This window comes from Eucyclogobius newberryi, unplaced genomic scaffold (assembly GCF_026437365.1).
Source record: "Eucyclogobius newberryi isolate DKJ021-1_F unplaced genomic scaffold, fEucNew1.0.hap1 SCAF_402, whole genome shotgun sequence".
NCBI lineage: Eukaryota > Metazoa > Chordata > Actinopteri > Gobiiformes > Gobiidae > Eucyclogobius > Eucyclogobius newberryi.
Window position 1 is genome coordinate 1 of NW_027316060.1, and position 62,968 is coordinate 62,968.

The 62,968-nt window shown below is 49.0% G+C and overlaps 1 protein-coding gene across 2 annotated transcripts; it reads right to left on the reverse strand.

Annotated features, from left to right (window-relative positions):
- Positions 1-3,681: 3,681 nt before the first annotated feature.
- On the reverse strand, positions 3,682-42,538 carry LOC140379319 (uncharacterized). Of its 2 annotated transcripts, none has more exons than XM_072464182.1 (14): positions 42,265-42,538; positions 36,231-36,397; positions 35,956-36,105; positions 27,589-27,717; positions 24,946-25,082; positions 22,623-23,567; positions 22,132-22,408; positions 17,303-17,459; positions 16,387-16,458; positions 16,201-16,316; positions 6,485-6,714; positions 6,083-6,272; positions 4,171-4,304; positions 3,682-3,882 (listed from the first exon to the last, which is right to left on the reverse strand). In XM_072464182.1, the coding sequence occupies exons 2-14, from the start codon at positions 36,250-36,252 to the stop codon at positions 3,697-3,699; spliced, it is 2,745 nt and encodes a 914-aa protein (XP_072320283.1). In that variant the 5' UTR covers positions 36,253-36,397; positions 42,265-42,538; the 3' UTR covers positions 3,682-3,696. The 2 variants fall into 2 exon arrangements, with proteins under 2 accessions (XP_072320283.1, XP_072320282.1); XM_072464181.1 differs by having other exon boundaries at positions 42,252-42,538.
- Between the last annotated feature and the right edge of the window lie 20,430 nt (positions 42,539-62,968).

Consider the following 62,968-nt stretch of genomic DNA (forward strand, 5'->3'; position numbering starts at 1 on the left):
CCATCATCATCCATCATCACCCATCATCCATCATCACCCATCATCACCCATCATCATCCATCATCATCCATCATCATCACCCATCGTCATCCATCATCATCTATCCATCATCATCCATCATCACCCATCATCATCCATCATCATCATCCATCATCACCCATCATCATCCATCATCATCACCCATCATCATCTATCCATCATCATCCATCATCATCTATCAATCATCATCCATCACCCATCATCATCCATCATCACCCATCATCAGCTATCATCATCCATCCATCCATCATCATCCTTCATCCATCCATCCATCATCATCCTTCATCCATCCATCCATCATCATCCTTCATCCATCATCACCCATCATCATCCATCATCACCCATCACCCATCATCATCCATCACCCATCATCATCCATCATCACCCATCATTATCCATCATCACCCATCACCCATCATCATCCATCATCACCCATCACCCATCATCACCCATCACATCCATCATCACCCATCATCACCCATCATCACCCATCATCATCATCCATCATCATCATCCATCATCATCATCCATCACAACCCATCATCACCCATCATCATCCATCATCACTCATCATCATCCATCACAACCCATCATCATCCATCATCATCCATCATCACTCATCCATCATTTCCATCATCCATCATCCATCATCACCCATCATCCGTCATCACCCATCATCACCCATCATTATCCATCATCATCCATCATCACCCATCATCACCTATCGTCATCCATCCGTCACCCATCATCCATCCATCATCCATCATCATCCATCATCATCATCATCATCATCACCCATCATCATCCATCATCACCCATCATCATCCATCATCATCCATCATCATCATCCATCATCACCCATCATCATCCATCATCACCCATCATCATCCATCATCACCCATCATCACCCATCATCATCACCCATCATCATCCATCATCATCTATCCATCATCAACCATCATCACCCATCATCACCCATCATCCATCATCACCCATCATCATCCATCACCAATCATCCATTCATCATCCATTCATCATCCATTCATCATCCATTCATCATCCATCCATCTCCATCCATCATCACCCATCATCATCCATCACCCATCATCACCCATCATCACCCATCATCATCCATCATCACCCATCATCACCCATCATCATCCATCATCACCCATCATCATCCATCATCATCCATCATCCATCCATCCATCATCACCCATCATCATCCATCCATCCATCATCACCCATCATCACCCATCATCACCCATCATCATCCATCATCACCCATCATCACCCATCGTCATCCATCATCACCCATCATCATCTATCGTCACCCATCATCACCCATCATCATCTATCGTCATCCATCCATCACCCATCATCATCTATCGTCATCCATCCATCACCCATCATCAGCTATCATCATCCATCCATCATCATCCATCATCATCATCCTTCATCCATCATCATCCATCATCACCCATCATCATCATCCATCACCCATCATCATCCATCATCATCCATCATCCCCCATCATCATCCATCATCATCCATCATCACCCATCATCACCCATCACCCATCGTCATCACCCATCATCACCCATCATCACCCATCATCATCCATCAACATCCATCATCACCCATCATCATCCATCATCATCACCCATAATCATCCATCATCATCCATCATCACCCATCATCATCCATCCATCATCATCCATCATCATCAGTCATCACCCATCGTCATCCATCATCACCCATCATCATCCAACATCACCCATCATCATCCAACATCACCCATCGTCATCCATCATCACCCATCATCATCTATCGTCACCCATCATCACCCATCATCATCTATTGTCATCCATCCATCACCCATCATCAGCTATCATCATCCATCCATCCATCCATCCATCCATCCATCATCATCCTTCATCCATCATCACCCATCATCATCATCCATCATCACCCATCATCATCCATCATCACCCATCATCATCATCCATCATCACCCATCATCATCCATCACAACCCATCATCATCCATCATCATCCATCATCACTCATCCATCATTTCCATCATCCATCATCACCCATCATCCGTCATCACCCATCATTATCCATCATCATCCATCATCACTCATCATCACCCATCATCACCCATCATCATCCATCACCCATCATCATCCATCACCATCCATCATCATCCATCATCCCCCATCATCATCATCCATCATCCCCCATCATCATCATCCATCATCATCCATCATCATCATCATCCATCATCACCCATCATCATCCATCATCATCCATCATCACCCATCCATCATCATCCATCACCCATCCATCATCATCCATCACCCATCATCATCATCATCATCCATCATCATCCATCATCATCACCCATCATCATCATCACCCATCATTATCCATCATTATCCATCATCATCCATCATCACCCATCATCACCCATCATCATCACCCATCATCATCTATCCATCATCACCCATCATCATCCATCATCACCCATCATCCATCATCACCCATCATCACCCATCATCATCATCCATCATCACCCATCATCATCACCCATCATCATCTATCCATCATCACCCATCATCATCCATCATCACCCATCATCCATCATCACCCATCATCACCCATCATCATCATCCATTATCACCCATCATCATCTATCCATCATCACCCATCATCATCCATCATCACCCATCATCACCCATCATCATCCATCATCATCACCCATCGTCATCCATCATCATCTATCCATCATCATCCATCATCACCCATCATCCATCATCACCCATCATCAGCTATCTTCATCCATCCATCCATCATCATCCTTCATCCATCATCACCCATCCATCATCCATCATCATCATCCATCATCACCCATCATCATCCATCATCATCACCCATCATCACCCATCATCATCTATCCATCATCATCCATCATCCATCATCACCCATCATCATCCATCATCACCCATCATCGTCCATCATCACCCATCATCACCCATCACCATCCATCATCATCCTTACTCCATCCATCCATCATCATCCTTCATCCATCCATCCATCATCATCCTTCATCCATCATCACCCATCCATCATCATCATCCATCATCATCCATCATCACCCATCATCACCCATCACCACCCATCATCATCCATCATCACCCATCATCCCCCATCACATCCATCATCACCCATCATCACCCATCATCACCCATCATCATCATCCATCATCATCTATCATCACCCATCATCATCCATCACAACCCATCATCATCCATCATCACTCATCATCATCCATCATCACTCATCATCACCCATCATCACCCATCATCACCCATCATCATCCATCACCCATCATCATCCATCATCCATCATCATCCATCATCCCCCATCATCATCATCCATCATCATCCGTCATCCCCCATCATCATTATCCATCATCATCCATCATCACTCATCATCATTCATCATCACCCATCATCACTCATCATCACCCATCATCATTCATCATCATTCATCATCACCCATCATCATCCACTTGCTCTTTACAAACACGTGTTGGACTGGAATGTGTGGAACGCCCTTTGTGTTCTACAATGTCTGACCATGATTGTGTCCTTCACTCATCGTGTCTTCGTGTCCTCACCTCGTCCAGGCGTCCGTCCGAGTCCACGGTCTCGGTGTAGGGTTTGTTCTGGATCCGGTTCAAATCCTCGTGAAGTCCATCCAACAGGAAGGCCATGAACTCCTGAGCGTCGTGCTGAGCGTAACCGGTGAACTGACTTGCTTTGCTCGCCACGATCGCCTGAGGACGCACAATAGAGACCAATGAGGACGCACAACAGAGCGAGCGGAGGACGCACAACAGAGCGAGCGGAGGACGCACAACAGAGCGAGCGGAGGACGCACAACAGAGCGAGCGGAGTACACAAAACAGAGCGAGCGGAGGACGCACAACAGAGCGAGCGGAGGACGCACAACAGAGCGAGCGGAGGACGCACAACAGAGCGAGCGGAGGACACACAACAGAGCGAGCGGAGGACGCACAACAGAGCGAGCGGAGGACGCACAACAGAGCGAGCGGAGGACACACCTTGAGTTTGGACGGCTGGAAGGCGTGGTGCGTCCCTTTCCACAGAGCTCGGAGCAGAACGGCAAACCCGATGGCCAGACGTCCTCCCGTCCCCAGAGGATTATTACAGTTTATTTCAGACTCAAACGCTCGATCTGGAAAACAGGTCAGATTTAGGGGTCAGGTGTCCGGGGTCAGGCATCTGGGGTCAGGTGTCCGGGGGGTCAGGTGTCCGGGGTCAGGCGTCTGGGGGGTCAGGCGTCCGGGGTCAGGCGTCCGGGGTGTCAGGCATCAGGCATCTGGAGTCAGGTGTCCGGGGGGTCAGGTGTCCGGGGTCAGGCGTCAGGGGTCAGGTGTCCGGGGTCAGGCGTCTGGGGTCAGGTGTCCGGGGGGTCAGGTGTCCGGGGGGTCAGGCGTCCGGGGGGTCAGGCGTCCGGGGGGTCAGGCGTCCGGGGGGTCAGGCGTCCGGGGTCAGGTGTCCGGGGTGTCAGGCATCAGGGGTCAGGCATCAGGGGTCAGGTGTCCGGGGTGTCAGGCGTCAGGCATCTGGAGTCAGGTGTCCGGGGTGTCAGGCGTCAGGCATCTGGAGTCAGGTGTCCGGGGTGTCAGGCATCAGGGGTCAGGTGTCCGGGGTGTCAGGCGTCAGGGGTCAGGCGTCATGGGTCAGGCGTCAGGGGTCAGGCGTCAGGCGTCAGGGGTCAGGCGTCTGGGGTCAGGCGTCCGGGGTGTCAGGCGTCAGGCATCTGGAGTCAGGTCTCCGGGGTGTCAGGCGTCAGGGGTCAGGCGTCAGGGGTCAGGCGTCAGGGGTCAGGCGTCAGGGGTCAGGCGTCAGGGGTCAGGCGTCAGGGGTCAGGCGTCCGGGGGGTCAGGCGTCCGGGGGGTCAGGCGTCCGGGGGGTCAGGCGTCCGGGGGGTCAGGCGTCCGGGGTCAGGTGTCCGGGGTGTCAGGCATCAGGGGTCAGGCATCTGGGGTCAGGTGTCCGGGGTGTCAGGCATCAGGGGTCAGGTGTCCGGGGTGTCAGGCGTCAGGCATCTGGAGTCAGGTGTCCGGGGTGTCAGGCATCAGGGGTCAGGTGTCCGGGGTGTCAGGCGTCAGGCGTCAGGGGTCAGGCGTCTGGGGTCAGGCGTCCGGGGTGTCAGGCGTCAGGCATCTGGAGTCAGGTCTCCGGGGTGTCAGGCGTCAGGGGTCAGGCGTCAGGGGTCAGGCGTCTGGGGTCAGGCGTCTGGGGTCAGGCGTCTGGGGTCAGGCGTCTGGGGTCAGGCGTCTGGGGTCAGGCGTCTGGGGTCAGGCGTCTGGGGTCAGGCGTCTGGGGTCAGGCGTCTGGGGTCAGGCGTCAGGGGTCAGGCGTCAGGGGTCAGGCGTCAGGGGTCAGGGGTCAGGGGTCAGGCGTCCGGGGGGTCAGGCGTCCGGGGGGTCAGGCGTCCGGGGGGTCAGGCGTCCGGGGTCAGGTGTCCGGGGTGTCAGGCATCAGGGGTCAGGCATCTGGGGTCAGGTGTCCGGGGTGTCAGGCATCAGGGGTCAGGTGTCCGGGGTGTCAGGCGTCAGGCATCTGGAGTCAGGTGTCCGGGGTGTCAGGCATCAGGGGTCAGGTGTCCGGGGTGTCAGGCGTCAGGCGTCAGGCGTCAGGCGTCTGGCGTCAGGGGTCAGGCGTCTGGGGTCAGGCGTCCGGGGTGTCAGGCGTCAGGCATCTGGAGTCAGGTCTCCGGGGTGTCAGGCGTCAGGGGTCAGGCGTCAGGCGTCAGGCGTCAGGCGTCAGGCGTCAGGGGTCAGGCGTCAGGGGTCAGGCGTCTGGGGTCAGGCGTCTGGGGTCAGGCGTCTGGGGTCAGGCGTCTGGGGTCAGGCGTCTGGGGTCAGGCGTCTGGGGTCAGGCGTCTGGGGTCAGGCGTCTGGGGTCAGGCGTCTGGGGTCAGGCGTCCGGGGTGTCAGGCGTTACCGTGGAAATAGTCCCTGAGCTCGCGCGTGTTGGACAGAGACTGAATGACACTGTTCATGAAGCAGGTGTTTCCCAGGTTGACCAGTCCAGTGAAGCCGGGCAGACACACCTTCCTCTCCTCCTCTTCCTCGCGAGCCTCGCTGACCACAGGAGCGTGAGACATGGGCTGCACCATGCACGTGGGCTTGGGCTGCACACACACAAATACTGTTTATGTTCTATAAAACACAGGTCAGGTCAGCTTCAGTCATAAAGCTTGACCAGTTTAAGATTGTAACATGTGTGTTTAGTTTGTATGTTGTGATCAGCTCCTTCCATGTCGTAAGCACAGATTTGAGCCAGGGATTCTTCCTCCGTCAGACTCAAGCGTCTGTCATCTGCCAGAGTGAGTGTCGTTCTCACCGTGGTGACAGCCGGCTCGCTCTTCAGAGACACATGTTCAGATCGAGGAGCCACCGTGTCCAAGCCGCCATCGTCCACTCGCCCTGGAGCTTTAGGGGCCTTGGGTTTGTCCTCGCCGCCCCGTGGAGGCTCCTCTGAGGCGGGCAGGCTGTGCTGACTGCTGCCCGGCTGACTCTTCTCCAAACACCCAGGGCTCGAAGGAACAGCCACCTTTGCACCCCCCACTGCACCTTAAACAGGAGACAGCAGCTTGTGGTCAGAAAACACCTGACCCCCACTGCACCTTAAACAGGAGACAGCAGCTTGTGGTCAGAAAACACCTGACCCCCACTGCACCTTAAACAGGAGACAGCAGCTTGTGGTCAGAAAACACCTGACCCCCACTGCACCTTAAACAGGAGACAGCAGCTTGTGGTCAGAAAACACCTGACCCCCACTGCACCTTAAACAGGAGACAGCAGCTTGTGGTCAGAAAACACCTGACCCCCACTGCACCTTAAACAGGAGACAGCAGCTTGTGGTCAGAAAACACCTGACCCCCACTGCACCTTAAACAGGAGGGTTAGGGTCATTGCTGTAATGCATTATGAATATGAAGGTGGCGCTGGCGCGTCATTTTGCAACATGCTGTAAATAGTTCTGGACACTACAGATCTTGAACGCAGGGTCATAAAATCACGTTAACACGTGCCTTTTGTAGGCAATATATTCAGTTTCCAAATTTCCATCTATTTCTACGGCCGATTGTTTCTGTTGCCACGGTAACACGGTGTGAAAGAGATACGGTCTCATTGGCCTTTTTGTTCAATACAACGAGGAGGATGTGAGCTACATTTCAATGGTCCTAGAGCCATTTTTGTTTCATAGGGACTAAAAAAATATGAATTTTACACCACCTGGACATGAACGTTCAGGGGTGAAAAAGAATTGGCCTCATGTGAGAATTATTGAGTCATGTTTATGTGTCAGTCTTCACTGAGTCATGTTTATGTGTCACAGTCTTCACTGAGAGTCATGTTTATGTGTCAGTCTTCACTGAGTCATGTTTATGTGTCACAGTCTTCACTGAGTCATGTTTATGTGTCAGTCTTCACTGAGTCATGTTTATGTGTCACAGTCTTCACTGAGTCATGTTTATGTGTCAGTCTTCACTGAGAGTCATGAGTCATGTTTATGTGTCACAGTCTTCACTGAGTCATGTTTATGTGTCACAGTCTTCACTGAGTCATGTTTATGTGTCACAGTCTTCACTGAGTCATGTTTATGTGTCACAGTCGTCACTGAGTCATGTTTATGTGTCACAGTCTTCACTGAGTCATGTTTATGTGTCACAGTCTTCACTGAGTCATGTTTATGTGTCACAGTCTTCACTGAGTCATGTTTATGTGTCACAGTCTTCACTGAGTCATGTTTATGTGTCACAGTCTTCACTGAGTCATGTTTATGTGTCACAGTCTTCACTGAGTCATGTTTATGTGTCACAGTCTTCACTGAGAGTCATGTTTATGTGTCAGTCTTCACTGAGTCATGTTTATGTGTCACAGTCTTCACTGAGTCATGTTTATGTGTCAGTCTTCACTGAGTCATGTTTATGTGTCACAGTCTTCACTGAGTCATGTTTATGTGTCACAGTCTTCACTGAGAGTCATGTTTATGTGTCAGTCTTCACTGAGTCATGTTTATGTGTCACAGTCTTCACTGAGTCATGTTTATGTGTCAGTCTTCACTGAGTCATGTTTATGTGTCACAGTCTTCACTGAGTCATGTTTATGTGTCACAGTCTTCACTGAGTCATGTTTATGTGTCACAGTCTTCACTGAGTCATGTTTATGTGTCACAGTCTTCACTGAGTCATGTTTATGTGTCACAGTCTTCACTGAGTCATGTTTATGTGTCACAGTCTTCACCGAGTCATGTTTATGTGTCACAGTCTTCACCGAGAGTCATGTTTATGTGTCACAGTCTTCACTGAGTCATGTTTATGTGTCACAGTCTTCACTGAGTCATGTTTATGTGTCACAGTCTTCACTGAGTCATGTTTATGTGTCACAGTCTTCACTGAGTCATGTTTATGTGTCACAGTCTTCACTGAGTCATGTTTATGTGTGTCAGTCTTCACTGAGTCATGTTTGTGTCACAGTCTTCACTGAGTCATGTTTATGTGTCAGTCTTCACTGAGTCATGTTTATGTGTCACAGTCTTCACTGAGTCATGTTTATGTGTCACAGTCTTCACTGAGTCATGTTTATGTGTCAGTCTTCACTGAGTCATGTTTATGTGTCACAGTCTTCACTGAGTCATGTTTATGTGTCACAGTCTTCACTGAGTCATGTTTATGTGTCACAGTCTTCACTGAGTCATGTTTATGTGTCACAGTCTTCACTGAGTCATGTTTATGTGTCACAGTCTTCACTGAGTCATGTTTATGTGTCACAGTCTTCACTGAGTCATGTTTATGTGTCACAGTCTTCACTGAGTCATGTTTATGTGTCACAGTCTTCACTGAGTCATGTTTATGTGTCACAGTCTTCACTGAGTCATGTTTATGTGTCACAGTCTTCACTGAGTCATGTTTATGTGTCACAGTCTTCACTGAGTCATGTTTATGTGTCACAGTCTTCACTGAGTCATGTTTATGTGTCAGTCTTCACTGAGTCATGTTTATGTGTCACAGTCTTCACTGAGTCATGTTTATGTGTCACAGTCTTCACTGAGTCATGTTTATGTGTCACAGTCTTCACTGAGTCATGTTTATGTGTGTCAGTCTTCACTGAGTCATGTTTATGTGTCAGTCTTCACTGAGTCATGTTTGTGTCACAGTCTTCACTGAGTCATGTTTGTGTCACAGTCTTCACTGAGTCATGTTTATGTGTCAGTCTTCACTGAGTCATGTTTATGTGTCACAGTCTTCACTGAGTCATGTTTATGTGTCACAGTCTTCACTGAGTCATGTTTATGTGTCACAGTCTTCACTGAGTCATGTTTATGTGTCACAGTCTTCACTGAGTCATGTTTATGTGTCAGTCTTCACTGAGTCATGTTTATGTGTCACAGTCTTCACTGAGTCATGTTTATGTGTCACAGTCTTCACTGAGTCATGTTTATGTGTCACAGTCTTCACTGAGTCATGTTTATGTGTCACAGTCTTCACTGAGTCATGTTTATGTGTCACAGTCTTCACTGAGTCATGTTTATGTGTCACAGTCTTCACTGAGTCATGTTTATGTGTCACAGTCTTCACTGAGTCATGTTTATGTGTCACAGTCTTCACTGAGTCATGTTTATGTGTCACAGTCTTCACTGAGTCATGTTTATGTGTCACAGTCTTCACTGAGAATCATGAGTCATGTTTATGTGTCACAGTCTTCACTGAGAATCATGTTTATGTGTCAGTCTTCACTGAGTCATGTTTATGTGTCAGTCTTCACCGAGAGTCATGTTTATGTGTCACAGTCTTCACTGAGTCATGTTTATGTGTCACAGTCTTCACTGAGTCATGTTTATGTGTCACAGTCTTCACTGAGTCATGTTTATGTGTCACAGTCTTCACTGAGTCATGTTTATGTGTCACAGTCTTCACTGAGTCATGTTTATGTGTCACAGTCTTCACTGAGTCATGTTTATGTGTGTCAGTCTTCACTGAGTCATGTTTATGTGTCAGTCTTCACTGAGTCATGTTTATGTGTCAGTCTTCACTGAGTCATGTTTGTGTCACAGTCTTCACTGAGTCATGTTTATGTGTCACAGTCTTCACTGAGAGTCATGTTTATGTGTCACAGTCTTCACTGAGTCAAGTTTATGTGTCACAGTCTTCACTGAGTCATGTTTATGTGTGTCAGTCTTCACTGAGTCATGTTTATGTGTGTCAGTCTTCACTGAGTCATGTTTATGTGTGTCAGTCTTCACTGAGTCATGTTTATGTGTCACAGTCTTCACTGAGTCATGTTTATGTGTCAGTCTTCACTGAGTCATGCTTATGTGTCACAGTCTTCACTGAGTCATGTTTATGTGTCACAGTCTTCACTGAGTCATGTTTATGTGTCACAGTCTTCACTGAGTCATGTTTATGTGTCACAGTCTTCACTGAGTCATGTTTATGTGTCACAGTCTTCACTGAGTCATGTTTATGTGTCACAGTCTTCACTGAGTCATGTTTATGTGTCAGTCTTCACTGAGTCATGTTTATGTGTCACAGTCTTCACTGAGTCATGTTTATGTGTCACAGTCTTCACTGAGTCATGTTTATGTGTCACAGTCTTCACTGAGTCATGTTTATGTGTCACAGTCTTCACTGAGTCATGTTTATGTGTGTCAGTCTTCACTGAGTCATGTTTATGTGTCAGTCTTCACTGAGTCATGTTTATGTGTCAGTCTTCACTGAGTCATGTTTATGTGTCACAGTCTTCACTGAGTCATGTTTATGTGTCACAGTCTTCACTGAGTCATGTTTATGTGTCACAGTCTTCACTGAGTCATGTTTATGTGTCACAGTCTTCACTGAGTCATGTTTATGTGTCACAGTCTTCACTGAGTCATGTTTATGTGTCACAGTCTTCACTGAGTCATGTTTATGTGTCACAGTCTTCACTGAGTCATGTTTATGTGTCACAGTCTTCACTGAGTCATGTTTATGTGTCACAGTCTTCACTGAGTCATGTTTATGTGTCACAGTCTTCACTGAGTCATGTTTATGTGTCACAGTCTTCACTGAGTCATGTTTATGTGTCACAGTCTTCACTGAGTCATGTTTATGTGTCACAGTCTTCACTGAGTCATGTTTATGTGTCACAGTCTTCACTGAGTCATGTTTATGTGTCACAGTCTTCACTGAGTCATGTTTATGTGTCACAGTCTTCACTGAGTCATGTTTATGTGTCACAGTCTTCACTGAGTCATGTTTATGTGTCACAGTCTTCACTGAGTCATGTTTATGTGTCACAGTCTTCACTGAGAATCATGAGTCATGTTTATGTGTCACAGTCTTCACTGAGTCATGTTTATGTGTCACAGTCTTCACTGAGTCATGTTTATGTGTCACAGTCTTCACTGAGAATCATGAGTCATGTTTATGTGTCACAGTCTTCACTGAGAGTCATGTTTATGTGTCACAGTCTTCACCGAGAGTCATGTTTATGTGTCATGTTTATGTGTCACAGTCTTCACTGAGTCATGTTTATGTGTCACAGTCTTCACTGAGTCATGTTTATGTGTCACAGTCTTCACTGAGTCATGTTTATGTGTCACAGTCTTCACTGAGTCATGTTTATGTGTCACAGTCATGTTTATGTGTCACAGTCTTCACTGAGTCATGTTTATGTGTCACAGTCTTCACTGAGTCATGTTTATGTGTCACAGTCTTCACTGAGTCATGTTTATGTGTCACAGTCTTCACTGAGTCATGTTTATGTGTCACAGTCTTCACTGAGTCATGTTTATGTGTCACAGTCTTCACTGAGTCATGTTTATGTGTCACAGTCTTCACTGAGTCATGTTTATGTGTCAGTCTTCACTGAGTCATGTTTATGTGTCACAGTCTTCACTGAGTCATGTTTATGTGTCACAGTCTTCACTGAGTCATGTTTATGTGTCACAGTCTTCACTGAGTCATGTTTATGTGTCACAGTCTTCACTGAGTCATGTTTATGTGTCACAGTCTTCACTGAGTCATGTTTATGTGTCAGTCTTCACTGAGTCATGTTTATGTGTCACAGTCTTCACTGAGTCATGTTTATGTGTCACAGTCTTCACTGAGTCATGTTTATGTGTCACAGTCTTCACTGAGTCATGTTTATGTGTGTCAGTCTTCACTGAGTCATGTTTATGTGTGTCAGTCTTCACTGAGTCATGTTTATGTGTGTCAGTCTTCACTGAGTCATGTTTATGTGTCAGTCTTCACTGAGTCATGTTTATGTGTCAGTCTTCACTGAGTCATGTTTATGTGTCACAGTCTTCACTGAGTCATGTTTATGTGTCAGTCTTCACTGAGTCATGTTTATGTGTCACAGTCTTCACTGAGTCATGTTTATGTGTCACAGTCTTCACTGAGTCATGTTTATGTGTCACAGTCTTCACTGAGTCATGTTTATGTGTCACAGTCTTCACTGAGTCATGTTTATGTGTCACAGTCTTCACTGAGTCATGTTTATGTGTCAGTCTTCACTGAGTCATGTTTATGTGTCACAGTCTTCACTGAGTCATGTTTATGTGTCACAGTCTTCACTGAGTCATGTTTATGTGTCACAGTCTTCACTGAGTCATGTTTATGTGTCACAGTCTTCACTGAGTCATGTTTATGTGTCACAGTCTTCACTGAGTCATGTTTATGTGTCACAGTCTTCACTGAGTCATGTTTATGTGTCACAGTCTTCACTGAGTCATGTTTATGTGTCACAGTCTTCACTGAGTCATGTTTATGTGTCACAGTCTTCACTGAGTCATGTTTATGTGTCACAGTCTTCACTGAGTCATGTTTATGTGTCACAGTCTTCACTGAGTCATGTTTATGTGTCACAGTCTTCACTGAGTCATGTTTATGTGTCACAGTCTTCACTGAGTCATGTTTATGTGTCACAGTCTTCACTGAGTCATGTTTATGTGTCACAGTCTTCACTGAGTCATGTTTATGTGTCACAGTCTTCACTGAGTCATGTTTATGTGTCACAGTCTTCACTGAGTCATGTTTATGTGTCACAGTCTTCACTGAGTCATGTTTATGTGTCACAGTCTTCACTGAGTCATGTTTATGTGTCACAGTCTTCACTGAGTCATGTTTATGTGTCACAGTCTTCACTGAGTCATGTTTATGTGTCACAGTCTTCACTGAGTCATGTTTATGTGTCACAGTCTTCACTGAGTCATGTTTATGTGTCAGTCTTCACTGAGTCATGTTTATGTGTCACAGTCTTCACTGAGTCATGTTTATGTGTCACAGTCTTCACTGAGTCATGTTTATGTGTCACAGTCTTCACTGAGTCATGTTTATGTGTCACAGTCGTCACTGAGTCATGTTTATGTGTGTCAGTCTTCACTGAGTCATGTTTATGTGTCACAGTCTTCACTGAGTCATGTTTATGTGTCACAGTCTTCACTGAGTCATGTTTATGTGTCACAGTCTTCACTGAGTCATGTTTATGTGTCACAGTCTTCACTGAGTCATGTTTATGTGTCAGTCTTCACTGAGTCATGTTTATGTGTGTCAGTCTTCACTGAGTCATGTTTATGTGTCACAGTCTTCACTGAGTCATGTTTATGTGTCACAGTCTTCACTGAGTCATGTTTATGTGTGTCAGTCTTCACTGAGTCATGTTTATGTGTGTCAGTCTTCACTGAGTCATGTTTATGTGTCACAGTCTTCACTGAGTCATGTTTATGTGTCACAGTCTTCACTGAGTCATGTTTATGTGTCACAGTCTTCACTGAGTCATGTTTATGTGTCACAGTCTTCACTGAGTCATGTTTATGTGTCACAGTCTTCACTGAGTCATGTTTATGTGTCACAGTCTTCACTGAGTCATGTTTATGTGTCACAGTCTTCACTGAGTCATGTTTATGTGTCACAGTCTTCACTGAGTCATGTTTATGTGTCAGTCTTCACTGAGTCATGTTTATGTGTCAGTCTTCACTGAGTCATGTTTATGTGTCACAGTCTTCACTGAGTCATGTTTATGTGTCACAGTCTTCACTGAGTCATGTTTATGTGTCACAGTCTTCACTGAGTCATGTTTATGTGTCACAGTCTTCACTGAGTCATGTTTATGTGTCACAGTCTTCACTGAGTCATGTTTATGTGTGTCAGTCTTCACTGAGTCATGTTTATGTGTCACAGTCTTCACTGAGTCATGTTTATGTGTCACAGTCTTCACTGAGTCATGTTTATGTGTCACAGTCTTCACTGAGTCATGTTTGTGTCACAGTCTTCACTGAGTCATGTTTATGTGTCACAGTCTTCACTGAGAATCATGAGTCATGTTTATGTGTCACAGTCTTCACTGAGTCATGTTTATGTGTCACAGTCTTCACTGAGTCATGTTTATGTGTCACAGTCTTCACTGAGTCATGTTTATGTGTCACAGTCTTCACTGAGTCATGTTTATGTGTCACAGTCTTCACTGAGTCATGTTTATGTGTCACAGTCGTCACTGAGTCATGTTTATGTGTCACAGTCTTCACTGAGTCATGTTTATGTGTCACAGTCGTCACTGAGTCATGTTTATGTGTCACAGTCTTCACTGAGTCATGTTTATGTGTCACAGTCTTCACTGAGTCATGTTTATGTGTCACAGTCGTCACTGAGTCATGTTTATGTGTCACAGTCGTCACTGAGTCATGTTTATGTGTGTCAGTCGTCACTGAGTCATGTTTATGTGTCACAGTCTTCACTGAGTCATGTTTATGTGTCACAGTCTTCACTGAGTCATGTTTATGTGTCACAGTCTTCACTGAGTCATGTTTATGTGTCACAGTCGTCACTGAGTCATGTTTATGTGTCACAGTCGTCACTGAGTCATGTTTATGTGTCACAGTCTTCACTGAGTCATGTTTATGTGTCACAGTCGTCACTGAGTCATGTTTATGTGTCACAGTCTTCACTGAGTCATGTTTATGTGTCACAGTCTTCACTGAGTCATGTTTATGTGTCACAGTCGTCACTGAGTCATGTTTATGTGTGTCAGTCTTCACTGAGTCATGTTTATGTGTCACAGTCTTCACTGAGTCATGTTTATGTGTCACAGTCGTCACTGAGTCATGTTTATGTGTCACAGTCTTCACTGAGTCATGTTTATGTGTCACAGTCTTCACTGAGTCATGTTTATGTGTCACAGTCTTCACTGAGTCATGTTTATGTGTGTCAGTCTTCACTGAGTCATGTTTATGTGTCAGTCTTCACTGAGTCATGTTTATGTGTCACAGTCTTCACTGAGTCATGTTTATGTGTCACAGTCGTCACTGAGTCATGTTTATGTGTCACAGTCTTCACTGAGTCATGTTTATGTGTGTCAGTCTTCACTGAGTCATGTTTATGTGTCACAGTCTTCACTGAGTCATGTTTGTGTCACAGTCTTCACTGAGTCATGTTTATGTGTCACAGTCTTCACTGAGTCATGTTTATGTGTCACAGTCTTCACTGAGTCATGTTTATGTGTCAGTCTTCACTGAGTCATGTTTATGTGTCACAGTCGTCACTGAGTCATGTTTATGTGTCACAGTCGTCACTGAGTCATGTTTATGTGTCACAGTCTTCACTGAGTCATGTTTATGTGTCACAGTCTTCACTGAGAGTCATGTTTATGTGTCACAGTCGTCACTGAGTCATGTTTATGTGTCACAGTCTTCACTGAGAGTCATGTTTATGTGTCACAGTCTTCACTGAGTCATGTTTATGTGTCACAGTCTTCACTGAGAGTCATGTTTATGTGTCACAGTCTTCACTGAGTCATGTTTATGTGTCACAGTCGTCACTGAGTCATGTTTATGTGTCACAGTCGTCACTGAGTCATGTTTATGTGTCACAGTCGTCACTGAGTCATGTTTATGTGTCACAGTCTTCACTGAGTCATGTTTATGTGTCACAGTCTTCACTGAGTCATGTTTATGTGTCACAGTCGTCACTGAGTCATGTTTATGTGTCACAGTCGTCACTGAGTCATGTTTATGTGTCACAGTCGTCACTGAGTCATGTTTATGTGTCATGTGGCAGCAGAAATGTGGCAGCAGACCTTGTGTGGTTGGGGCCTCCAAACCGCCCCAGCGCTGGCTGTGCCTCTTCTTCAGGATGATGTCCAGACGGGACGGAGTGAAGCAGTACGTGCACTGCTCTGGCTCGATCAGGTTCCTGACGCACAAACACAGAGTGAAGACATTGGCGTTTCTCTTCAGGAGCTCTTCTATCATCGGTGTTTTACCTGAGTTTGACCTGCCACCTGAACATGGTGTTGGGGCCACAGCCCGAGTGCAGCCGCAGGAAGTTTGTGTCACTGAAACAACATAAACATCAGTAACTGTCCATCATGAGCAGAGCCACTAGAGGTCCGAGTGTCTCCATGACAGTGTCTCCATGACAGTGTCTCCATGACAGTGTCTCCATGACAGTGTCTCCAGAGGAACATCAGACAAACATATTCCATGAATTAACTGAATCCTCCTGAATGAAACTTATTAATCCTGAGGCCGATTCACAAAAGGCCTCTAGGGGCGTGTCTAAAGCTATTGTGTGTGAGGGGCGTGTCTAAAGCTATTGTGTGTGTGAGGGGCGTGTCTAAAGCTATTGTGTGTGTGAGGGGCGTGTCTAAAGCTATTGTGTGTGAGGGGCGTGTCTAAAGCTATTGTGTGTGTGAGGGGCGTGTCTAAAGCTATTGTGTGTGTGAGGGGCGTGTCTAAAGCTATTGTGTGTGTGAGGGGCGTGTCTAAAGCTATTGTGTGTGTGAGGGGCGTGTCTAAAGCTATTGTGTGTGTGAGGGGCGTGTCTAAAGCTATTGTGTGTGTGAGGGGCGTGTCTAAAGCTATTGTGTGTGTGAGGGGCGTGGCGTTTGAACCTCTCTTTATGTCGTGCTTTGGATCATGTGACGCTTTATGAGCTGGAAATATCAGATTGTGGCTCTTGATAAAGCGAGTGCCAGAAACAGGAAACGGCTGTTGCTAACGCGCTTTGCTAGCCTTGATTTGCTAAGCCTGGCGGTTAGCAGCAGTGGAAATACGGTGCTTTGTCACAAGATCAAGTCAGCTTTTGGTGACAAATAATTGTTTTCTGTTTTCATCTGCTTTTTAGAGTGGGTGTTCTCTCTTATCCAATCACAGGCTGTGCTGTGTACAGCGAGTCACCTGGTCTGAAAGATGAGAGTGAAGTCCTGCTCTCTGAAGATGACGCGGGCACTTTCTTTGCAGACTCCCTTTATGTAGACGTTGACCACCATGAGGTCTGTGCCCTTCTCATACGAGTCGTTCTTCACCAGCTGCAGCGTCACCATCTGCTCTGGTGCTGAAACGCCACAAGAGGGAGCCATTTACTACAGCGTTTATCAAGGTGCAAACTTACTCCCCAGAGGTCTTAAAGTCCACACCTTCTGCATGACCTGTGTTCTTCTCGTCTTTGCCCTTTGTTTATTAGAACTTGAAATGTTTTGTTTTTTTACTGAAAACCGCACATGCCCTTCCCTCATCAGGACTTAACAGCACAGGAGACTTCTTCTCTGTGTAACTCGGACAAACGTACCTTCTTCTCTGTGTAACTCGGACAAACGTCCCTTCTTCTCTGTGTAACTCGGACAAACGTCCCTTCTTCTCCGTGTAACTCGGACAAACGTCCCTTCTCCTCCGTGTAACTCGGACAAACGTCCCTTCTCCTCCGTGTAACTCGGACAAACGTCCCTTCTCCTCCGTGTAACTCGGACAAACGTCCCTTCTTCTCCGTGTAACTCGGACAAACGTCCCTTCTTCTCTGTGTAACTCGGACAAACGTCCCTTCTTCTCTGTGTAACTCGGACAAACGTCCCTTCTCCTCTGTGTAACTCGGACAAACGTCCCTTCTTCTCTGTGTAACTCGGACAAACGTCCCTTCTCCTCCGTGTAACTCCGACAAACGTCCCTTCTTCTCTGTGTAACTCGGACAAACGTCCCTTCTTCTCTGTGTAACTCGGACAAACGTCCCTTCTTCTCTGTGTAACTCGGACAAACGTCCCTTCTTCTCTGTGTAACTTGGACAAACGTCCCTTCTTCTCCTCTGTGTAACTCGGACAAACGTCCCTTCTTCTCCGTGTAACTCGGACAAACGTCCCTTCTTCTCCGTGTAACTCGGACAAACGTCCCTTCTCCTCCGTGTAACTCGGACAAACGTCCCTTCTCCTCCGTGTAACTCGGACAAACGTCCCTTCTCCTCCGTGTAACTCCGACAAACGTCCCTTCTTCTCTGTGTAACTCGGACAAACGTCCCTTCTTCTCTGTGTAACTCGGACAAACGTCCCTTCTTCTCTGTGTAACTCGGACAAACGTCCCTTCTCCTCTGTGTAACTCGGACAAACGTCCCTTCTTCTCTGTGTAACTCGGACAAACGTCCCTTCTTCTCCGTGTAACTCAGACAAACGTCCCTTCTCCTCCGTGTAACTCGGACAAACGTCCCTTCTCCTCCGTGTAACTCGGACAAACGTCCCTTCTCCTCCGTGTAACTCGGACAAACGTCCCTTCTCTGTGTAACTCGGACAAACGTCCCTTCTTCTGTGTAACTCCGACAAACGTCCCTTCTTCTCTGTGTAACTCGGACAAACGTCCCTTCTTCTCTGTGTAACTCGGACAAACGTCCTTCTTCTCTGTGTAACTCGGACAAACGTCCCTTCTTCTCTGTGTAACTCGGACAAACGAACCTTCTTCTCTGTAACTCGGACAAACGTCCCTTCTTCTCTGTGTAACTCGGACAAACGTCCCTTCTTTGTGTAACTCTGACAAACTTACCTTCTTGCCTGTGTAACTCGGACAAACGAACCTTCTTCTCTGTGTAACTCGGACAAACGTACCTTCTTGCCTGTGTAACTCGGACAAACGAACCTTCTTCTCTGTGTAACTCGGACAAACGTTCCTTCTCTGTGTAACTCGGACAAACGTTCCTTCTTCTCTGTGTAACTCGGACAGACGTACCTTCTTCTCTGTGTAACTCGGACAGACGTACCTTCTTCTCTGTGTAACTCGGACAAACGAACCTTCTTCTCTGTGTAACTCGGACAAACGTTCCTTCTCTGTGTAACTCGGACAAACGAACCTTCTTCTCTGTGTAACTCTGACAAACGTACCTTCTTCTCTGTGTAACTCGGACAAACGTCCCTTCTCTGTGTAACTCGGACAAACGTACCTTCTTCTCTGTGTACTCGGACAAACGTCCCTTCTTCTCTGTGTAACTCTGACAAACGTACCTTCTCTGTGTAACTCGGACAAACGTACCTTCTTCTCTGTGTAACTCGGACAAACGTACCTTCTCTGTGTAACTCGGACAAACGTACCTTCTTCTCTGTGTAACTCGGACAAACGTACCTTCTTCTCTGTGTAACTCGGACAAACGTACCTTCTTCTCTGTGTAACTCGGACAAACGTACCTTCTCTGTGTAACTCGGACAAACGTACCTTCTTGCCTGTGTACTCGGACAAACGTCCCTTCTTCTCTGTGTAACTCGGACAAACGTACCTTCTTCTCTGTGTACTCGGACAAACGTCCCTTCTTCTCTGTGTAACTCGGACAAACGTACCTTCTTCTCTGTGTAACTCGGACAAACGTACCTTCTTCTCTGTGTAACTCGGACAAACGTACCTTCTTCTCTGTGTAACTCGGACAAACGTACCTTCTTCTCTGTGTAACTCGGACAAACGTACCTTCTTCTCTGTGTAACTCGGACAAACGTACCTTCTTCTCTGTGTAACTCGGACAAACGTACCTTCTCTGTGTAACTCGGACAAACGTACCTTCTTGCCTGTGTACTCGGACAAACGTCCCTTCTTCTCTGTGTAACTCGGACAAACGTACCTTCTTCTCTGTGTACTCGGACAAACGTCCCTTCTTCTCTGTGTAACTCTGACAAACGTACCTTCTCTGTGTAACTCGGACAAACGTACCTTCTTCTCTGTGTAACTCGGACAAACGTACCTTCTTCTCTGTGTAACTCGGACAAACGTACCTTCTTCTCTGTGTAACTCGGACAAACGTACCTTCTTCTCTGTGTAACTCGGACAAACGTACCTTCTTCTCTGTGTAACTCGGACAAACGTACCTTCTCTGTGTAACTCGGACAAACGTACCTTCTTGCCTGTGTACTCGGACAAACGTCCCTTCTTCTCTGTGTAACTCGGACAAACGTACCTTCTTCTCTGTGTACTCGGACAAACGTCCCTTCTTCTCTGTGTAACTCTGACAAACGCCCTTCTTCTCTGTGTAACTCTGACAAACGTACCTTCTCTGTGTAACTCGGACAAACGTACCTTCTTCTCTGTGTAACTCGGACAAACATCCCTTCTTCTCTGTGTAACTCTGACAAACGTACCTTCTTTTCTGTGTAACTCTGACAAACGTACCTTCTTCTCTGTGTAACTCGGACAAACGTCCCTTCTCTGTGTAACTCGGACAAACGTACCTTCTTCTCTGTGTACTCGGACAAACGTCCCTTCTTCTCTGTGTAACTCGGACAAACGTACCTTCTTCTCTGTGTAACTCGGACAAACGTACCTTCTCTGTGTAACTCGGACAAACGTTCCTTCTTCTCTGTGTAACTCGGACAGACGTACCTTCTTCTCTGTGTAACTCGGACAGACGTACCTTCTTCTCTGTGTACTCGGACAAACGAACCTTCTTCTCTGTGTAACTCTGACAAACGTACCTTCTTCTCTGTGTAACTCGGACAAACGTCCCTTCTCTGTGTAACTCGGACAAACGTACCTTCTTCTCTGTGTACTCGGACAAACGTCCCTTCTTCTCTGTGTAACTCTGACAAACGTACCTTCTCTGTGTAACTCGGACAAACGTACCTTCTTCTCTGTGTAACTCGGACAAACGTACCTTCTCTGTGTAACTCGGACAAACGTACCTTCTTCTCTGTGTAACTCGGACAAACGTACCTTCTTCTCTGTGTAACTCGGACAAACGTACCTTCTTCTCTGTGTAACTCGGACAAACGTACCTTCTCTGTGTAACTCGGACAAACGTACCTTCTTGCCTGTGTACTCGGACAAACGTCCCTTCTTCTCTGTGTAACTCGGACAAACGTACCTTCTTCTCTGTGTACTCGGACAAACGTCCCTTCTTCTCTGTGTAACTCTGACAAACGTACCTTCTCTGTGTAACTCGGACAAACGTACCTTCTTCTCTGTGTAACTCGGACAAACGTACCTTCTTCTCTGTGTAACTCGGACAAACGTACCTTCTTCTCTGTGTAACTCGGACAAACGTACCTTCTTCTCTGTGTAACTCGGACAAACGTACCTTCTTCTCTGTGTAACTCGGACAAACGTACCTTCTTGCCTGTGTACTCGGACAAACGTCCCTTCTTCTCTGTGTAACTCGGACAAACGTACCTTCTTCTCTGTGTACTCGGACAAACGTCCCTTCTTCTCTGTGTAACTCTGACAAACGTACCTTCTCTGTGTAACTCGGACAAACGTACCTTCTTCTCTGTGTAACTCGGACAAACGTACCTTCTTCTCTGTGTAACTCGGACAAACGTACCTTCTTCTCTGTGTAACTCGGACAAACGTACCTTCTTCTCTGTGTAACTCGGACAAACGTACCTTCTTCTCTGTGTAACTCGGACAAACGTACCTTCTCTGTGTAACTCGGACAAACGTACCTTCTTGCCTGTGTACTCGGACAAACGTCCCTTCTTCTCTGTGTAACTCGGACAAACGTACCTTCTTCTCTGTGTACTCGGACAAACGTCCCTTCTTCTCTGTGTAACTCTGACAAACGTACCTTCTCTGTGTAACTCGGACAAACGTACCTTCTTCTCTGTGTAACTCGGACAAACGTACCTTCTCTGTGTAACTCGGACAAACGTACCTTCTTCTCTGTGTAACTCGGACAAACGTACCTTCTTCTCTGTGTAACTCGGACAAACGTACCTTCTTCTCTGTGTAACTCGGACAAACGTACCTTCTTCTCTGTGTAACTCGGACAAACGTACCTTCTTGCCTGTGCGTCTCTTCTTTGCACTGGTCGCTCTTCTCTTTCTCTTCAAAGTTGCTCTGCTTCAGTGAAACATCTTCAGCTCTGTTCAGTGTGACCTCTGACCCCGCCGTGACCTCTGACCCCGCCGTGACCTCTGACCCCGCGGCGCTCTCAGTCTGTGGCCTGTCTGGAGCCCTCTGCTGCTCTGCATTGGCAGTTTCGGTTTGTACATCGCCCTCTGGTGGTGATGGTAATGTCCTCGTTTCCTGCTCTTGATCTGGAGATTCTGAATCCTGGAAATACAAAATCGTTTGAATACGTCGTTTTGAGCATTTGACATACAAACGTTCAGCAAGTTCCTGCATCTGTAAGAGCTTCTCTATTAAGAGTGTTTATTTAAAAAAAGTCTCCTATAAGTCCTCCTCCTTGTGAGGTGTAACACTGTGTGGACTAATGAAGCCTGATCTTATCTCATCTATGTCTCATGCAAACTCATGTTCCACTGACCTGAGGGTGCTTCTCGTGTTTGGAAGAGTCTCCACACACCGCCATGTTGTCCTCCTGTGTGTGTTGTTGCGTGTTTTCCTCTTGCGTGTTTTCCTCTTGCGTGTTTTCCTCTTGTTGCGTGTTTTCCTCTTGCGTGTTTTCCTCTTGTTGCGTGTTTTCCTCTTGCGTGTTTTCCTCTTGTTGCGTGTTTTCCTCTTGCGTGTTTTCCTCTTGTTGCGTGTTTTCCTCTTGCGTGTTTTCCTCTTGTTGCGTGTTTTCCTCTTGTTGTGTGTGTTGTTGCGTGCTCTGTCCAGTGGTCAGAGGCAGAGCTGTGGACAGTGTCTCATGATCACAGGTTCCTGAAGCGTCCTTCGTTGTCCTGTTCTTCTCTGAAGTCTCCTCTGAAGTCTCCTCTGAAGTCTCCTCTGAAGTCTCCTCTGAAGTCTCCTCTGAAGTCTCCTCTGAAGTCTTCTCGCTCCCTGTTCTGTGCTGCAGGACGCGTTTACGATCAGACCTGCTGCTGCCCCTCCTCTGGTCGCAGGGTTGCGTCTGGTTCTGTTGGTTCTGGTTCTGTTGGTTCTGGTTCTGTTGGTTCTGGTTCTGTTGGGTCTGGTTCTGTTGGGTCTGGTTCTGTTGGGTCTGGTTCTGTTGGGTCTGGTTCTGTTGGGTCTGGTTCTGTTGGTTCTGGTTCTGTTGGTTCTGGTTCTGTTGGGTCTGGTTCTGTTGGGTCTGGTTCTGTTGGGTCTGGTTCTGTTGGGTCTGGTTCTGTTGGTTCTGGTTCTGTTGGGTCTGGTTCTGTTGGGTCTGGTTCTGTTGGGTCTGGTTCTGTTGGTTCTGGTTCTGTTGGGTCTGGTTCTGTTGGGTCTGGTTCTGTTGGGTCTGGTTCTGTTGGGTCTGGTTCTGTTGGGTCTCCGCTTTCTTCAGAACACTTGGCGGGTTCTGCACGACTTCCTTCTTTTTATTGGACTGAAAACACCAGAAAAACAAACAACGATTCAATGAGAAGTGAGATCAGGTTTAGAGCAAAGCATCTGTGAACGGGCCCCGCACACGGGCTCCCGCGCACACGGGCTCCCGCGCACACGGGCCCCCGCGCACACGGGCCCCCGCACACACGGGCCCCCGCACACACAGGCCTCGCCGCGCGCTTGACAAAATGCTTTCATGGAACAACAATTTGTAGAAGAGGACCACAGACCACTCCCTCACACATCGTCATAAGGCGCTGGTACAGCTGGCAGCCCGGTGTAAACGCTCTCTCTTCTTTCTCACACTTATTGTGCTTTATCTCCTATATTTTGTAAATATAGTTAGTATATTTTTTCTATTTTGCTGTACGATAGGGACACGCGCTGGAATAGTTTTTTAATTCAACTGTTTTTGACTTTTTTCGGCTGGATTTGAGCGTTTTTCGTTGCGTTCGTTGCGTTGTTGTGACGTGAGCTAGCTCCGAGCGAGCCCACCAGCCCCCCCCCGCGCCCTCCGGCCGCGCTAAAGTACGGCGTGTCGTCGGTACACGTTTATATACACGTTTATATGAAAGAGGAACTTCACCAACGATCGGGACACGCACTGGAATCGCTTTAAATTAACTTGTTTTGACTTTATTCGGCTGGATTGAGTGTTTTCGTCGTGTCGTGGCGATGTGTCTTGGCTCTGAGTCCCCCGGCTCCGGCCCCGCCCCCCGGCTCCGGCCCCGCCCCCCGGCTCCGGCCCCGCCCCCCGGCCGGTGCCGTACCGCGTTTACACAAAGGAGGAACTCATGAAACTGCGGAGAACAGTCGTCTTACCCGGAGATCGTCACGTTATCCCGGCGCAATACTGACCTAACCTAATACTGATGTGCAATTCTGTCATATGTGCAATTACTGTGAAATTCATGTGCAATCTATGTGCTGTCGTGACACATATTCATGTGCAATTACTGTCAGGATCACACGCAATGGTATTTATTTATTTATTTGTCTATGGGAGTTTTTATTTATTTATAGGAGATCTTCTACTGAAAGTGTTTTTCAGACTTCCTATAAGTGATCTGTTCTTCTGGATCTACTTCTGTATCTACCTGCGTTGCAACAATGAAATTTCCCCATGTGGGACAATAAAGGATTATCTTATCTTATCTTATCTGGACCACAGACTCACACATCTGGACCACAGACCACTCCCTCACACATCTGGACCACAGACCACTCCCTCACACATCTGGACCACTCCCTCACACATCTGGACCACTGACCACTCCCTCACACATCATTGTGAATAGAGGCCTGTGTTACTAAAGTGCTGATGTGCAGAGCAGCTGGACTACATAGACCATGATCCTTTGCTTGAGCGTCTGTACCATGAGCGAGGGCCAGATGTGGAAGGGGATCTTCTTGTGCAGGACGAGGTGCAGCAGTCCAGCCTTTTCTTTGTACTGCACACGACTGCACGACGCCTCGATCTCCTCCTGAAGAGAACAGCTCCACTCACGTCCATCTGAAACAGACAAGAGGTCAGGAAGAGGCCGGAGCAACGTCTGACCATGGGGCTGACCAGGGAGCTCTAAAGTCACGGCTCTACTCACCGTGGAGCTCTAAAGTCACGGCTCTACTCACCGTGGAGCTCTAAAGTAACGGCTCTACTCACCGTGGAGCTCTAAAGTCACGGCTCTACTCACCGTGGAGCTCAAAAGTAACGGCTCTACTCACAGTGGAGCTCTAAAGTCACGGCTCTACTCACCGTGGAGCTCTAAAGTCACGGCTCTACTCACCGTGGAGCTCTAAAGTCACGGCTCTACTCACCGTGGAGCTCTAAAGTAACGGCTCTACTCACCGTGGAGCTCTAAAGTCACGGCTCTACTCACCGTGGAGCTCTAAAGTCACGGCTCTACTCACCGTGGAGCTCTAAAGTCACGGCTCTACTCACCGTGGAGCTCTAAAGTCACGGCTCTACTCACCGTGGAGCTCTAAAGTAACGGCTCTACTCACCGTGGAGCTCTAAAGTAACGGCTCTACTCACCGTGGAGCTCTAAAGTCACGGCTCTACTCACCGTGGAGCTCTAAAGTCACGGCTCTACTCACCGTGGAGCTCTAAAGTCACGGCTCTACTCACCGTGGAGCTCTAAAGTCACGGCTCTACTCACCGTGGAGCTCTAAAGTCACGGCTCTACTCACCGTGGAGCTCTAAAGTCACGGCTCTACTCACCGTGGAGCTCTAAAGTCACGGCTCTACTCACCGTGGAGCTCTAAAGTCACGGCTCTACTCACCGTGGAGCTCTAAAGTCACGGCTCTACTCACCGTGGAGCTCTAAAGTCACGGCTCTACTCACCGTGGAGCTCTAAAGTAACGGCTCTACTCACCGTGGAGCTCTAAAGTCACGGCTCTACTCACAGTGGAGCTCTAAAGTCACGGCTCTACTCACCGTGGAGCTCTAAAGTCACGGCTCTACTCACCGTGGAGCTCTAAAGTCACGGCTCTACTCACCGTGGAGCTCTAAAGTCACGGCTCTACTCACCGTGGAGCTCTAAAGTCACGGCTCTACTCACCGTGGAGCTCTAAAGTAACGGCTCTACTCACCGTGGAGCTCTAAAGTCACGGCTCTACTCACCGTGGAGCTCTAAAGTCACGGCTCTACTCACCGTGGAGCTCTAAAGTCACGGCTCTACTCACCGTGGAGCTCTAAAGTCACGGCTCTACTCACCGTGGAGCTCTAAAGTCACGGCTCTACTCACCGTGGAGCTCTAAAGTCACGGCTCTACTCACAGTGGAGCTCTAAAGTCACGGCTCTACTCACCGTGGAGCTCTAAAGTCACGGCTCTACTCACCGTGGAGCTCTAAAGTCACGGCTCTACTCACCGTGGAGCTCTAAAGTAACGGCTCTACTCACCGTGGAGCTCTAAAGTCACGGCTCTACTCACCGTGGAGCTCTAAAGTCACGGCTCTACTCACCGTGGAGCTCTAAAGTCACGGCTCTACTCACCGTGGAGCTCTAAAGTCACGGCTCTACTCACCGTGGAGCTCTAAAGTAACGGCTCTACTCACCGTGGAGCTCTAAAGTAACGGCTCTACTCACCGTGGAGCTCTAAAGTCACGGCTCTACTCACCGTGGAGCTCTAAAGTCACGGCTCTACTCACCGTGGAGCTCTAAAGTCACGGCTCTACTCACCGTGGAGCTCTAAAGTCACGGCTCTACTCACCGTGGAGCTCTAAAGTCACGGCTCTACTCACCGTGGAGCTCTAAAGTCACGGCTCTACTCACCGTGGAGCTCTAAAGTCACGGCTCTACTCACCGTGGAGCTCTAAAGTCACGGCTCTACTCACCGTGGAGCTCTAAAGTCACGGCTCTACTCACCGTGGAGCTCTAAAGTCACGGCTCTACTCACCGTGGAGCTCTAAAGTAACGGCTCTACTCACCGTGGAGCTCTAAAGTCACGGCTCTACTCACAGTGGAGCTCTAAAGTCACGGCTCTACTCACCGTGGAGCTCTAAAGTCACGGCTCTACTCACCGTGGAGCTCTAAAGTCACGGCTCTACTCACCGTGGAGCTCTAAAGTCACGGCTCTACTCACCGTGGAGCTCTAAAGTCACGGCTCTACTCACCGTGGAGCTCTAAAGTAACGGCTCTACTCACCGTGGAGCTCTAAAGTCACGGCTCTACTCACCGTGGAGCTCTAAAGTCACGGCTCTACTCACCGTGGAGCTCTAAAGTCACGGCTCTACTCACCGTGGAGCTCTAAAGTCACGGCTCTACTCACCGTGGAGCTCTAAAGTCACGGCTCTACTCACCGTGGAGCTCTAAAGTCACGGCTCTACTCACAGTGGAGCTCTAAAGTCACGGCTCTACTCACCGTGGAGCTCTAAAGTCACGGCTCTACTCACCGTGGAGCTCTAAAGTCACGGCTCTACTCACAGTGGAGCTCTAAAGTCACGGCTCTACTCACCGTGGAGCTCTAAAGTAACGGCTCTACTCACCGTGGAGCTCTAAAGTCACGGCTCTACTCACCGGGGACTCGGACAAGCGCGTGAGTGTCGCTGAAGCTGCAGCTCACGTCGTCTGGACTCTGAACTCCGTCTCCACAACGAAGACGCACGATCACGTCACTGGCATTCTGCTTCCAGTCCACGAACACATCTGCAACACAACAACACACACAGGGGTCAGACAGAACGCACAGGGGTCAGACAGAACGCACAGGGGTCAGACAGAACGCACAGGGGTCAGACAGAACGCACAGGGGTCAGACAGAACGCACAGGGGTCAGACAGAACGCACAGGGGTCAGACAGAACGCACAGGGGTCAGACAGAACGCACAGGGGTCAGACAAAACGAACAGGGGTCAGACAGAACGCACAGGGGTCAGACAGAACGCACAGGGGTCAGACAGAACGCACAGGGGTCAGACAGAACGCACAGGGGTCAGACAGAACGCACAGGGGTCAGACAGAACGCACAGGGGTCAGACAGAACGCACAGGGGTCAGACTGAACGAACAGGGGTCAGACTGAACGCACAGGGGTCAGACAGAACGCACAGGGGTCAGACTGTCTGACCCCTGTGTGTGTTGTTGTCCAGTGTTGTGCTGTGGCGACGGTGGTGTGTTCATGTCCAGTTTTGTGATGACCATCTCAAACATGGTGAACATCAAGGGTCACACAGGGGTCACACAGGGATCACACAGGGGTCAGATGGGGTCACACAGGGGTCACATGGGGTCACACAAGGGTCAGATGAAGGAGTTTCTCTTGTGCAGCAGCAGCTAAACAATCCGTTCATGTTTTCAAATTTATATAGCAATTTCATAATTGCAGAGCAAAACACGAAAGTGACTATCAATATTTTCCATTGATATGGAACACGATTATTTATTTAAAATGTATTTGTAAACATTCTATTTTAAAAAAACTCTTAACAAATTAACTTTTAAACACTTTTTAAACATCTTTTTTTCACATGAAACAGAAAACTGACACAAAGTCAGACGGTCTTATTTACAACGTTCTTCCACATCATCATCAGACGACTTCTCAGAGTCTCATTTACATATGAATTGTCTTTAAACTCACAGAAAATATGTATTATTCTGATGGAAAAATACAGGTTGCTGTGGCGACCATCATGGTGTATTTATTGTGTTCAAATTGTACCGCTCTATTTGACGTTCTATTCCATTTTTCGTTTTTCTATTTGATGACGGTCCCTAAGCACACGTCTCGGCTCCGGCTCCACATTCGGAGCGTGTGATTGGCTGAGCCCAAAATACTCTCCTGATTGTTGAAACGAGGTCGTGTCACGTGACACTGTAAATATGAATGTTCTGGCAGTGAAAGATCTGCACGTGTGTTTAGGAGATATTGACCTTTGACCTCAGAGTCTGAATCTGTGACTCCTCCCACTTTCAGACTCTCGATCTGAGACAGCAGCGACCTACATGTGTCATGTCCACACGGCGTCCTACGTGTGTCATGTCCACACGGCGTCCTACGTGTGTCATGTCCACACGGCGTCCTACGTGTGTCATGTCCACACGGCGTCCTACGTGTGTCATGTCCACACGGCGTCCTACGTGTGTCATGTCCACACGGCGTCCTACGTGTGTCATGTCCACACGGCGTCCTACGTGTGTCATGTCCACACGGCGTCCTACGTGTGTCATGTCCACACGGCGTCCTACGTGTGTCATGCCCACACGGCGTCCTACGTGTGTCATGCCCACACGGCGTCCTACACGGCGTCCTACGTGTGTCATGCCCACACGGCGTCCTACGTGTGTCATGCCCACACGGCGTCCTACGTGTGTCATGCCCACACGGCGTCCTACGTGTGTCATGCCCACACGGCGTCCTACGTGTGTCATGCCCACACGGCGTCCTACGTGTGTCATGCCCACACGGCGTCCTACATGTGTCATGTCCACACGGCGTCCTACATGTGTCATGTCCACACGGCGTCCTACATGTGTCATGTCCACACGGCGTCCTACATGTGTCATGTCCACACGGCGTCCTACATGTGTCATGTCCACACGGCGTCCTACGTGTCATGTCCACACGGCGTCCTACGTGTCATGTCCACACGGCGTCCTACGTGTCATGTCCACACGGCGTCCTACATGTGTCATGTCCACACGGCGTCCTACATGTGTCATGTCCACACGGCGTCCTACATGTGTCATGTCCACACGGCGTCCTACATGTGTCATGTCCACACGGCGTCCTACATGTGTCATGTCCACACGGCGTCCTACATGTGTCATGTCCACACGGCGTCCTACATGTGTCATGTCCACACGGCGTCCTACATGTGTCATGTCCACACGGCGTCCTACATGTCATGTCCACACGGCGTCCTACGTGTCATGTCCACACGGCGTCCTACGTGTCATGTCCACACGGCGTCCTACGTGTCATGTCCACACGGCGTCCTACGTGTCTCATGTCCACACGGCGTCCTACGTGTGTCATGCCCACACGGCGTCCTACGTGTGTCATGCCCACACGGCGTCCTACGTGTGTCATGTCCACACGGCGTCCTACGTGTGTCATGTCCACAAGGCGTCCTACATGTGTCATGTCCACACGGCGTCCTACATGTGTCATGTCCACACGGCGTCCTACATGTCATGTCCACACGGCGTCCTACATGTCATGTCCACACGGCGTCCTACATGTCATGTCCACACGGCGTCCTACATGTCATGTCCACACGGCGTCCTACATGTCATGTCCACACGGCGTCCTACATGTCATGTCCACACGGCGTCCTACATGTGTCATGTCCACACGGCGTCCTACATGTGTCATGTCCACACGGCGTCCTACATGTGTCATGTCCACACGGCGTCCTACATGTGTCATGTCCACACGGCGTCCTACATGTGTCATGTCCACACGGCGTCCTACATGTGTCATGTCCACACGGCGTCCTACATGTGTCATGTCCACACGGCGTCCTACATGTGTCATGTCCACACGGCGTCCTACATGTGTCATGTCCACACGGCGTCCTACATGTGTCATGTCCACACGGCGTCCTACATGTGTCATGTCCACACGGCGTCCTACATGTGTCATGTCCACACGGCGTCCTACATGTCATGTCCACACGGCGTCCTACATGTCATGTCCACACGGCGTCCTACATGTGTCCACACAGCGTCCTACATGTGTCATGTCCACACAGCGTCCTACGTGTCTCATGTCCACACGGCGTCCTACGTGTGTCATGTCCACACGGCGTCCTACGTGTGTCATGTCCACACAGCGTCCTACATGTGTCATGTCCACACAGCGTCCTACATGTGTCATGTCCACACAGCGTCCTACATGTGTCATGTCCACACAGCGTCCTACATGTGTCATGTCCACACAGCGTCCTACATGTGTCATGTCCACACAGCGTCCTACATGTGTCATGTCCACACAGCGTCCTACATGTGTCATGTCCACACAGCGTCCTACATGTGTCATGTCCACACATGTCATGTCCACACAGCGTCCTACATGTCATGTCCACACAGCGTCCTACATGTCATGTCCACACAGCGTCCTACATGTCATGTCCACACAGCGTCCTACATGTCATGTCCACACAGCGTCCTACATGTCATGTCCACACAGCGTCCTACATGTGTCATGTCCACACGGCGTCTTACATGTCATGTCCACACGGCGTCCTACATGTCTCATGTCCACACGGCGTCCTACATGTGTCATGTCCACACAGCGTCCTACATGTCATGTCCACACGGCGTCCTACATGTGTCATGTCCACACAGCGTCCTACATGTGTCATGTCCACACAGCGTCCTACATGTGTCATGTCCACACAGCGTCCTACATGTGTCATGTCCACACAGCGTCCTACATGTGTCATGTCCACACAGCGTCCTACATGTGTCATGTCCACACAGCGTCCTACATGTGTCATGTCCACACAGCGTCCTACATGTGTCATGTCCACACAGCGTCCTACATGTGTCATGTCCACACAGCGTCCTACATGTGTCATGTCCACACAGCGTCCTACATGTGTCATGTCCACACAGTGTCCTACATGTGTCATGTCCACACAGCGTCCTACATGTGTCATGTCCACACAGCGTCCTACATGTGTCATGTCCACACAGCGTCCTACATGTGTCATGTCCACACAGCGTCCTACATGTGTCATGTCCACACAGTGTCCTACATGTGTCATGTCCACACAGCGTCCTACATGTGTCATGTCCACACAGCGTCCTACATGTGTCATGTCCACACAGCGTCCTACATGTGTCATGTCCACACAGCGTCCTACATGTGTCATGATGTTTTTGACGATGGATTGACAGTGATCAGAACTTTTAGGAGCTTTGGTTACACAATTGACACATTTTTGTATCACAAAAGCTGCGACACAAACACACTTTCGCATTTTGTGATACCGCTTATTCTGAACGCTGTAATGAGCTCTGACAAACGGCTCACTTCAAAGCTCTTCATGTCGTTCTTTCATCTGGTGAAAAATGCTCGTCTTCTGGTGTTTCTGATCTTGAACGTGGCGTTAGGTCGAGTCAGTCTCATAAGTTCATGTTAGTTTCATTATGACAATGATGAAAACTATGAGGAAAGACACAAACTGGGCCAGTGAGAGCGGACACGCCCTTCAGCAGGTTTCTACTGTCACGCGGGCCACGCCCTCACGCCGCTTTAGAGACGACGCACACGAGACACAAACGGGCCACGCCCTCACGCCGCTTTAGAGACGACACACACGAGACACAAACGGGCCACGCCCTCACGCCGCTTTAGAGACGACGCACACGAGACACAAACGGGCCACGCCCTCACGCCGCTTTAGAGACGACGCACACGAGACACAAACGGGCCACGCCCTCACGCCGCTTTAGAGACGACGCACACGAGACACAAACGGGCCACGCCCTCACGCCGCTTTAGAGACGACGCACACGAGACACAAACGGGCCACGCCCTCACGCCGCTTTAGAGACGACACACACGAGACACAAACGGGCCACGCCCTCACGCCGCTTTAGAGACGACACACACGAGACACAGCAGACTGAGCTTTTACTAAAGCCAAAGAGCAGGAGAATCTCCATCATTTATGTTCTATAAGGACACGGCACAAAGAAGAGCTGCAAGATGGAGGACACAAGAGGTCCAACTGAGGGGAGGAGCTCGGGGTACAGCCGCTGCTCTTCCAGCTTATGCCTCCGTGTGGAGGTGTTCATGTCCCAAGGGGAAGAGGCCCTAGGGTAGACCCAGGACACGCTGGAGGGACTACGTCTCTGTCTCTATAGAGATCATTCACCAACGTCACAAAACCACGTGATCGCATACGTTGCCGCCCCCTTGTCCGTCCAGAGTTGCGTTCCTTTGCACTGATAGAGCGTGGAAAGTGATCTCAAAAGTAAATGATGAGTCCACAAACTCCTTGGATGAGCTACACAGAGGTCAATATTTAGATCAATCAACTCAGATCCATATTTGATGCCTAAATCACAGTCTTTGGGATGTCTTGTACCCCGGACATTATCCAAACCTTCTGGTCCCATGGTTCACAAGTCCCAATTTTGAACAGAGGGTCAACGCCTAAATAAAACCGATGTTAATTCTACAGCGTTAATTCTCCGGACCTGGTGGAGCGTGGGGGGATCATGGTGGAGCGTGGGGGATCATGGTGGAGCGTGGGGGATCATGGTGGAGCGTGGGGGATCATGGTGGAGCGTGGTGGAGCGTGGGGGGGATCCTGGTGGAGCGTGGGGGGATCATGGTGGAGCGTGGGGGATCATGGTGGAGCGTGGGGGATCATGGTGGAGCGTGGGGGATCATGGTGGAGCGTGGTGGAGCGTGGGGGGGATCCTGGTGGAGCGTGGGGGGATCATGGTGGAGCGTGGGGGATCATGGTGGAGCGTGGGGGATCATGGTGGAGCGTGGTGGAGCGTGGGGGGGATCCTGGTGGAGCGTGGGGGGATCATGGTGGAGCGTGGGGGATCATGGTGGAGCGTGGGGGATCATGGTGGAGCGTGGGGGATCATGGTGGAGCGTGGTGGAGCGTGGGGGGGATCCTGGTGGAGCGTGGGGGGATCATGGTGGAGCGTGGGGGATCATGGTGGAGCGTGGGGGATCATGGTGGAGCGTGGTGGAGCGTGGGGGGGATCCTGGTGGAGCGTGGGGGGGATCCTGGTGGAGCGTGGGGGGGATCCTGGTGGAGTGTGGGGGATCATGGTGGAGTGTGGGGGGATCATGGTGGAGCGTGGGGGATCATGGTGGAGCGTGGGGGATCATGGTGGAGCGTGGGGGGGATCCTGGTGGAGTGTGGGGGGATCATGGTGGAGCGTGGGGGATCATGGTGGAGTGTGGGGGGATCATGGTGGAGCGTGGGGGATCATGGTGGAGCGTGGGGGATCATGGTGGAGCGTGGGGGATCATGGTGGAGCGTGGGGGATCATGGTGGAGCGTGGTGGAGCGTGGGGGGGATCCTGGTGGAGTGTGGGGGGGATCCTGGTGGAGCGTGGGGGGGATCCTGGTGGAGCGTGGGGGGGATCCTGGTGGAGCGTGGGGGGATCCTGGTGGAGTGTGGGGGGGATCCTGGTGGAGTGTGGGGGGATCGTGGGGGGATCATGGTGGAGCGTGGGGGGGATCCTGGTGGAGCGTGGGGGGGATCCTGGTGGAGTGTGGGGGGATCCTGGTGGAGTGTGGGGGGGATCCTGGTGGAGCGTGGGGGGATCATGGTGGAGCGTGGTGGAGCGTGGGGGGGATCCTGGTGGAGCGTGGGGGGGATCCTGGTGGAGTGTGGGGGGATCGTGGGGGGATCATGGTGGAGCGTGGTGGAGCGTGGGGGGGATCCTGGTGGAGCGTGGGGGGGATCCTGGTGGAGCGTGGGGGGATCCTGGTGGAGCGTGGGGGGATCCTGGTGGAGCGTGGGGGGATCCTGGTGGAGTGTGGGGGGATCCTGGTGGAGTGTGGGGGGGATCATGGTGGAGCGTGGTGGAGCGTGGGGGGGATCCTGGTGGAGCGTGGGGGGGATCCTGGTGGAGCGTGGGGGGGATCCTGGTGGAGCGTGGGGGGATCCTGGTGGAGCGTGGGGGGATCCTGGTGGAGTGTGGGGGGATCCTGGTGGAGTGTGGGGGGGATCCTGGTGGAGCGTGGGGGGATCCTGGTGGAGTGTGGGGGGATCGTGGGGGGATCCTGGTGGAGCGTGGGGGGGATCCTGGTGGAGCGTGGGGGGATCCTGGTGGAGCGTGGGGGGGATCCTGGTGGAGCGTGGGGGGATCCTGGTGGAGCGTGGGGGGGATCCTGGTGGAGCGTGGGGGGATCCTGGTGGAGCGTGGGGGGATCCTGGTGGAGCGTGGGGGGATCCTGGTGGAGTGTGGGGGGATCGTGGGGGGATCCTGGTGGAGCGTGGGGGGGATCCTGGTGGAGCGTGGGGGGATCCTGGTGGAGCGTGGGGGGGATCCTGGTGGAGCGTGGGGGGGATCCTGGTGGAGCGTGGGGGGGATCCTGGTGGAGCGTGGGGGGATCCTGGTGGAGCGTGGGGGGGATCCTGGTGGAGCGTGGGGGGATCTTGGTGGAGCGTGGGGGGATCCTGGTGGAGTGTGGGGGGATCGTGGGGGGATCCTGGTGGAGTGTGGGGGGATCGTGGGGGGATCCTGGTGGAGCGTGGGGGGGATCCTGGTGGAGCGTGGGGGGATCCTGGTGGAGCGTGGGGGGGATCCTGGTGGAGCGTGGGGGGGATCCTGGTGGAGCGTGGGGGGGATCCTGGTGGAGCGTGGGGGGATCCTGGTGGAGCGTGGGGGGGATCCTGGTGGAGCGTGGGGGGATCTTGGTGGAGCGTGGGGGGATCCTGGTGGAGTGTGGGGGGATCGTGGGGGGATCCTGGTGGAGTGTGGGGGGATCGTGGGGGGATCCTGGTTGAGCGTGGGGGGATCATGGGGGGATCCTGGTGGAGCGTGGGGGGGATCCTGGTGGAGCGTGGGGGGATCATGGGGGGATCCTGGTGGAGCGTGGGGGGATCATGGGGGGATCCTGGTGGAGCGTGGGGGGATCATGGGGGGGATCCTGGTGGAGCGTGGGGGGATCATGGGGGGGATCCTGGTGGAGCGTGGGGGGATCATGGGGGGGATCCTGGTGGAGCGTGGGGGGATCCTGGTGGAGCGTGGGGGGCGTCGTGTGACGTCACGTGAATGACCTCTATTGCTGTTCACATGTTTCTCTCTTGACACAAACACGTCCCCCAGTGGTGGGACTGGGACACAAAAACACGTCCCCAGGTGGTGGGACACAAACACGCCCCCCGGTGGTGGGACACAAACACGCCCCCCGGTGGTGGGACACAAACACGCCCCCCGGTGGTGGGACACGTACCTTTCTTGACCTCGGCGATGACTCGCTCGGTGACTGTCGCCCTCTTTGCTTCTCGACTTTCCAGGTTCACTCGATCTTTCTGCTTCTTTTTACTGGAGGTGTGGTCCATCGGCCCCGCCCTCTGCTGGGACCTGCCCCCTCCGCTGCCCCCTACAGGACAAACAAGATGAATCATGGGGTTTTCTGATGTTCAAATAAGATCCTATTCAGACTAGGGCTAATCGATTCTACAAACACAGGCTCCTTTAGCGGACAGTAGACTCTTTAGGCTGTACCTCCTCCTGCTGGGCGGTCCATCCTCAGGCACTTGGCGCTCAGTGGGCGCCCGTCGCCGCTCTCGCTTCCACTGCTGGGCTCTGAATCCGAGGGTTGCCTCTTTCTGCCCGGGCCGGCTATTTTGGCGATGATTCTGGTGTGAACTCTTCCAGAGCCGAATCAGGACCTGAAAGATGAGAAGGGTTTAAGCAGCTTAAAAAGATTTACCAACGTTGTGGGGCGGGGCCCATTATTCAGCCCAGAAGGTCCAAGAAATACTGCATGTACTGCGAGTACTGCATGTACTGCAAGTACTGCATGTACTGCGAGTACTGCAAGTACTGCGAGTACTGCATGTACTGCATGTACTGCAAGTACTGCGAGTACTGCAAGTACTGCAAGTACTGCATGTACTGCATGTACTGCGAGTACTGCAAGTACTGGAACACCAGACAGTGGCGCAGCTGCACAAGCAGAACATTACAGTCCGTGTCTCATCTGAGCCTAAACCGAAGAAAACAGTTCAGTTTGCATGTTCTGCTTCATAAGAACAGTTCAGTTTGCATGTATGTTCTGCTTCATAAGAACAGTTTTCAGTTTGCATGTTCTGCTTCATAAGAACAGTCTTCAGTTTGCATGTTCTGCTTCATAAGAACAGTCTTCAGTTTGCATGTTCTGCTTCATAAGAACAGTCTTCAGTTTGCATGTTCTGCTTCATAAGAACGGTCTTCAGTTTGAATGTTCTGCTTCATAAGAACAGTCTTCAGTTTGAATGTTCTGCTTCATAAGAACAGTTCAGTTTGAATGTTCTGCTTCATAAGAACAGTCTTCAGTTTGCATGTTCTGCTTCATAAGAACAGTCTTCAGTTTGCATGTTCTGCTTCATAAGAACAGTCTTCAGTTTGCATGTTCTGCTTCATAAGAACAGTCTTCAGTTTGCATGTTCTGCTTCATAAGAACAGTCTTCAGTTTGCATGTTCTGCTTCATGAGAACAGTCTTCAGTTTGCATGTTCTGCTTCATAAGAACAGTCTTCAGTTTGCATGTTCTGCTTCATAAGAACAGTCTTCAGTTTGCATGTTCTGCTTCATAAGAACAGTCTTCAGTTTGCATGTTCTGCTTCATAAGAACAGTCTTCAGTTTGCATGTTCTGCTTCATAAGAACAGTCTTCAGTTTGCATGTTCTGCTTCATAAGAACAGTCTTCAGTTTGCATGTTCTGCTTCATAAGAACGGTTCAGTTTGCATGTTCTGCTTCATAAGAACAGTTCAGTTTGCATGTTCTGCTTCATAAGAACAGTTCAGTTTGCATGTTGTGCTTCATAAGAACAGTTCAGTTTGCATGTTGTGCTTCATAAGAACAGTCTTCAGTTTGCATGTTCTGCTTCATAAGAACAGTTCAGTTTGCATGTTCTGCTTCATAAGAACAGTCTTCAGTTTGAATGTTATGCTTCATAAGAACAGTCTTCAGTTTGCATGTTCTGCTTCATAAGAACAGTCTTCAGTTTGAATGTTCTGCTTCATAAGAACAGTCTTCAGTTTGCATGTTCTGCTTCATAAGAACAGTCTTCAGTTTGCATGTTCTGCTTCATAAGAACAGTTCAGTTTGCATGTTCTGCTTCATAAGAACAGTTCAGTTTGCATGTTCTGCTTCATAAGAACAGTCTTCAGTTTGCATGTTCTGCTTCATAAGAACAGTTCAGTTTGAATGTTCTGCTTCATAAGAACAGTCTTCAGTTTGCATGTTCTGCTTCATAAGAACAGTTCAGTTTGCATGTTCTGCTTCATAAGAACAGTTCAGTTTGCATGTTCTGCTTCATAAGAACAGTTCAGTTTGCATGTTCTGCTTCATAAGAACAGTCTTCAGTTTGCATGTTCTGCTTCATAAGAACAGTCTTCAGTTTGCATGTTCTGCTTCATAAGAACAGTCTTCAGTTTGCATGTTCTGCTTCATAAGAACAGTCTTCAGTTTGCATGTTCTGCTTCATAAGAACAGTCTTCAGTTTGCATGTTCTGCTTCATAAGAACAGTCTTCAGTTTGAATGTTCTGCTTCATAAGAACAGTTCAGTTTGAATGTTCTGCTTCATAAGAACAGTCTTCAGTTTGAATGTTCTGCTTCATAAGAACAGTCTTCAGTTTGAATGTTCTGCTTCATAAGAACAGTCTTCAGTTTGCATGTTCTGCTTCATAAGAACAGTCTTCAGTTTGCATGTTCTGCTTCATAAGAACAGTCTTCAGTTTGCATGTTCTGCTTCATAAGAACAGTCTTCAGTTTGCATGTTCTGCTTCATAAGAACAGTTCAGTTTGCATGTTCTGCTTCATAAGAACAGTTCAGTTTGCATGTTCTGCTTCATAAGAACAGTCTTCAGTTTGCATGTTCTGCTTCATAAGAACAGTTCAGTTTGCATGTTCTGCTTCATAAGAACAGTTCAGTTTGCATGTTCTGCTTCATAAGAACAGTCTTCAGTTTGCATGTTCTGCTTCATAAGAACAGTCTTCAGTTTGCATGTTCTGCTTCATAAGAACAGTCTTCAGTTTGCATGTTCTGCTTCATAAGAACAGTTCAGTTTGAATGTTCTGCTTGGCCCTGCTTCAAGTTACATCTTCTGCTTTACCCGAGGCCGGGTCGCGGGGGCATCAGTCTGAGCAGGGACTCCCAGACTTCCCTCTCCCCAGACACTTCCTCCTGCTCCTCCCGGGGCGTCCCCAGACCAGCCCAGAGACATAGTCCCTCCAGCGTGTCCTGGGTCTTCCCCGCGAGGCTTCGGAACAGATGCCCGAGCCACCATCTTGTCCTTTGGGTCATTAAAGCTCATGACCATAGGTCAGGGCAGGACGGAGTGACCGGTGACACAAGACACAGTGCCTGAAGTCGAGACGTGAAAACTACAATATGATGAGATCATGGGTTCGATTCCCGGGCCAGACTCTGCAGCTCAAAGGATTTAAGAGTGATACTCGAGTAATGCAAATACTTCTCCTTCTGTTTCCATTGTAAATGTAACTTTATTTAAATGTAACTTTAACAGGTTTATGTTTATGGGACTCTTATTGTGACACAGGAAGTGACATCAGCGACACAAGAAGCTTTCTGCCATCTCACCTGAGCTACACACGACCAGCACTTTGAACCTCCTGATCCAGGTCTTCTTCTGATCCAGGTCTTCTTCTGATCCAGGTCTTCTTCTGATCCAGGTCTTCTTCTGATCCAGGTCTTCTTCTGATCCAGGTCTTCTTCTGATCCAGGTCTTCTTCTGATCCAGGTCTTCTTCTGATCCAGGTCTTCTCTTCTTCACTCCATATTAGACCAGACCTTCTCAAAAAAGTACTGCTGTAAGTACTGCTGTAAGTACTGCTGTAAGTACTGCTGTAGGTACTGCTGTAAGTACTGCTGTAGGTACTGCTGTAGGTACTGCTGTAAGTACTGCTGTAAGTACTGCTGTAGGTACTGCTGTAGGTACTGCTGTAAGTACTGCTGTAGGTACTGCTGTAGGTACTGATGTAAGTACTGATGTAAGTACTGCTGTAGGTACTGCTGTAAGTACTGATGTAGGTACTGCTGTAAGTACTGCTGTAGGTACTGATGTAAGTACTGCTGTAGGTACTGCTGTAAGTACTGCTGTAGGTACTGCTGTAGGTACTGCTGTAGGTACTGCTGTAAGTACTGCTGTAGGTACTGATGTAAGTACTGCTGTAGGTACTGCTGTAAGTACTGCTGTAGGTACTGCTGTAAGTACTGCTGTAGGTACTGCTGTAGGTACTGCTGTAAGTACTGCTGTAGGTACTGCTGTAAGTACTGCTGTAAGTACTGCTGTAGGTACTGCTGTAGGTACTGCTGTAAGTACTGCTGTAGGTACTGCTGTAGGTACTGCTGTAGGTACTGCTGTAAGTACTGCTGTAGGTACTGCTGTAGGTACTGCTGTAGGTACTGCTGTAAGTACTGCTGTAAGTACTGCTGTAGGTACTGCTGTAGGTACTGCTGTAAGTACTGCTGTAAGTACTGCTGTAAGTACTGCTGTAGGTACTGCTGTAGGTACTGCTGTAGGTACTGCTGTAGGTACTGCTGTAAGTACTGATGTAGGTACTGATGTAAGTACTGCTGTAAGTACTGATGTAAGTACTGCTGTAGGTACTGCTGTAGGTACTGCTGTAGGTACTGCTGTAGGTACTGCTGTAAGTACTGCTGTAGGTACTGCTGTAAGTACTGCTGTAAGTACTGCTGTAGGTACTGCTGTAGGTACTGCTGTAAGTACTGCTGTAAGTACTGCTGTAAGTACTGCTGTAGGTACTGCTGTAGGTACTGCTGTAGGTACTGCTGTAGGTACTGCTGTAAGTACTGATGTAAGTACTGATGTAAGTACTGCTGTAAGTACTGCTGTAAGTACTGCTGTAAGTACTGATGTAAGTACTGATGTAGGTACTGCTGTAAGTACTGCTGTAAGTACTGCTGTAAGTACTGCTGTAGGTACTGCTGTAGGTACTGCTGTAGGTACTGCTGTAGGTACTGCTGTAAGTACTGCTGTAAGTACTGCTGTAAGTACTGCTGTAAGTACTGCTGTAAGTACTGCTGTAAGTACTGCTGTAGGTACTGCTGTAGGTACTGCTGTAAGTACTGCTGTAAGTACTGATGTAAGTACTGATGTAAGTACTGCTGTAAGTACTGCTGTAAGTACTGCTGTAAGTACTGCTGTAAGTACTGCTGTAAGTACTGCTGTAGGTACTGCTGTAAGTACTGCTGTAAGTACTGCTGTAAGTACTGCTGTAAGTACTGCTGTAAGTACTGCTGTAAGTACTGCTGTAAGTACTGCTGTAGGTACTGCTGTAAGTACTGCTGTAAGTACTGCTGTAAGTACTGCTGTAGGTACTGCTGTAGGTACTGCTGTAAGTACTGCTGTAAGTACTGCTGTAGGTACTGCTGTAAGTACTGCTGTAGGTACTGCTGTAAGTACTGCTGTAAGTACTGCTGTAGGTACTGCTGTAAGTACTGCTGTAAGTACTGCTGTAAGTACTGCTGTAGGTACTGCTGTAAGTACTGCTGTAGGTACTGCTGTAAGTACTGCTGTAAGTACTGCTGTAAGTACTACGTTTCAAGAAGACGTACTCAGCATATTTGCATTTACGTACGTGTATTTTACGTGCATTTAGCGCCACCTCCTCGTCACAGTCTTTTTCTTCTGCCAGACTTTATTCCTCAGACTATTCCACCCAGACTGCCTTATGCGTGGATCTGACTCGTACCTCTGCCTTTATGATTCATCGTCTTCAAAGTCCAAGGGCTCAAAGTGAACGGAATGGAGCGGACGCAGGTTCTTTAGCATAAGAGCGACGTGGTCACATGAGCGTCAGGAGCGGCGAGAAGGTCAGAACTGATGGTCAAGAGTTCAGTGTCATTCAACCACCGTCAGAGCCAGAACAAGGATGACCATGTGTCCGGCTCATCACCGTGGCAACACTTTTATCCTTATGAGCGTTTATTTCTCCTTCTGCAGCACAAACATGAACTGTAGCTGCAACTGGACAGAGCCGTGCTAACGTGACAGGCCCAGGTCACAGCGCGGTGTCAGATGACCTTTGACCTTTGTTAGATAACACTCACGTCACAAATGAAACCAAAACCAAACAGTCATGTCATGTCATGTCATATATATATATATATATATATTTATTTATTTCTGCCCTGTCTTGCGTGTCACGTGAGCAGGTTAAACGTGTTTCGTGCTCGAGACTCACAAATAAACAAATGACGTGAACATGAGACATTATGACGTTATTTCACGTTGAACACGATCTGAAACACCACGTGACACAGCGAAAGCACGAAATACACGTTATAACTATAAAGATGACGTTTGTGTTCGGAAGAGTTTAAGGAGATTACGGCTTTTCTTCCAGAAGCTACAGCTGAAGCTAACGTTAGCTCTTGTGTATGCTAATGCTAATGCTAGCGGAGGCACAGTTTGGACATAAAACACTTTGACCGCGACATTAAACCGTGACATGCGTCTGACCAGCGGCTCTGTTCGGAGCTGGACCCGGGGAACACGCGTCACTTACGGGGGGACAGTGTGGAGACGAAGGCCGGAGCACCGCAGCTGATCCCCGGGGCTGTGAGCCGCTTTCCGCCGCAGGCCGCAGCTCCTCCGCCGCTCCGGGACGTGGAGCTCCGGGACGTGGAGCTCCGGGACTCGGGACCACGCGCGTTACCCGGGGCTCGGGCGGCACATTTTCCTCCCGCGGGTAAATTAACAGTTTGTCATTAGTTTGAGTTTAGTCCTTTAATGTGTGGAGCGGGAGCGCGCACTCTGCCGGCTGCGCGGTCACGTCTTCTTCTTCTTCTTCTTCTTGTGGTTCCTTGGCGCGCGGCAGTAGGTGCATTACCGCCCCCTGCTGGGCTGGAGTAGCGCCCCCTGCTGGTCTGGAGTACACTTCAGTACAGTCCCACCTTCCTCTTCAGTTTGATCTCCTTTAGGAGCTTTAATAAAGCCTCACGTTCCCCGTCTGGTCTTTTCAGTATAATATACTTATTATGTCTTAAACTGAACACTTCGTCTGCATCGTACCTCCTCCTGCATCGTACCTCCTCCTGCATCGTACCTCCTCCTGCATCGTACCTCCTCCTGCATCGCTGACACGTTCCACTGTCTTTAGGCCCCCTCCCTCCCCCCTCTCCCCCCCTCCCTCCCCCCGTAGGCCCCCTCCCTCCCCCCGTAGGCCCCCTCCCTCCCCCGTAGGCCCCCTATCTCCCCCCTCTCCCCCCCGTAGGCCCCCTCTCTCCCCCCTAGGCCCCCCTCTCTCCCCCCATAGGCCCCCTCTCTCCCCCCGTAGGCCCCCCTCTCCCCCTCTCTCCCCCGTAGGCCCCCCTCTCTCCCCCCGTAGGCCCCCTCCCTCCCTCCGTAGGCCCCCTATCTCCCCCCTATCTCCCCCGTAGGCCCCCTCTCTCCCCCCTCTCCCCCCGTAGGCCCCCTCTCTCCCCCAGCTCTCCCCCCGTAGGCCCCCTCCCTTCCCCCGTAGGCCCCCCTCTCTCCCCCCGTAGGCCCCCTCCCTCCCCCCGTAGGCCCCCTATCTCCCCCCTATCTCCCCCGTAGGCCCCCTCTCTCCCCCCTCTCCCCCCGTAGGCCCCCTCTCTCCCCCCTCTCTCCCCCCGTAGGCCCCCTCTCTCCCCCAGCTCTCCCCCCGTAGGCCCCCTCCCTTCCCCCGTAGGCCCCCCTCTCTCCCCCCGTAGGCCCCCTCCCCCCGTAGGCCCCCCTCTCTCCCCCCGTAGGCCCCCCTCTCCCCCGTAGGCCCCTCTCTCCCTCCGTAGGCCCCCCTCTCTCCCCCCTCTATCCCCCCGTAGGCCCCTCTCTCCCCCGTAGGCCCCCTCTCTCCCCCCTCTCTCCCCCCGTAGGCCCCCCTCTCCCCCGTAGGCCCCCTCTCTCCCCCCTCTCTCCCTCCGTAGGCCCCCTCTCTCCCCCCTCTCTCCCCCGTAGGCCCCCTCTCTCCCCCTCTCCCCCCCCGTAGGCCCCCTCTCCCCCGTAGGCCCCCCCTCTCCCCCCTCTCTCCCTCCGTAGGCCCCCTCTCTCCCCCTCTCTCCCCCCGTAGGCCCCTCTCTCCCTCCGTAGGCCCCCTCTCTCCCCCCTCTCTCCCCCCGTAGGCCCCCCTCTCCCCCGTAGGCCCCCTCTCTCCCCCCTCTCTCCCTCCGTAGGCCCCCCCTCTCCCCCTCTCTCCCCCCGTAGGCCCCTCTCTCCCTCCGTAGGCCCCCTCTCTCCCCCCTCTCTCCCCCCGTAGGCCCCTCTCTCCCTCCGTAGGCCCCCTCTCTCCCCCTCTCTCCCCCCGTAGGCCCCTCTCTCCCTCCGTAGGCCCCCTCTCTCCCCCCTCTCTCCCCCCGTAGGCCCCTCTCTCCCCCGTAGGCCCCCTCTCTCCCCCCTCTCTCCCCCCGTAGGCCCCCCTCTCCCCCGTAGGCCTCCCTCTCTCCCCCCGTAGGCCCCCCTCTCCCCCGTAGGCCCCTCTCTCCCTCCGTAGGCCCCCCTCTCTCCCCCTCTATCCCCCCGTAGGCCCCTCTCTCCCCCGTAGGCCCCCTCTCTCCCCCCTCTCCCCCCCGTAGGCCCCTCTCTCCCCCGTAGGCCCCCTCTCTCCCCCCTCCCTCCCCCCGTAGGCCCCCCTCTCCCCCGTAGGCCCCCTCTCTCCCCCTCTCTCCCTCCGTAGGCCCCCTCTCTCCCCCTCTCTCCCCCGTAGGCCCCCTCTCTCCCCCTCTCTCCCCCCGTAGGCCCCCCTCTCCCCCGTAGGCCCCCCCTCTCTCCCTCCGTAGGCCCCCTCTCTCCCCCTCTCTCCCCCGTAGGCCCCTCTCTCCCTCCGTAGGCCCCCTCTCTCCCCCCTCTCTCCCCCCGTAGGCCCCCCTCTCCCCCGTAGGCCCCCTCTCCCCCCCTCTCTCCCTCCGTAGGCCCCCTCTCTCCCCCTCTCTCCCCCCGTAGGCCCCTCTCTCCCTCCGTAGGCCCCCTCTCCCCCCCCTCTCTCCCCCCGTAGGCCCCTCTCTCCCTCCGTAGGCCCCCTCTCTCCCCCTCTCTCCCCCCGTAGGCCCCTCTCTCCCTCCGTAGGCCCCCTCTCTCCCCCCTCTCTCCCCCCGTAGGCCCCCCTCTCCCCCGTAGGCCCCCTCTCTCCCCCCTCTCACCCCCCGTAGGCCCCCCTCTCCCCCGTAGGCCCCCTCTCTCCCCCTCTCTCCCTCCGTAGGCCCCCTCTCTCCCCCCTCTCTCCCCCGTAGGCCCCCTCTCTCCCCCTCTCTCCCCCCGTAGGCCCCCCTCTCCCCCGTAGGCCCCCCCTCTCCCCCCTCTCTCCCTCCGTAGGCCCCCTCTCTCCCCCTCTCTCCCCCCGTAGGCCCCCCTCTCCCCCGTAGGCCCCCTCTCTCCCCCCTCTCTCCCCCCGTAGGCCCCTCTCTCCCCCCGTAGGCCCCTCTCTCCCTCCGTAGGCCCCCTCTCTCCCCCCTCTCTCCCCCCGTAGGCCCCTCTCTCCCCCCGTAGGCCCCTCTCTCCCTCCGTAGGCCCCCTCTCTCCCCCTCTCTCCCCCCTCTCTCCCCCCGTAGGCCCCTCTCTCCCCCCGTAGGCCCCCCTCTCCCCCCTCTCTCCCCCGTAGGCCCCCTCTCTCCCCCCTCTCTCCCCCCGTAGGCTCCCCTCTCCCCCGTAGGCCCCCCTCTCTCCCCCCGTAGGCCCCCCTCTCCCCCGTAGGCCCCTCTCTCCCTCCGTAGGCCCCCCTCTCTCCCCCTCTCTCCCCCCGTAGGCCCCCCTCTCCCCCGTAGGCCCCCTCTCTCCCCCCTCTCTCCCCCGTAGGCCCCCTCTCTCCCCCTCTCTCCCCCGTAGGCCCCCTCTCTCCCCCTCTCTCCCCCCGTAGGCCCCCCTCTCCCCCGTAGGCCCCCTCTCTCCCCCTCTCCCTCCGTAGGCCCCCTCTCTCCCCCTCTCTCCCCCCGTAGGCCCCTCTCTCCCTCCGTAGGCCCCCTCTCTCCCCCTCTCTCTCCCCCGTAGGCCCCTCTCTCCCTCCGTAGGCCCCCTCTCTCCCCCCTCTCTCCCCCCGTAGGCCCCTCTCTCCCTCCGTAGGCCCCCTCTCTCCCCCCTCTCTCCCCCCGTAGGCCCCCCTCTCCCCCGTAGGCCCCTCTCTCCCTCCGTAGGCCCCCTCTCTCCCCCCTCTCTCCCCCCGTAGGCCCCCCTCTCCCCCGTAGGCCCCCTCTCTCCCCCCTCTCTCCCTCCGTAGGCCCCCTCTCTCCCCCTCTCTCCCCCGTAGGCCCCCTCTCTCCCCCTCTCTCCCCCCGTAGGCCCCCCTCTCCCCCGTAGGCCCCCCTCTCCCCCCTCTCTCCCTCCGTAGGCCCCCTCTCTCCCCCTCTCTCCCCCCGTAGGCCCCTCTCTCCCTCCGTAGGCCCCCTCTCTCCCCCCGTAGGCCCCCCTCTCCCCCGTAGGTCCCCTCTCTCCCCCCTCTCCCTCCGTAGGCCCCCTCTCTCCCCCTCTCTCCCCCCGTAGGCCCCTTTCTCCCTCCGTAGGCCCCCTCTCTCCCCCCTCTCTCCCCCCGTAGGCCCCTCTCTCCCTCCGTAGGCCCCCTCTCTCCCCCCTCTCCCCCCGTAGGCCCCCCTCTCCCCCGTAGGCCCCCTCTCTCCCCCCTCTCTCCCCCCGTAGGCCCCTCTCTCCCCCGTAGGCCCCCTCTCTCCCCCCTCTCTCCCCCCATAGGCCCCCCTCTCCCCCGTAGGCCCCCTCTCTCCCCCCTCTCTCCCCCCGTAGGCCCCTCTCTCCCTCCGTAGGCCCCCTCTCTCCCCCTCTCTCCCCCCGTAGGCCCCCCCCTCCCCCGTAGGCCCCCTCTCCCCCCCCTCTCTCCCCCCGTAGGCCCCTCTCTCCCCCGTAGGCCCCCTCTCTCCCCCCTCTCTCCCCCCATAGGCCCCCCTCTCCCCCGTAGGCCCCCTCTCTCCCCCTCTCTTCCCCCGTAGGCCCCTCTCTCCCTCCGTAGGCCCCCTCTCCCCCCTCTCTCCCCCCGTAGGCCCCTCTCTCCCCCGTAGGCCCCCTCTCTCCCCCTCTCTCCCCCCATAGGCCCCCCTCTCCCCCGTAGGCCCCCCCCTCTCCCCCCGTAGGCCCCTCTCTCCCCCCGTAGGCCCCCCTCTCCCCCCTCTCTCCCTCCGTAGGCCCCCTCTCTCCCCCTCTCTCCCCCGTAGGCCCCCTCTCTCCCCCCTCTCTCCCCCCGTAGGCTCCCCTCTCCCCCGTAGGCCCCCCTCTCTCCCCCCGTAGGCCCCCCTCTCCCCCGTAGGCCCCTCTCTCCCTCCGTAGGCCCCCCTCTCTCCCCCTCTCTCCCCCCGTAGGCCCCCCTCTCCCCCGTAGGCCCCCTCTCTCCCCCCTCTCTCCCCCGTAGGCCCCTCTCTCCCCCTCTCTCCCCTGTAGGCCCCCTCTCTCCCCCTCTCTCCCCCCGTAGGCCCCTCTCTCCCTCCGTAGGCCCCCTCTCTCCCCCTCTCTCTCCCCCGTAGGCCCCTCTCTCCCTCCGTAGGCCCCCTCTCTCCCCCCTCTCTCCCCCCGTAGGCCCCTCTCTCCCTCCGTAGGCCCCCTCTCTCCCCCCTCTCTCCCCCCGTAGGCCCCCCTCTCCCCCGTAGGCCCCTCTCTCCCTCCGTAGGCCCCCTCTCTCCCCCCTCTCTCCCCCCGTAGGCCCCCCTCTCCCCCGTAGGCCCCCTCTCCCCCCCCTCTCTCCCCCCGTAGGCCCCTCTCTCCCCCGTAGGCCCCCTCTCTCCCCCCTCTCTCCCCCCATAGGCCCCCCTCTCCCCCGTAGGCCCCCTCTCTCCCCCTCTCTTCCCCCGTAGGCCCCTCTCTCCCTCCGTAGGCCCCCTCTCCCCCCTCTCTCCCCCCGTAGGCCCCTCTCTCCCCCGTAGGCCCCCTCTCTCCCCCTCTCTCCCCCCATAGGCCCCCCTCTCCCCCGTAGGCCCCCCTCTCTCCCCCCGTAGGCCCCTCTCTCCCCCCGTAGGCCCCCCTCTCCCCCCTCTCTCCCTCCGTAGGCCCCCTCTCTCCCCCTCTCTCCCCCCGTAGGCCCCTTTGTTGAGAAACAGAGCCTGGACATGTTTGTGGTTCATGAGCTTTTATTCTTTGGTGGTTCAACACACAGAGCACCACCTGCTGGTCACTGCTTTCACTTCTGCTTCATTAAAACAGTTGATGTACTTCCTCCTTTTTAAGCAGTCATAACTCTGCCCCACCTTGTGATGTCATCAGGTGGTGCTCCTCTGTGTTTCTAAAGTCCTTTCACTCACGTCACATGATTTTATTCAAACAGAGAATCAAACGTTTATGTTTATTCTTCATATTCAGTGTGAAATCTGATTATTTATGATAAAAGACATTTTTAATAAATGAACGTCTGAAACGTTTAAGATGCAAGTCCTGGTCCTGGTCCTGGTCCTGGTCCTGGTCCTGGTCTCAGTCCTGGTCCTGGTCCTGGTCCTGGTCCTGGTTCTGGTCTCAGTCCTGGTCCTGGTCCTGGTCCTGGTCCTGGTCCTGGTCCTGGTTCTGGTCTCAGTCCTGGTCCTGGTCCTGGTCCTGGTCCTGGTCCTGGTCCTGGTCTCAGTCCTGGTCCTGGTCCTGGTCCTGGTCCTGGTCCTGGTTCTGGTCCTGGTCCTGGTCCTGGTCCTGGTCCTGGTTCTGGTCTCAGTCCTGGTCCTGGTCCTGGTCCTGTCTGTTATTGGCAGGTGTTGTAGATCTGGATCTGTTTGTTGATGTCCTGGAGGATGTCCTTCATCTTGTCCTCCAGACCATCGAGCTGTCCCGCTTTTCCCTCCAGTTTCTTCTGGTTTTCCTCATAATTCTGCTCCAGTTCTGCCCAAACCAAAGTGTGAAGTGATCGAGCAGAAACAGAACGGACAAAGAATCCCACTGGGGTGAGGCCACACCCACTGGGGTGAGGCCTCACCCACCGGAGTGAGGCCACACCCACTGGGGTGAGGCCTCACCCACTGGGGTGAGGCCACACCCACCGGAGTGAGGCCACACCCACTGGGGTGAGGCCACACCCACTGGGGTGAGGCCACACCCACCGGAGTGAGGCCACACCCACTGGGGTGAGGCCACACCCACTGGGGTGAGGCCACACCCACCGGAGTGAGGCCACACCCACCGGGGTGAGGCCACACCCACCGGAGTGAGGCCACACCCACCGGGGTGAGGCCACACCCGCCGGGATGAGGCCACACCCGCCGGGGTGAGGCCACACCCACAGGAGTGAGGCCACACCCACTGGGGTGAGGCCACACCCACTGGGGTGAGGCCACACCCACCGGAGTGAGGCCACACCCACCGGGGTGAGGCCACACCCACTGGGGTGAGGCCACACCCACCGGGATGAGGCCACACCCACTGGGGTGAGGCCACACCCACCGGGATGAGGCCACACCCACTGGGGTGAGGCCACACCCACTGGGGTGAGGCCACACCCACTGGGGTGAGGCCACACCCACCGGAGTGAGGCCACACCCGCCGGGATGAGGCCACACCCACTGGGGTGAGGCCACACCCACTGGGGTGAGGCCACACCCACTGGGGTGAGGCCACACCCACCGGAGTGAGGCCACACCCACCGGGATGAGGCCACACCCACTGGGGTGAGGCCACACCCGCCGGGATGAGGCCACACCCGCCGGGGTGAGGCCACACCCGCCGGAGTGAGGCCACACCCACCGGGGTGAGGCCACACCCGCCGGGACGACCTTCTCTTTCCCTTCATTTGAATGTATTTAGTAGATTATAAGTGCAAACATATTGCTCCTCTGTGTTTTTAAAGGCCATTCACTCAAGGTTTGACTGGTGCATAGCATTTATAACACTTTATAGTTCTTATTCTTTATTGATGATGATAAAAAGTGGTGTTAAGGAAGCAAAAAGCAGAGATTGTTCATGTTAGCAGCTATTGTTTTAGCCTCATTTACTGCTCTCACTGCTTGGTCTGTAACAGTTTGGACAAGGTGGCGGTTTGTGTTGTGAGTCTGGGACAGTCCAAACCTGCGAGTCGGCTGAGCTTGGCCTGAGCGTCCTGCAGCAGCGCTTTGGCTTCCTCCCTCATACTCTCCGCTTTCCTCTTGGCCTCCAGCACGGCCTTGGCCTTAGTGTCCACTCGCTGCTGCACCTCGTGGTATTTATCGGTCAGCTGACCGTCCAGAATCTGAGCAGGAAGAAAAAACACCGACATTTTCAGGAACTCATGCTCTGAAGCAGGAACTGGTAATGTGGCAGTATTATGGCAGTATTATGGCGGTATTATGGCAGTATTATGGCGGTATTATGGCAGTATTATGGCAGTATTATGGCAGTATTATGGCAGTATTATGGTAGTATTATGGCAGTATTATGGTGGTATTATGGCGGTATTATGGCAGTATTATGGTGGTATTATGGCAGTATTATGGCAGTATTATGGCAGTATTATGGTGGTATTATGGCAGTATTATGGCAGTATTATGGCAGTATTATGGCAGTATTATGGCAGTATTATGGCAGTATTATGGCAGTATTATGGTGGTATTATGGCAGTATTATGGCAGTATTATGGCAGTATTATGGTAGTATTATGGCAGTATTATGGTGGTATTATGGCAGTATTATGGCAGTATTATGGTAGTATTATGGCAGTATTATGGTGGTATTATGGCGGTATTATGGCAGTATTATGGTGGTATTATGGCAGTATTATGGCAGTATTATGGCAGTATTATGGTGGTATTATGGCAGTATTATGGCAGTATTATGGCAGTATTATGGCAGTATTATGGCAGTATTATGGCAGTATTATGGCAGTATTATGGTGGTATTATGGCAGTATTATGGCAGTATTATGGCAGTATTATGGTAGTATTATGGCAGTATTATGGTGGTATTATGGCAGTATTATGGCGGTATTATGGCAGTATTATGGTGGTATTATGGCAGTATTATGGTGGTATTATGGCGGTATTATGGTGGTATTATGGTGGTATTATGGTGGTATTATGGCAGTATTATGGTGGTATTATGGCGGTATTATGGCAGTATTATGGCAGTATTATGGCAGTATTATGGTGGTATTATGGCAGTATTATGGCAGTATTATGGCAGTATTATGGCAGTATTATGGCAGTATTATGGCAGTATTATGGCAGTATTATGGTAGTATTATGGCAGTATTATGGTGGTATTATGGCAGTATTATGGCGGTATTATGGCAGTATTATGGTGGTATTATGGCAGTATTATGGCAGTATTATGGTGGTATTATGGCAGTATTATGGTGGTATTATGGCGGTATTATGGTGGTATTATGGTGGTATTATGGTGGTATTATGGCGGTATTATGGTGGTATTATGGTGGTATTATGGTGGTATTATGGTGGTATTATGGCAGTATTATGGTAGTATTATGGTGGTATTATGGTGGTATTATGGCGGTATTATGGTGGTATTATGGTGGTATTATGGTGGTATTATGGCAGTATTATGGCGGTATTATGGCAGTATTATGGTGGTATTATGGTGGTATTATGGTGGTATTATGGTGGTATTATGGCAGTATTATGGCAGTATTATGGTGGTATTATGGCAGTATTATGGTGGTATTATGGCGGTATTATGGTGGTATTATGGTGGTATTATGGTGGTATTATGGCAGTATTATGGCAGTATTATGGTGGTATTATGGTGGTATTATGGCGGTATTATGGTGGTATTATGGTGGTATTATGGTGGTATTATGGCAGTATTATGGCAGTATTATGGCAGTATTATGGTGGTATTATGGTGGTATTATGGCAGTATTATGGTGGTATTATGGCGGTATTATGGTGGTATTATGGTGGTATTATGGCAGTATTATGGTAGTATTATGGCAGTATTATGGTGGTATTATGGTGGTACTATGGCAGTATTATGGCAGTATTATGGTGGTATTATGGCAGTATTATGGTGGTATTATTGCGGTATTATGGTGGTATTATGGTGGTATTATGGTGGTATTATGGCAGTATTATGGCAGTATTATGGTGGTATTATGGTGGTATTATGGCAGTATTATGGTGGTATTATGGCAGTATTATGGCGGTATTATGGCAGTATTATGGCAGTATTATGGTGGTATTATGGCAGTATTATGGTGGTATTATGGTGGTACTATGGCAGTATTATGGCAGTATTATGGCAGTATTATGGTGGTATTATGGCAGTATTATGGTGGTATTATGGTGGTATTATGGCAGTATTATGGTAGTATTATGGCAGTATTATGGTGGTATTATGGTGGTACTATGGCAGTATTATGGCAGTATTATGGTGGTATTATGGCAGTATTATGGCAGTATTATGGTGGTATTATGGCAGTATTATGGTGGTATTATGGCGGTATTATGGTGGTATTATGGTGGTATTATGGTGGTATTATGGTGGTATTATGGTGGTATTATGGTGGTATTATGGTGGTATTATGGCGGTATTATGGTGGTATTATGGTGGTATTATGGTGGTATTATGGTGGTACTATGGCAGTATTATGGCAGTATTATGGCAGTATTATGGTGGTATTATGGCAGTATTATGGTGGTATTATGGCAGTATTATGGCAGTATTATGGCAGTATTATGGCAGTATTATGGCAGTATTATGGCGGTATTATGGCGGTATTATGGCAGTATTATGGTGGTATTATGGCGGTATTATGGTGGTATTATGGTGGTATTATGGTGGTATTATGGCAGTATTATGGTGGTATTATGGCGGTATTATGGCAGTATTATGGCAGTATTATGGCGGTATTATGGTGGTATTATGGCAGTATTATGGTAGGTATTATGGCAGTATTATGGTGGTATTATGGTGGTACTATGGCAGTATTATGGCAGTATTATGGTGGTATTATGGCAGTATTATGGTGGTATTATGGTGTATTATGGCGGTATTATGGTGGTATTATGGCAGTATTATGGCGGTATTATGGCGGTATTATGGCAGTATTATGGTGGTATTATGGCGGTATTATGGTGGTATTATGGTGGTATTATGGTGGTATTATGGCAGTATTATGGTGGTATTATGGCGGTATTATGGCAGTATTATGGCAGTATTATGGCGGTATTATGGTGGTATTATGGCAGTATTATGGTAGTATTATGGCAGTATTATGGTGGTATTATGGTGGTACTATGGCAGTATTATGGCAGTATTATGGTGGTATTATGGCAGTATTATGGTGGTATTATGGTGGTATTATGGCGGTATTATGGTGGTATTATGGTGGTATTATGGTGTATTATGGCAGTATTATGGCAGTATTATGGTGGTATTATGGCGGTATTATGGTGGTATTATGGCAGTATTATGGCAGTATTATGGCAGTATTATGCAGTATTATGGTGGTATTATGGCAGTATTATGGTGGTATTATGGCGGTATTATGGTGGTATTATGGCGGTATTATGGTGGTATTATGGCAGTATTATGGTGGTATTATGGCGGTATTATGGTGGTATTATGGTGGTATTATGGTGGTATTATGGCAGTATTATGGCAGTATTATGGTGGTATTATGGCAGTATTATGGTGGTATTATGGTAGTATTATGGCAGTATTATGGTGGTATTATGGTGGTACTGTGGCAGTATTATGGCAGTATTATGGTGGTATTATGGCAGTATTATGGTGGTATTATGGTGGTATTATGGCGGTATTATGGTGGTATTATGGTGGTATTATGGTGGTATTATGGCAGTATTATGGCAGTATTATGGTGGTATTATGGCAGTATTATGGCAGTATTATGGCAGTATTATGGTGGTATTATGGCGGTATTATGGTGGTATTATGGTGGTATTATTGTGGTATTATGGCAGTATTATGGCAGTATTATGGTGGTATTATGGTGGTATTATGGCAGTATTATGGTGGTATTATGGCAGTATTATGGCGGTATTATGGCAGTATTATGGCAGTATTATGGTGGTATTATGGTGGTATTATGGCAGTATTATGGTAGTATTATGGCAGTATTATGGTGGTATTATGGTGGTACTATGGCAGTATTATGGCAGTATTATGGCAGTATTATGGTGGTATTATGGCAGTATTATGGCAGTATTATGGCAGTATTATGGTGGTATTATGGCAGTATTATGGCAGTATTATGGCAGTATTATGGCAGTATTATGGCAGTATTATGGCAGTATTATGGCAGTATTATGGTGGTATTATGGTGGTATTATGGCAGTATTTTGGTAGTATTATGGCAGTATTATGGTGGTATTATGGTGGTACTATGGCAGTATTATGGCAGTATTATGGCAGTATTATGGTGGTATTATGGCAGTATTATGGCAGTATTATGGCAGTATTATGGCAGTATTATGGCGGTATTATGGCGGTATTATGGCAGTATTATGGTGGTATTATGGCAGTATTATGGCAGTATTATGGTGGTATTATGGTGGTATTATGGCAGTATTATGGCAGTATTATGGTGGTATTATGGCAGTATTATGGTGGTATTATGGTGGTATTATGGCAGTATTATGGCAGTATTATGGCAGTATTATGGTGGTATTATGGCAGTATTATGGTGGTATTATGGCACGATTATGGCAGTATTATGGCAGTATTATGGCAGTATTATGGCAGTATTATGGCGGTATTATGGCGGTATTATGGCAGTATTATGGTGGTATTATGGCGGTATTATGGCAGTATTATGGCAGTATTATGGCAGTATTATGGCAGTATTATGGTGGTATTATGGCGGTATTATGGCAGTATTATGGCGGTATTATGGCGGTATTATGGCAGTATTATGGTGGTATTATGGCGGTATTATGGCAGTATTATGGCAGTATTATGGCAGTATTATGGCAGTATTATGGTGGTATTATGGCGGTATTATGGCAGTATTATGGCGGTATTATGGCGGTATTATGGCGGTATTATGGCGGTATTATGGTGGTATTATGGCGGTATTATGGCGGTATTATGGCGGTATTATGGCAGTATTATGGTGGTATTATGGCACGATTATGGCAGTATTATGGCAGTATTATGGCAGTATTATGGCAGTATTATGGCGGTATTATGGCGGTATTATGGCGGTATTATGGCAGTATTATGGTGGTATTATGGCGGTATTATGGCAGTATTATGGCAGTATTATGGCAGTATTATGGCAGTATTATGGCGGTATTATGGCGGTATTATGGCAGTATTATGGTGGTATTATGGCGGTATTATGGCGGTATTATGGCAGTATTATGGTGGTATTATGGCGGTATTATGGCAGTATTATGGCGGTATTATGGCAGTATTATGGCAGTATTATGGTGGTATTATGGTGGTATTATGGCAGTATTATGGTAGTATTATGGCAGTATTATGGTGGTATTATGGTGGTATTATGGTGGTATTATGGCAGTATTATGGCAGTATTATGGCAGTATTATGGCAGTATTATGGCGGTATTATGGCAGTATTATGGCAGTATTATGGTGGTATTATGGTGGTATTATGGCAGTATTATGGTAGTATTATGGCAGTATTATGGTGGTATTATGGCAGTATTATGGCAGTATTATGGTGGTATTATGGCAGTATTATGGCAGTATTATGGCAGTATTATGGCAGTATTATGGCGGTATTATGGCAGTATTATGGCAGTATTATGGCAGTATTATGGCAGTATTATGGCGGTATTATGGCAGTATTATGGCAGTATTATGGTGGTATTATGGTGGTATTATGGCAGTATTATGGTAGTATTATGGCAGTATTATGGTGGTATTATGGTGGTACTATGGCAGTATTATGGCAGTATTATGGCAGTATTATGGTGGTATTATGGCGGTATTATGGCAGTATTATGGCAGTATTATGGCAGTATTATGGTGGTATTATGGCGGTATTATGGCAGTATTATGGCGGTATTATGGTGGTATTATGGCAGTATTATGGCAGTATTATGGCAGTATTATGGCAGTATTATGGTGGTATTATGGTGGTATTATGGCGGTATTATGGCGGTATTATGGCAGTATTATGGTGGTATTATGGTGGTATTATGGCGGTATTATGGTGGTATTATGGCAGTATTATGGCAGTATTATGGCAGTATTATGGCAGTATTATGGTGGTATTATGGTGGTATTATGGCGGTATTATGGCGGTATTATGGCAGTATTATGGTGGTATTATGGCGGTATTATGGCAGTATTATGGCGGTATTATGGTGGTATTATGGCAGTATTATGGCAGTATTATGGCAGTATTATGGCGGTATTATGGCGGTATTATGGCAGTATTATGGTGGTATTATGGCGGTATTATGGCAGTATTATGGCGGTATTATGGTGGTATTATGGCAGTATTATGGCAGTATTATGGCAGTATTATGGCAGTATTATGGCAGTATTATGGTGGTATTATGGTGGTATTATGGCAGTATTATGGCAGTATTATGGCAGTATTATGGCAGTATTATGGTGGTATTATGGTGGTATTATGGCAGTATTATGGTAGTATTATGGCAGTATTATGGCAGTATTATGGCAGTATTATGGTGGTATTATGGTGGTATTATGGCAGTATTATGGCAGTATTATGGTGGTATTATGGCAGTATTATGGTGGTATTATGGTGGTATTATGGCAGTATTATGGCAGTATTATGGCAGTATTATGGCAGTATTATGGTGGTATTATGGCACGATTATGGCAGTATTATGGCAGTATTATGGCAGTATTATGGCAGTATTATGGCGGTATTATGGCGGTATTATGGCAGTATTATGGTGGTATTATGGCGGTATTATGGCAGTATTATGGCAGTATTATGGCAGTATTATGGCAGTATTATGGCGGTATTATGGCGGTATTATGGCAGTATTATGGCGGTATTATGGCGGTATTATGGCGGTATTATGGCAGTATTATGGTGGTATTATGGCGGTATTATGGCAGTATTATGGCGGTATTATGGTGGTATTATGGCAGTATTATGGCAGTATTATGGCAGTATTATGGCAGTATTATGGCAGTATTATGGTGGTATTATGGTGGTATTATGGCAGTATTATGGTAGTATTATGGCAGTATTATGGTGGTATTATGGTGGTACTATGGCAGTATTATGGCAGTATTATGGTGGTATTATGGCAGTATTATGGCAGTATTATGGCAGTATTATGGCAGTATTATGGCGGTATTATGGCGGTATTATGGCAGTATTATGGTGGTATTATGGCAGTATTATGGCAGTATTATGGTGGTATTATGGTGGTATTATGGTGGTATTATGGCAGTATTATGGCAGTATTATGGCAGTATTATGGCGGTATTATGGCACGATTATGGCAGTATTATGGCAGTATTATGGCAGTATTATGGCAGTATTATGGCGGTATTATGGCGGTATTATGGCAGTATTATGGTGGTATTATGGCGGTATTATGGCAGTATTATGGCAGTATTATGGCAGTATTATGGCAGTATTATGGCGGTATTATGGCAGTATTATGGCAGTATTATGGTGGTATTATGGCGGTATTATGGCGGTATTATGGCAGTATTATGGTGGTATTATGGCAGTATTATGGCATTATTATGGTGGTATTATGGCAGTATTATGGCAGTATTATGGTGGTATTATGGCGGTATTATGGCGGTATTATGGCAGTATTATGGTGGTATTATGGCGGTATTATGGCAGTATTATGGCGGTATTATGGTGGTATTATGGCAGTATTATGGCAGTATTATGGTGGTATTATGGCAGTATTATGGCGGTATTATGGTGGTATTATGGTGGTATTATGGCGGTATTATGGCAGTATTATGGCGGTATTATGGCAGTATTATGGTGGTATTATGGCGGTATTATGGCAGTATTATGGCGGTATTATGGTGGTATTATGGCACGATTATGGCAGTATTATGGTGGTATTATGGTGGTATTATGGCAGTATTATGGTGGTATTATGGCACGATTATGGCAGTATTATGGTGGTATTATGGTGGTATTATGGCGGTATTATGGCAGTATTATGGCGGTATTATGGCAGTATTATGGTGGTATTATGGCGGTATTATGGCAGTATTATGGCGGTATTATGGTGGTATTATGGCACGATTATGGCAGTATTATGGTGGTATTATGGTGGTATTATGGCAGTATTATGGCAGTATTATGGCAGTATTATGGCGGTATTATGGCAGTATTATGGTGGTATTATGGCGGTATTATGGTGGTATTATGGCAGTATTATGGCAGTATTATGGCAGTATTATGGCAGTATTATGGCAGTATTATGGCAGTATTATGGTGGTATTATGGCACGATTATGGCAGTATTATGGCAGTATTATGGCAGTATTATGGTGGTATTATGGCGGTATTATGGCAGTATTATGGTGGTATTATGGCGGTATTATGGTGGTATTATGGCACGATTATGGCAGTATTATGGTGGTATTATGGTGGTATTATGGCAGTATTATGGCAGTATTGTGGCAGTATTATGGCAGTATTATGGCAGTATTATGGTGGTATTATGGCACGATTATGGCAGTATTATGGCAGTATTATGGTCAGTATTATGGTGGTATTATGGCGGTATTATGGCAGTATTATGGTGGTATTATGGCGGTATTATGGTGGTATTATGGCGGTATTATGGCGGTATTATGGCAGTATTATGGTGGTATTATGGCGGTATTATGGCAGTATTATGGTGGTATTATGGCGGATTATGGTGGTATTATGGCGGTATTATGGTGGTATTATGGCGGTATTATGGCGGTATTATGGCAGTATTATGGTGGTATTATGGCGGTATTATGGCAGTATTATGGTGGTATTATGGCGGTATTATGGCGTATTATGGCAGTATTATGGCGGTATTATGGCGGTATTATGGCAGTATTATGGTGGTATTATGGCGGTATTATGGCGGTATTATGGCAGTATTATGGTGGTATTATGGCGGTATTATGGCAGTATTATGGTGGTATTATGGCAGTATTATGGCAGTATTATGGCGGTATATGGCAGTATTATGGAGGTATTATGGCGTATTATGGCAGTATTATGGCAGTATTATGGCGGTATTATGGCAGTATTATGGTGGTATTATGGCGGTATTATGGCAGTATTATGGCAGTATTATGGCAGTATTATGGCAGTATTATGGCAGTATTATGGTGGTATTATGGCACGATTATGGCAGTATTATGGCGGTATTATGGCAGTATTATGGTGGTATTATGGCGGTATTATGGCAGTATTATTATGGTGGTATTACGGCGGTATTATGGCGGTATTATGGCAGTATTATGGCGGTATTATGGCAGTATTATGGTGGTAATATGGCGGTATTATGGCAGTATTATGGTGGTATTATGGCAGTATTATGGTGGTATTATGGCACGATTATGGCAGTATTATGGCAGTATTATGGCAGTATTATGGCAGTATTATGGCAGTATTATGGTGGTATTATGGTGGTATTATGGTGGTATTATGGCAGTATTATGGTGGTATTATGGCAGTATTATGGTGATATTATGGTGGTATTATGGCAGTTTTATGGCAGTATTATGGTAGTATTATGGCAGTATTATGGTAGTATTATGGCAGTATTATGGCAGTATTATGGTGGTATTATGGTGGTATTATGGTGGTATTATGGTGGTATTATGGTGGTATTATGGCAGTATTATGGTGGTATTATGGTGGTATTATGGCAGTATTATGGTGATATTATGGTGGTATTATGGCAGTTTTATGGCAGTATTATGGTAGTATTATGGCAGTATTATGGTAGTATTATGGCAGTATAATGGCAGTATTATGGTGGTATTATGGTGGTATTATGGTGGTATTATGGTGGTATTATGGCAGTATTATGGTGGTATTATGGCAGTATTATGGTGATATTATGGTGGTATTATGGCAGTTTTATGGCAGTATTATGGCAGTATTATGGCAGTATTATGGCAGTATTATGGCGGTATTATGGCAGTATTATGGCAGTATTATGGTGGTATTATGGCAGTATTATGGTGGTATTATGGTGGTATTATGGCAGTATTATGGTGGTATTATGGTGGTATTATGGTGGTATTATGGTGGTATTATGGCAGTATTATGGCAGTATTATGGTGGTATTATGGCAGTATTATGGCAGTATTATGGCAGTATTATGGTAGTATTATGGTGGTATTATGGCAGTATTATGGCAGTATTATGGCAGTATTATGGCAGTATTATGGCAGTATTATGGCAGTATTATGCCAGTATTATGGCAGTATTATGGTGTTATTATGCCAGTATTATGGCAGTATTATGGTGGTATTATGGTGGTATTATGGTGGTATTATGGCAGTATTATGGCAGTATTATGGCAGTATTATGGCAGTATTATGCAGTATTATGGCAGTATTATGGCAGTATTATGGTGGTATTATGCCAGTATTATGGCAGTATTATGGCAGTATTATGCCAGTATTATGGCAGTATTATGGTGGTATTATGCCAGTATTATGCCAGTATTATGGTGGTATTATGGTGGTATTATGGTGGTATTATGGTGGTATTATGGCAGTATTATGGCAGTATTATGGCAGTATTATGGCAGTATTATGGCAGTATTATGGCAGTATTATGGCAGTATTATGGTGGTATTATGCCAGTATTATGGCAGTATTATGGCAGTATTATGCCAGTATTATGGCAGTATTATGGTGGTATTATGCCAGTATTATGCCAGTATTATGGTGGTATTATGGTGGTATTATGGCAGTATTATGGTGGTATTATGGCAGTATTATGGCAGTATTATGGTAGTATTATGGCAGTATTATGGTAGTATTATGGCAGTATTATGGCAGTATTATGGTGGTATTATGGCAGTATTATGGTGGTATTATGGCAGTATTATGGTGGTATTATGGCAGTATTATGGTAGTATTATGGCGGTATTATGGTGGTATTATGGTGGTATTATGGTGGTATTATGGCAGTATTATGGCAGTATTATGGCGGTATTATGGCAGTATTATGGTGGTATTATGGCAGTATTATGGTGGTATTATGGCAGTATTATGGTAGTATTATGGCGGTATTATGGTGGTATTATGGTGGTATTATGGTGGTATTATGGCAGTATTATGGCAGTAGTATGGCAGTATTATGGTGGTATTATGGCAGTATTATGGTAGTATTATGGCGGTATTATGGTGGTATTATGGTGGTATTATGGCAGTATTATGGCAGTAGTATGGCAGTATTATGGTGGTATTATGGCAGTATTATGGTGGTATTATGGCAGTATTATGGTGGTATTATGGTGGTATTATGGTGGTATTATGGCAGTATTATGGCAGTATTATGGCGGTATTATGGCAGTATTATGGCAGTATGATGGTGGTATTATGGCAGTATGATGGTGGTATTATGGCAGTATTATGGCAGTATGATGGTGGTATTATGGCAGTATGATGGTGGTATTATGGCAGTATTATGGCAGTATTATGGTGGTATTATGGTGGTATTATGGTGGTATTATGGCAGTATTATGGCAGTATTATGGCGGTATTATGGCAGTATTATGGCAGTATGATGGTGGTATTATGGCAGTATGATGGTGGTATTATGATGGTATTATGGCAGTATTATGGTGGTATTATGGCAGTATTATGGCGGTATTATGGCGGTATTATGGCAGTATTATGGTGGTATTATGGTGGTATTATGGCAGTATTATGGTGGTATTATGGCAGTATTATGGCAGTATTATGGCGGTATTATGGCAGTATTATGGCAGTATTATGGTGGTATTATGGCAGTATGATGGTGGTATTATGGCAGTATTATGGCAGTATTATGGTGGTATTATGGCAGTATTATGGTGGTATTATGGCAGTATTATGGTGGTATTATGGTGGTATTATGGTGGTATTATGGCAGTATTATGGTGGTATTATGGCAGTATTATGGTAGTATTATGGCGGTATTATGGTGGTATTATGGCAGTATTATGGCAGTATTATGGTGGTATTATGGCAGTATTATGGTGGTATTATGGCAGTATTATGGCAGTATTATGGCAGTATTATGGCAGTATTATGGCAGTATTATGGCAGTATTATGGTGGTATTATGGCAGTATTATGGCAGTATTATGGCAGTATTATGGCAGTATTATGGCAGTATTATGGTGGTATTATGGTGGTATTATGGCAGTATTATGGCAGTATTATGGCAGTATTATGGTGGTATTATGGCAGTATTATGGTGGTATTATGGCAGTATTATGGCAGTATTATGGTGGTATTATGGTGGTATTATGGCAGTATTATGGTGGTATTATGGCAGTATTATGGTAGTATTATGGCGGTATTATGGCAGTATTATGGTGGTATTATGGCAGTATTATGGTGGTATTATGGCAGTATTATGGCAGTATTATGGTGGTATTATGGTGGTATTATGGCAGTATTATGGTGGTATTATGGCAGTATTATGGTAGTATTATGGCGGTATTATGGCAGTATTATGGCAGTATTATGGTGGTATTATGGTGGTATTATGGTGGTATTATGGCAGTATTATGGCAGTATTATGGCGGTATTATGGCAGTATTATGGCAGTATTATGGCAGTATTATGGCAGTATTATGGTGGTATTATGGTGGTATTATGGTGGTATTATGGTGGTATTATGGTGGTATTATGGTGGTATTATGGCAGTATTATGGCAGTATTATGGTGGTATTATGGCAGTATTATGGTGGTATTATGGTGGTATTATGGTGGTATTATGGCAGTATTATGGCGGTATTATGGCAGTATTATGGTGGTATTATGGTGGTATTATGGTGGTATTATGGCAGTATTATGGCAGTATTATGGTGGTATTATGGCAGTATTATGGCAGTATTATGGTAGTATTATGGTGGTATTATGGCAGTATTATGGCAGTATTATGGCAGTATTATGGCAGTATTATGGCAGTATTATGGCAGTATTATGCCAGTATTATGGCAGTATTATGGTGGTATTATGCCAGTATTATGGCAGTATTATGGTGGTATTATGGTGGTATTATGGTGGTATTATGGCAGTATTATGCCAGTATTATGGCAGTATTATGGTGGTATTATGCCAGTATTATGGCAGTATTATGGTGGTATTATGGTGGTATTATGGCAGTATTATGGTGGTATTATGGCAGTATTATGTTGGTATTATGGCAGTATTATGGTAGTATTATGGCAGTATTATGGTAGTATTATGGC

Bases quoted from the DNA above. Each gene is read 5' to 3' on its own strand.
- LOC140379319 (XM_072464182.1), bottom strand. From the start codon at position 36,252: ATGGACCGCCCAGCAGGAGGAG. The intron at 36,106-36,230 runs GTACAGCCTAAA...TTTGTCCTGTAG, and splicing joins GGACCGCCCAGCAGGAGGAG to GGGGCAGCGGAGGGGGCAGG. The intron at 3,883-4,170 runs GTGTGTCCTCCG...GTGCGTCCTCAG, and splicing joins TCCAGCCGTCCAAACTCAAG to GCGATCGTGGCGAGCAAAGC.